The 53,299-nt window shown below is 42.5% G+C and overlaps 3 protein-coding genes across 3 annotated transcripts; 2 read left to right on the forward strand and 1 right to left on the reverse strand.

Moving 5' to 3' along the window:
- Nucleotides 1-21,643: 21,643 nt before the first annotated feature.
- LOC120034275 (prostaglandin E2 receptor EP1 subtype-like) lies at nt 21,644-23,078 on the forward strand. Its single transcript, XM_038980780.1, has 2 exons — nt 21,644-22,561; nt 22,815-23,078. The coding sequence occupies exons 1-2, from the start codon at nt 21,644-21,646 to the stop codon at nt 23,076-23,078; spliced, it is 1,182 nt and encodes a 393-aa protein (XP_038836708.1).
- A 1,123-nt stretch (nt 23,079-24,201) lies between these two features.
- Nucleotides 24,202-35,619, forward strand: LOC120034531 (long-chain fatty acid transport protein 1-like). Its single transcript, XM_038981125.1, has 13 exons — nt 24,202-24,697; nt 25,093-25,260; nt 25,461-25,855; nt 26,695-26,862; nt 31,024-31,093; nt 31,250-31,341; nt 31,498-31,607; nt 31,757-31,966; nt 32,182-32,308; nt 32,504-32,641; nt 32,794-32,958; nt 33,643-33,789; nt 33,934-35,619. The coding sequence occupies exons 2-13, from the start codon at nt 25,094-25,096 to the stop codon at nt 34,089-34,091; spliced, it is 1,947 nt and encodes a 648-aa protein (XP_038837053.1). The 5' UTR covers nt 24,202-24,697; nt 25,093; the 3' UTR covers nt 34,092-35,619.
- An 829-nt stretch (nt 35,620-36,448) lies between these two features.
- On the reverse strand, nt 36,449-41,754 carry LOC120034277 (zinc-binding protein A33-like). The gene is made up of 7 exons (XM_038980781.1): nt 41,416-41,754; nt 39,572-40,000; nt 38,540-38,635; nt 38,154-38,384; nt 37,988-38,010; nt 37,142-37,260; nt 36,449-36,990 (listed from the first exon to the last, which is right to left on the reverse strand). The coding sequence occupies exons 1-7, from the start codon at nt 41,752-41,754 to the stop codon at nt 36,449-36,451; spliced, it is 1,779 nt and encodes a 592-aa protein (XP_038836709.1).
- Between the last annotated feature and the right edge of the window lie 11,545 nt (nt 41,755-53,299).

Here is a 53,299-nt window from a genome sequence, read left to right on the forward strand (position 1 = left end):
CCAAATCCAGATAGCTGATGTTCTGAAAGAGCTGCAAAATCTGTACACCTACAAATCAGCTGGGCTAGACAATCTGGACCCTCTCTTTCTAAAAGTATCCGCCGCAATTGCTGCAACCCCTATTACTAGCCTGTTCAACCTCTCTTTCGCATCGTCTGAGATCCCTAAAGATTGGAAAGCTGCCACAGTCATCCCCCTCTTCAAAGGGGGAGACACTCTAGACCCAAACTGTTACAGACCTATATCTATTCTACCCTGCCTTTCTAAAGTCTTCGAAAGCCAAGTTAACAAACAGATCACCGACCATTTCGAATCCCACCGTACCTTCTCCGCTATGCAATCTGGTTTCCGAGCGGGTCATAGGTTCCCCTTCAGCCACACTCAAGGTCCTAAACAATATCATCAATAAAAGACAATACTGTGCAGCCGTCTTCATCAACCTGGCCAAGGCTTTTGACTCTGTCAATCACTGCATTCTTATCGGCAGACTCAACAGCCTTGGTTTCTCAAATGACTGCCTCGCCTGGTTCACCAACTACTAGAGTTCAGTGTGTCAAATCGGAGGGTCTGTTGTCCGGACCTCTGGCAGTCTCTATGGGGGTGCCACAGGGTTCAATTCTTGGGCCGACTCTTTTCTCTGTATATATCAATGATGTCGCTCTTGCTTCTGGTGATTCTCTGATCCACCTCTACGCAGACAACACCATTCTGTATACTTCTGGCCCTTCTTTGGACACTGTGTTAACAAACCTCTAGACTAATTAAATCTAGAATGGGCTTCCTATTTTGCAACAAAGCATCTTTCACTCATACTGCCAAACATACCCTCGTAAAATTGACTATCCTACCGATCCTTGACTTAGGCGATGTCATTTACAAAATAGCCTCCAACACTCTACTCAGCAAATTGGATGTAGTCTATCACAGTGCCATCTGTTTTGTCACCAAAGCCCCATATACTACCCACAACTGCGACCTGTATGCTCTCGTTGGCTGGCCCTCACTTCATATTCGTCGCCAAACCCACTGGCTCCAGGTCATCTATAAGTCTTTGCTAGGTAAAGCCCCGCCTTATCTCAGCTCACTGGTCACCATAGCAGCACCGCCCGTAGCACACGCTCCAGCAGGTATATTTCACTGGTCATCCCCAAAGCCAACTCCTCCTTTCGCCACCTTTCCTTCCAGTTCTCTGCTTCCAATGACTGGAACAAATTGCAAAAATCACTGAAGCTGGAGTCTTATTTCTCCCTCACTAACGTTATGCACCAGCTGTCAGAGCAGCTTACCGATCATTGCACCTGCACACAGCCCATCTGTAAATAGCCAACCCAACTACCTCATCCCCATATTGTTATTTATTTTTGCTCCTTTGCACCCCAGTGTCTCCACTTGCACATCATCATCTGCACATCTATCACTCCAGTGTTAATGCTAAATTGTAATTATTTCGCCACTACGGCCTATATATTGCCTTACCTCCCTAATCTTACTACATTTGCACACACTGTATATTGATTTTTCTATTGTGTTATTGACTGTATGTTTGTTTATCCTATGTGTAACTCTTTGTTGTTTGTGTCACACTGCTTTGCTTTATCTTGGCCAGGCCACAGTTGTAAATGAGAACTGGTTCTCAACTGGCCTACCTGGTTAAATAAAGGTGAAATACATTTTTTTAAATCCCCTTGCGAGGATATTGACACTTAGCCTTTTTCTATAATGTTTTATGAGATTGGAGAACACATTGGGAGGGATCTTAGACCATTCTTCCATACAGAATCTTTCCAGATCCTTGATGTCCTTCGGTCTGCACTTATGGACTGCCCTCTTCAATTCAAAACACAGGTGTTCATTGTGGTTCAAGTCCGGAGACTGAGATGGCCATTGCAAAATGTTGATTTTGTGGCCAATTAACCATTTCTTTGTAGATGTTGATGTGTGCTTGGGGTCATCGTCTTGCTGGAAGATCAACTTGCTGCCAAGTTTCAGCCTGCTGGCAGAGGCAACTAGGTTATTGACTTAAATGTCCTGGTACTTGTAGAGTTCATGATGCCGTTGACCTTAACAAGGGCCCCAGGACCAGCGGAAGAAAAAGCCCCTAAATGTGTGGTAGCCTTAACCAGCCCTAAGACAGATAGGCCTAACATTATCACAGCAACTTGTTTCCAATAAAATATGCTTCAAACTGCTTATGCTATTGAACAATTCACATTGAACAGGCCGAAATAAACATGTTTTTTGTTTTTTATGACAGTGGACAGGGAATGGAAAGTAGTCGATAGAAGATTCTCCGACTTGTGCGAGCTAGACTAAATAGAAAAACATGATACTCAACTTTTACTCAAAATAAGATTACTTCCAGTGACTTCTGCCTGAATCTTCATTGCGCAAGCGCAATTTACAGGAAGTGATGGAATTGCTAGTTGAGTCTCTTGGCAGACTAGCATCTCTAGTTCAATTTTCTCCGGCGATAAAGTTACACATTTTCTGTGACCAAAATAAATGTCATAAACAGAGCTGACAGAATTCCTAATTTACATGTCAGACGCATTTTGTTATATAATATATTTCAATCTGTAATATATTTCAATCTGAACTTTGTGTTCGCATTATAATGTGTCTTATGTTACCGGCTACAATGGCGTTCTATGAATCCTGAATGCACTATGTAACTAACATTTATAGCAATAACTACACATTCTAGCTATAACAATAACACCAATAACACCAATAATCAATAAACATATCCAATGTTGCTACTTACAAGTGTCTACCCAGCAGAATAAGGCCATCCCTTGTTTGAATGCGTCTTCCACCAAAACAAGCCTCCATGCTGAACAGCAACTGTCAGTGTCAAATCATGTTGGTGGGGGATGGGCAGTACAGGCCATGTATATGTGACTGAAATACTATAAGGATAGACAGAATATGACGCTGTTGAATGACAAAGACCTATCCAATTGTTTACCAGATAGATACAAAAGCATAGCGTACAAGCTTTGTGCAATACTGTGTTGTGTGAGGGGCACATGCTAAATCACTGCATAGGGAGGGATACGCATACATGCTATGTCTGTTATGTCGTAATACTTCAACCGAATAGAACATGTTGTACATTGTTGTAAAGGTCAAAGGCTGTAGAAACTGAATGTGCGTGCATATGTTCTGCGCAGAATATTTGCAAATTTAGAAGTTGATTTATTCGTAGCCAAAATGTTAAAACAATGACATAGAAACACCAGATTTTCAGGCGGGATTTAAAAAAATAATGTTTATTCATTATTAAATCATGAAAAATATTAATAACTTTCCACCCACAAGGCCACTAGAGGGCGCTTTTGGTCATTGACTGCAGGAAAATATTTTAAGTATTTGTGTTGTTGTAGTGGGGACAGTAAGTACAGTACTTTCTAAAAAGGATACTTTAAGGAAAATGCATTAACATATTTTACAATTTTAAATGTTTATGTTTAGCTCACAAAATATAATTTAAAATTATGCATTAATATAATAAACATGGCAAAAACAAGACATAAATAAATACATTTTTTAGACATAAATAAATGCATTTCTTTAGCTTACAAAATATTTGTAACAATGGTGGGGGAGTGCCAAGATGGAGGCTTGTAGGCTCAAAACAGCGCCCCCTGCCAGTCATCTAGAGTGTATATATAAATCATTGAATGAAGGTCACTATCACAGCCTGCAACCCCAACTTTCTCTCTTCTCCTCTCCCTGTATTTACCCTTCTCTCCAATCCTCCTCTATCCCTCTCTCCAACTCCAACTGCCCTTTGTGTTAGTGCTATTCACCTGGCCAGGGGTCCCATACAGAGCAGAAGATGGATAGGAATACAGAAGCACTTACTTCCCTCTCTCTGCTGTTAATTTTCTTCATCTGCTCAGATGGAACACAATCACCCCACTGGGCATACCTTCATAATTTCAACGTGGAAATGTGTGTAATATTTGGTTGAAACGTTGATCCATGAGATTTCAACCTTTATTCACCCACTCAAAAAGACAGCCAGAAGTGTGTGGAATTCCCAATGTGTTATTAACCATCTAAAAACCATCTAAAAGCACAACAAAATTACAATTGAAAAACAGTGTTTGATTTTTGGTGTAGTTGTCATCAAAATCTGTTATAAATGTGGTTTCAACCATTTAAATAACAACAAAGTTCAAATTGGAATACAATGTCAGATATTTTCTATTTATAAAACAACGTGTTATCACTGTTATCACTGATTTATTTCAGCTTTTATTTCTTACATCACATTCCCAGTGGGTCAGAAGTTTACATACACTCAGTTAGTATTTGGTAGATTGCCATTAAATTGTTTAACTTGGGTCAAATGTTTCAGGTAGCCTTCCACAAGCTTCCCACAATAAATTGGGTTAATTTCGGCCCATTCCTCCTGACAGAGCTGGTGTATCTCACGCTTTTTCAGTTCTGCCCACAAATTTTCTATGGGATTGGGGTCAGGGCTTTGTGATGGCCACTCCAATACCTTGACTTTGTTGTCCTTAAGCCATTTGGCCAAAACTTTCGAAGTATGCTTGGGGTCATTGTCCATTTGGAAGACCCATTTGCCACCAAGCTTTAACTTCCTGACTGATGTCTTGAGATGTTGCTTCAATATATTCACATAATTTTCCTACCTCATGATGCCATCTATTTTGTGAAGTGCACCAGTCCCTCCTGCAGCAAAGCACCCCCACATCATGATGCTGCCACCACCGTTCTTCACGGTTTGGATGGTGATCTTCAGCTTGCAAGCCTCCTCCTTTTTCCTCCAAACATAACGATGGTCATTATGGCCAAACAGTTCAATTTTTGTTTCATCAGACCAGAGGATATTTCTCCAAAAAGTACAATGTTTGTCCCCATGTAAAGTTGCAAACGGTAGTCTGGCTTTTTTATGGCGGTTTTGGAGCAGTGGCTTCTTCCTTGCTGAGCGGCCTTTCAGGTTATGTCGATATAGGACTCGTTTTACTGTGGATATAGATACTTTTGTACCTGTTTTCTCCAGCATCTTCACAAGGTCCTTTGCTGTTGTTCTGGGATTGATTGGTATTTTTCACACCAAAGTACGTTCATCTCTAGGAGACAGAACGCGTTTCCTTCCTGAGCAGTATGACGGCTGCGTGGTCCCATGGTGTTTATACTTGCGTACTATTCTTTGTACAGATGAACGTGGTACCTTCAGGCGTTTGGAAATTGCTCCCAAGGATGAACCAGACTTGTGGAGGTCTACAATTTTTTTCGGGGGTCTTGGCTGATTTCTTTTGATTTTTCCACGACGTCTAGCAAAGAGGCACTGAGTTTGAAGGTAGGCCTTGAAATACATCCACAGGTACACCTCCAATTGACTAAAACCACTGTCAATTAGCCAATCAGAAGCTTCTAAAGCCATGACATCATTTTCTGGAATTTCCCAAGCTGTTTATAGGCACAGTCAACTTAGTGTATGTAAACTTCTGGCCCACTGGAATTGTGATACAGTGAATTATAAGTGAAAAACGAGTTTTAATGACTCCAACCTAAGTGTATGTAAACTTCCGACTTCAACTGTACATCACAGAAGACTGAAATATAACAAAACAGTTCGACAAAGAAACTCCGGATTTTCGGACTTTAAAAATGGTTTATGTTGATTAAAATATCAATAACATTCCACCCATGAGGCCACTAGAGGGTGATTTGGTAATTTGGCTGCAGGAAAGGGGTACCTTAGATTTTTGGTTGTGTCACGCCCTGACCTTAGTTCCTTTTTTATGTCTATATTTTGGTTTGGTCAGGGCGTGAGTTGGGGTGGGCATTCTATGTTTTGTGTTCTATGTTTTCTATTTCTGTGTGTTTGGCCGGGTGTGGTTCTTAATCAGAGGCAGCTGTCTATCGTTGTCTCTGATTGAGAGCCATACTTAGGTATCCTTTTCCCACCTGTGTTTTGTGGGTAGTTGTTTTCTGTCTTTGTGTCTGTACCAGACAGAACTGTTTCGTTTTGTTTCATTCTCTTTGTTACTTTGTTTTAGTGTTCTGTTTTAATAAATTAACATGAACACTTACCACGCTGCACTTTGGTCCGATGATTCCTCATCTTCAGACGACGAATATTACAGGTTGAGATGAAGACATGAATCCAACATGTTTATTATTAACTCGTAGATTAAATTTGAAATCAACCAATGCTTGAAACCTTATGCCTATTTGTATTGTATAGTTTTAGTTGAACCCTGGTTTGAATTCAAACAATAGTTGTTGATGACTTCACAAATGCTATAGGCCTAAATAGAATCATTGATCATTATGCTTTATGAAGTATGGTTACATTTCATTTGCTCTGTTAAACCTACCCTTTGGAATGACTTTGATAGCAACAGTGAATCTATTTAGTTATTAAGAGATCTCTCAATAATCATTTTCATGATAGCACATTGGTGGTAGTCAGTGACAAATATAAAATCTAAGCAGGGCTCTGTTAAAACTCTGGAAAGGAGACCAAAGGGATAGTTGTAGAAATGTCCAGTAGGTGGTGCTTTCCAGACTATTTTTTCTGATAGTGGATATAACATTGAAGATCTGACGTTGTTTCAAAAGTAGAAATTCAACATATTTTATACAAAGATTGAGTAAAAACAGTTGGCTGGTATTTCCTCACCCGTCTGAGCGGTTGGCTGTGAATGCCCTTACCCGCTATGTACTTATAACTGATTGGTTTGGTTTTGCCCACTATAGTGCTGTCCGGTCAGAACATGATGTTGAGGCCCATACTGAACACTTGGTAATCAACACAATCACACAGACACAGCTGATACCCTCAAAGTTCTTTATGTGTGGTAATCCAAATTACTTCAAATCTTACTGTTGTGGTTCTATAAGGGAAATATATGCACACATGTAAACAGTATTAGTTAAGTGTTATAACTATGTAATATACACATGTACATGAATAAATGGGAAATGGCATTACACTTACAACATGGGGTCATACCCCAAACAGAAGCCATGGATTACAGGCAACATCCGCACTGAGCTAAAGGGTAGAGCTGCCGCTTTCAAGGAGCGGGACTCTAACCCGGAAGCTTATAAGAAATCCCTCTATGCCCTCCGACAAACCATCAAACAGTTAAAGCTTCAATACAGGACTAAGATTAAATCGTACTATACCTGCTCCGACGCTCGCCGGATGTGGCAGGGCTTGCAAACTATTACAGACTACAAAGGGAAGCACAGCCGAGAGCTGCCCAGTGACAAGACAGCTTATAGAGAGGAGGTCAGAGACCTGGCCGTGTGGTGCAAGGACAACAACCTCTCCTTCAACGTGATCAAGACAAAGGAGTTAATTGTGGACTTCAGGAAAAGGAGGACCGAGCACGCCTCCATTCTCATCGACTGGGCTGTAGTGGAGCAGGTTGAGAGTTCCTTGGCGTCCACATCAACAACAAACTAACATGGTCCAAGCACAACAAGAGAGTCGTGAAGAGGGCATGGGTCCTCAGATCCTCAAAAGGTTCTACAGCTGCACCATCGAGAGCATCCTGACGGGTTGCATCACTGCCTGGTATGGCAACTGCTCGGCCTCCGACCGCAAGGCACTAGAGGGTAATGCGTACGGCCCAGTACATCACCAGGGCCAAGCTTCCTGCCATCCAGGACGGTGTCAGAGGAAGGCCCTAAAAATTGTCATAGACTCCAGCCACCCTAGTCATAGACTGTTCTCTCTGCTAACCTAAGGTAAGTTGTACTGGACCGTCAAGCCTTGGTCCAAGAGGCTTCTAAACAGCTTCTACCCCCAAGCCATAAGACTTCTGAACATCTAATCAAACGGCTACCCAGACTATTTGCATTGCCCCCCCCCCCCCCCCCCATTCTACACTGCTGCTACTCTGTTATTATCTATGCATAGTCACTTTAATAACTCTACCTACATGTACATATTATATACCCCCCCCCCCCTTTTTGGATGACGACAACACTCTGACCCGAGTGGGCGGGTGCAGTGTCCAGATGCGCATTTCCAAGTGCTCTGATTGGTTGGGAATGGCAGGGCTTTGATAAGTGAGGAATAATTAGGCTGAGCAGCCAAACTAAAGAGACTGAAGGGAAATTGAAGGGACTGTGAGGGGAAGTTAGTTAGAAGTAGAGAGGAGAGAGCAGGATGGCCTTTTTCTACAGATTGTCTATGTAGAAAACTCGGTACCATGATGACATAATCTTGTAGTTTAAATTTCTATCCTCAAGACACACCCGTTTAAATGAATGGTTTTAACTAACTTTCAATTATATTACTTTACTTTTCTTTTCTAGATCCTACTAATGAAGCCACAAGGCATCCCATCGAAGAGGCTTTAATAAAACTCATTAGACTATAAGACTTATTCTATGTCTCCAAATGGGTCCAATAATTGCTAAATGAAGTGGATGTGGAGACAGGCCAATAGACATCTCATGATCTCATTCCCTTTTCACAGGAATAATAGCCTAATCTTATCAGGCTCAAACCCCTTGTTTTTTCGTCAATGGTCTAGTAGAAATAATTTCTTTGACAATTCAGGTCTTCAAACTTTTCAAGACCTCAAAGAATGATATTATCTCCCAGGGACTTCTTGTTTTAACCTTAAGCTACACTCTGCTCTAAAAGACTACGGAGTAGCTGGGATTCCCTTATCGCCACACATCCCCTGGATGAGACTCTTTGGAATACTCCCAAATCTGTTGGCCTGGTCTCCACTCTCTCCTTCAAAATTAACTAGACCGAAACATGTGCCCCTGCGGTTACTTCCATCTGGAACAGTTAGCTCCTATAATTTGGAGAACAGGTGAACTGGAATGTGATATACACCATATTGTCACTTCTGAATAAAACTTGGATGATAATATCTTCAACGGTTGCACTCTTGATTCAGTATTCATACTCCTTGACTTATTCCAGATTTAGTTGTGTTACAGTCTGAATTTAAAATGGATTACATTGGTTTTTTTCTCACCCATCTACACACAATACCCCATAATGACAAAGTGAAAATGTGTTTTTAGACATTTTTGCAAATGTATTGAAAATGAAATACAGAAATATGTAATTTACATAAGTATTCACACCCCTGATTCAATAGTTTGTAGAAGCACATTTGGCAGTGATTACAGCTGTGAGTCTTTCAGGGTAACTCTAAGCGCTTTCCACGCTTGGACTGTGCAATATTTGCCAATTATTATTTTAAATATTTTTCAAGCTCTGTCAAATTTTTTGTTGATCATTGCTAGACAACCATTTTCAGGTCTTGCCATAGATTTTCAAGTATATTTAGGTCAAAACTGTAACTCGGCCACACAGGAACATTCACTGTCTTCTTGGTAAGGATCTCCAGTGTAGATTTGGCCTTGTCTTTTAAGTTATTGTCCTGCTGAAAGGTGAATTCATCTCCCAGTGTCTGGTGGAAAGCAGAATGAACCAGGTTTTCCTCTAGGATTTTCCCTGTGCTTAGCTCTATTCCATTTCTTTTTTATCCTGAAACACTCCCCAGTCCTTAACAATTACAAGCATTCCCATAACATGATGCAGCCACCACTATGTTTGAAAAGATGTTTTATTGGATTTGCCCCAAACATAACAATTTGTATTCAGGACAAAAAGTGAATTGCTTTGCCAAATGTTTTGCTGTATTACTTTAGTGCCATGTTACAAACAGGATTCATGTTTTGGATAATTTTTTATTCTGTACAGGCTTTTTTCTTTTCACTCTGTCAGTTAGGTTAATATTGCGGAGTAACTACAATGTTGTTGATCCATCCTCAGTTTTCTATCACAGCCGTTAAATTCTGTAACTGTTCTAAAGTCACCATCAGCCTCATGGTGAAATCCCTGAGCGGTTTCCCTCCTGTCTGGCAACTGAGTTTGGAAGGACGCCTGTATCTTTGTAGTGACTGGGTGTATTAATACACCATCTAAAGTGTAATTAATAACATCACCATGCTGAAAGGGATATTTAATGTCTGCTTTTTTTTAACCCATGAACAATAAGTCCCTTCTTTGCGAGGCATTGGAAAACTTCCCTGGTCTTTGTGGTTGAATATGTGTTTGAAATGCACTGCTCGACTGAGGGACCTTACAGATAATTGTATGTGTGGGGTACAGAGATGAGGTAGTCATTCAAAAAATCATGTTTAACACTATTAAAGCACACAGAGTGAATCCATGCAACTTATTATGTGACTTGTTAAGCAGATTTTTACTCCTGAACATATTTAAGCGTGCCATAACAAAGGGGTTGACTACGTATTGACTCAATACTTTTCAGCTTTTCATTTTTAATTAATTTGTTTAAAAAAATTGAAAACATAATTCCACTTTGACAATATGGGATACTATGTGTAGGCCAGTGAAAAAAATATATATTTTTAATTCAAGCTCTAACACAACTAAATGTGGAAAAAAAGAAGGGTTTGAAAACTGAGATACTGTACATGTGTTTTTGGGAATGCTCAGTGGTCTCTGACCTCTGGACATACATTAAATACCTTCATCAAACCTTGATAGAAGTAAATGTATATATGTTGCCCGGTCTGTTTTACTAGGAAATCATTTTGACATTCTATTGGATTCGATGAAATTGTTCATGTGTGCCATAACTGCTGCCAAAAATGCAATTCAAAAAAAGTGGTTTGATCCAAATACTTATTTTCAATGTTCCTGGAAAGTATAATTTTTTGACATTCTTATTCTAGAGAAGTCCACAGCTAAGCTGCATAGCTCAGCTACATAAGCTTTAGTGCATCTCCACCATCAAAGACCTTTGTTAGGTAGTAATATTATCTTTCAATTGTTGTATCTTGAACTGCTGTTTCAATCCCTCCCTACTTGCTCATGTTTTTTTGCTGTGCAAATCATGTGACTGTTATGTCTTGTTTGATTGACACAATACGTTGACAAATGACAGTGAAACAACGTTGATTCAACCAGTTGGTGCCCAGTGGGACAGACCTTTTCAAAAAGTCATTGTGCTGTATTGTGGGTGAACAGCTCAAGGGCAGGACTGAATGGAATTGATGTCTCTTATACACTACAAGTTTCTGGATGAATACTGCCAGAGATTTGGGCAAGTGACTCCTTGCATCAAGGATTTCAGCAGCGCCAGCAACCACAACCACAGGGCACCAACAAGATAGAATCACATTTCCATTAAAAAAGCGTCAGTGTGTAGAAAATAGATGGGTTGCTTTTTAAGCCAGTCATGAAGCCAGCAGAAATTGGATACACCTATTTGATTTATATAGCCCAAACCGCAGGGCAATCCTTAGTTAACCTCTACAGGATTGGTGTGTGTGTGTGTGTCCCCCACACCCCCACGGGACGGTTAATCTAATGTAGACTAATATGAATAGCATGATGTTGTAAGTAACATGAACATTTACCAGGACATAGACATGTCTGATATGGGGAGAAAGCTTTAATTCTTGTTAATCTAACTGCACTGTCCAATTTACAGTAGCTATTACAGTGAAAGAATACCAAGAATACCAATACCATTGTTTGAGGAGAGTGGACAGTTATAAACTTGAAAATGTATTAATAAACCGATTAGGCACATTTGGGTTGTCTTGATAGAACATTTTGAACAGATATGCAATGGTTCATTGTATCAATCTAAAACTTTGCACGTACACTGTTGTTATCTAGTGGACAAAATCTAAATTGGGCCTGGGCTGGAATAATACATTATGGCCTTTCTCTTGCATTTCAAAGATGATGGTACAAAAGAAATACAAAAAAATGCATTGTTTTTTTCCTTTGTATAATCTCTAACCAGATCTAATGTGTAATATTCTCCTACATTCATTTCACATTTCCACAAACTTCAAAGTGTTTCTTTTCAAATGGTATCAAGAATATGCATATACTTGTTTCAGGTCCTGAGCTACAGGCAGTTAGATTTGGGTATGTCATTTTAGGCGAAAATTTTTAAATAAAGTTGGATCCTTAAGAGGTTTTAAAACATTAACAAAGTGGTTTGTTCATTTACAGCTTGCTCCAGATTGCTCCTTTAAGGTTGAACATTCAAGGTGACTGCTTATTTCTAAACTTCACGGAAGGAGGTAGGATAATTAAATGTAAGCTCAAATGAGAACCCCAGTCAGGAGTTGACTGAAGCGAGTGGCTCTCTCTGCTGCTCTGTCTTTTGTTGCTATGCTACCTGGTTTTGTTTTGTTGTTCTTTCTCAGGATTCCCCACAGGTGCCTTGGAGACTGATGGAGAATATGGAACCGCTGCGTCTCACCCAAAATCCTCTCAGGCACAGCCAATTGAAGTGCATGCAGGAGGAGACAGCATCACGTTCCTCTGAGGTTAGACTGCTACTCAGGGACAGAAAACAACAAGAAATGAAATGGCTTTATCACCAAGAGATTCATCTGGAATGTAGAGGGACTGTCCCGTTTTGTTTACCTTGCCTTATCTTTGTGTTACCTACCAGACCTGTAAAGAAATTAACAAAACATTTAAAGATTTTATGTGGAAAAAATAAATACAAATAAATCTGTTCTGTCTAGTAAATGGTCTGAAGGTGGTTTTGAATGTTTGCAAATTGTTTTATCTGATACTTTATACTTTATGAAAACGTTTAATTATGGGTGCTCTACAGTTCCTTTTCAAATGTAATTGTCTACCAATGATCTAATATCTACCAATCAAATTTTCTAAGTTCCATGAAGAAGCTATTTTATCTTTGAACTTTTCTCCTCACAAAGCTGTGAAACAACAAAAATATTACCATTAAAACAAATCTGTATTCTTCCCTAAATGATATTGTATCTTAGAAAATTGCCTGAGCAGCTAATAAGAGACTGGAATGAAAAATGTATCTAATATGTTACTTGACAGCCTTTTTATACTGAAACCAATTAGAATTATTAGTGGAGGCAAAAAGGTGACAGGACCACACAGCCACACATCTGACCCCCTGCAGCCCAACTGTTACTTATAATCGTTATCACAGACAGACCAGAGACTTTATTAGGCAGAACAGCCTGGTGATGATGTCTGTGATAAAGATAAAACATGAGAAAATATGTGAGAATTCTAAATAGATGGACAGTAGGAGGGCTCAGACACCCAGAGAGGGGCTAAGAAAGAAGATTATGCAGGTCCTGCGGGCGAAGATCAGATAAACGCCACAGAAGAGTCAGAGAGGGGGGTGGGAAGGGGGAGAGAGAGTGGAGAGAGAGAGAGGAGATATAGACTCAGAGAGAAAGAGAGGAAACGAGTGTCACAATGAGTGTCTCAGTGACTGGACTATGGTAATGAGAGAAAAGACGGTGCTCCTCTGCCTGCAGAATTGAGTTTGACAGACTCATGCTGGCACAGCTGCAGACAAAAGAGGCTGATTTGGGTATCGGATGGGTAAGACCTTCACACCTCATCCATCAATCCTGCATTCTGTATCATTCCACAAAGTGACATTCATATGAAGAACCATGCCCGATTGATTGTGTAAGGTAAGTGTGATTAACTCAGGAATAATCATGTTGGCACTAGGTATGCAATTGCTTAATAAAATATTCAAAACATTGGTTCAATTACTTACATTGGTTCAATTATTTTAATTCGCCATGCCACAATTAGGTTCTAATTGACTATGTCATCTCATCAATCAAAATGGGGGGGGGGGGGGGTTACTAAGCTAACATATGGAATTGTTTTAAGATGGTCATACTATGGATCATTTAGCTATTTGATCTAGAATTGTAGAAAGTATATATAAAATATATATAAAAAATGATTTGATAAAATATTGAATTTGGCCTTTACTACTATAGCTCATAGAAACACATTGAATAACACATTCAAAAATGAAAGAAAAGAGAGTAAAAAAATTAATCATAAGAAATACGGTTTTGAAGTGTCTGTCCTATATCTAGGAAATATCTATTTTTTTGGACACATATTTAACCCCTTATTTTTGTTGGCACAAAACTACCTCCATACTTCCATGAATTTATATGGGTTACCTTCAGAAGAGTCCCCTTTCCACAGTGGCGTCATATTAGTTTGTAGCCCAAATGGTTCAGAAGCTACAGACGGTTTCGTGAGAAGACCCCTTTTAGGGATGTCTCCTGGTCTGCCAAACAGCACTGTAACTCTGCCACTTTCCACTGCAGGTGCGGAAGGACAACATAGGCGGATGTGTTGGATTGAGACATGCAAAATAACAGATACCTCTACCTTAAATTTAAGGATTTTTATGTGGATTTTTGTAATTAAATGTTAATGAAATGTTAATTAAATAATGTATTTCTAAATACATTCCAATATTCAACTACTTCTATTTTCAAAGAAAAACTATCAAAATAGTTACTTCAAAATGTCTTTGAAAGTAAGTGAAATATCCTAAATAATATTTGAACCCCCATCTGTTTCATATGTATTTTAGCTACTATAGCTCTTCTCAAGTTTGTGAGGGGAGGAGATGTGTTTGCAGTTGTTATAGCATGGTTGCATCTGCAATTAGGTTTGATAGGGAGCACTTGTGTTCTGTGATTCAAACAGGAGCACAACGCAGTAAGGAGAATCAAGGGGAAACGCAATGTATTCACTTCAGATCACATGACGACTAATGGCTCGTCTTAGGTCAATGTCACTGCCCTGCCTCTACTAACATGAAGCCTGTGGTCTTATAATCAGGGAGGTTCTTTGTCAGTTTTACTTACTCTCTCAAGTTGAAATGTGCAGCTTTATATTTGCCTTGGTTCCTCTGTGGATATACCTTCATTGGCAAGGAAGCCTCTAAAGGAAGGGGAGGGGAGTGGCAGAGAGGGTGCAAAAAACTGCAGCAGAAAGAAAGAAAGAGGGATAAAGGAGTACAGTGAAAAAAAAGCTATCCAGCAAGTTTACAAAGCTACTGATTATTCCCATGGCCCACCTGGAGATGTCATTTTGCTGTTTTGTGCCAGGTGTAATTTTACCCCAGCAGAAGGAAGGAAGGAAAGGAAGGATGTAATTTGTAATTTGCTGTTTGAAAAGAGCTGTCTCATGAGTGTGAAACATCATTATCCTCTGTCAGGCGGGCATGGCTGATGTGGATTGGGCAGCTATACTAGCAGACTGTAGAGGAAATGAATGAAGACTTGAGTGCTGGCCATGTTCAGTGATGAGATCAGTAATCATCTCATTCAAGTGTGGACTACGCTCACAGAGCAATAACCCTGCATCAATTTTCTGTTCTGAGCTGCTCAGAAGTACCCTCTAAGCAATCTGTTTTTCACTCTCTTTCTTTAACCAATTGAGACCTAATTATATATCCAAATTAAAAATGATATATGCAAATTATTGCCCTTCAGAAATACTTTTAATAGGCCTCTATGAAAATAAGTATTTTTTTTTATTTCAAGTTTGTAGAACAATTTTCTGGAAATATTGCAAAAATACAACATTGGGCTTCAATGGTATGTGTATTAACACAATTGTGAAATAATATTAAAATGACATCAAAATGGATCACAAGCATGTACACGTGATGGAAAATATTATGTCATGTATACACATTTGAAATTAAGTCATATTTTGTCTGAAATAGGCAAATTGATTCACTTGAACGATCCACATTTTTGTATTTTTCCACCAGAAGCATATATTTTTTAAATAATAAACTATTTTGTGTGTTTTCTATGTATGGAGAACATTAACTTACTTTTAGTCATATTTGGTTGTCATTTCTAGCGTTGGGCCAGTAACCTAAAGGTTGCTGGATCGAATCCCCGAGCTGACAAGGTAAAAATCTGTCGTTCTGCCCCTGAACAAGGCAGTTAACCCACTGTTCCTAGGCCATCATTGTAAGTAAGAATTTGTTCTTAAATGACTTGCCTAGTTAAATAAAGGTTAAATAAAATAAAAAATATAAATGTATTTGGAGAGAGAACCTTCTATCTTACTTCTTTACCATACATTGAATGGTCGTCATTGCAGGATTGTGACCGTAAAAAAACAACTTTCTTTTAAAGAGATATATTTTTGTTATTTTGATGTATAGAGGTGGCATCAAAGTTACTCGTAAAGCATTTGGTTGTCCATATTTACAATAAATGGAACGGAAACAATCTCTCTAACTTGTCTATCAATTAACTAATGTGGCCCGATGCTCCCTGCAAGAGACTAGGTTGTGCAGGAAAAGACTAACATTACACAAGATCTAAGCATACACAAAGCAAGGACTGAAAACAACCTCCACAAACCAGTCTGTTGGCCTGTAACTATTCAGCAAAATCAGCTGTCACTAAAATCTGCCCCAAAAAATCATCCTTGGTTATTAGGTTAACCCATTCAATTGTTGGGAGCATACAGTATTTAGAGTGTGCGACTTTCTGTCTTTCTTTTTTATCAGCCAAACCACGTAACTAGTACTCAGTTCTGTGATGATGAGTAATCATCACCCATTCGCACAGCTATCTGCTTCCAGGGTGCCCCATGGGTCTTGTTATGTGTCATTTCTGTCACGACAAATACAGAAGCTGTGCTCTTAGAGGACCTTGGAAAAGGGATATGTATGCCTGGAGAGTGCAGTGACACTAAGGCAGAGATTTGAGGGAAGGCTTGAAGTTATCGGGTTCGATGTGTGTGCGTGCATGTCTGGTGTGTGTAACCATGCATACATAGTGCATTCAAATCAAATCAAATTTTATTTGTCACATACACATGGTTAACAGATGTTAATGTGAGTGTAGCGAAGTGCTTGTGCTTCTAGTTCCGACAGTGCAGTAATATCTAACAAGTAATCTAACAATTCCCCAACAACTACCTAATACACACAAATCTAAAAGGGGTGAATGAGAATATGTACATGTAAGTATATGGATGAGCGATGGCCGAGAGGCATAGGCAAGGTGCAAAGGATGGTATAAAATACAGTATATACATGTGATATGAGTAATGTAAGATATGTAAACATTATTAAAGTGGCATTATTTAGTGGCATTGTATAAAGTGACTAGTGATCCATTTATTAAAGTGGCCAGAGATTGAGTCTCAATGTAGGCAGCAGCCTCTCTGAGTTAGTGATGGCTGTTTAGCAGCCTGATGGCCTTGAGATAGAAGTTGTTTTTCAGTCTCTCGTCCCAGCTTTGATGCACCTGTACTGACCTCGCTTTCTGGATGATAGCGGTGTGAACAGGCAGTGGCTCGGGTGGTTGATGTCCATGATGATCTTTTGGCCTTCCTGTGACATCGGGTGCTGTAGGTGTCATGAAGGGCAGATAGTTTGCCCCTGGTGATGCGTTGTGCAGACCGCACCACCCTCTGGAGAGCCTTGCGGTTGAGGGCGGTGCAGTTGCCGTACCAGGCTGTGATACAGCCCGACAGGATGCTCTTGATTGTGCATCTGTAAAAGTTTGTCAGGGTTTTGGGTGACAAGCCAAATTTCTTCAGCCTCCTGAGGTTGAAGATGCGCAGTTGTGCCTTCTTCACCACACTGTCTGAAGAACTTAAAACTTTACACCGTCTCCACTGCTGTCCCTTCGATGTGGATAGTGTGGTGCTCCCTCTGCTGTTTCCTGAAGTCCATGATCATCTTCTTTGTTTTGTTGACGTTGAGTGTGAGGTTGTTTTCCTGACACCACCCTCCGAGTGCCCTCACCTCCTCCCTGTAGGCTGTCTTGTCGTTGTTGGTAATCAAGCCCACTACTGTTGTGTCGTCTGCCAACTTGATGATTGACTTGGAGGTGTGTATGGCCATGCAGTCGTGGGTGAACAGGGAGTACAGGAGGGGGCTGAACACGCATCCTTGTGGGGCCCCAGTGTTGAGGGTCAGCAAAGTGGAGATGTTGTTTCCTACCTTCACCACCTGGGGGGCGGCCCGTCAGAAAGTCCAGGACCCAATTGCACAGGGCTGGGTTGAGACCCAGGGCCTCCAGCTTGATGAGGAGCTTGGAGGGTTCTACAGTGTTGAATGCTGAGCTATAGTCAATGAACATTATTCTTACATAGGTATTCCTTTTGTCCAGATGGGATAGGGCAGTGTGCAGTGTGATGGCGATTGTGTCGTCTGTGGACCTGTTGGGGCTGTATGCATACTGAAGTGGGTCTAGGGTGGCCGGTAATGTGGAGGTGATATGATCCTTGACTAGTCTCTCAAAGCACCTCATGATAACAGAAGTGAGTGCTACCGGGCAGTAGTCATTTAGTTCAGTTATCTGTGCCTTCTTGGGTACAGGAACAATGGTAGCCATCTTGAAGCATGTGAGGACAACAGACTGGGATAGGGAGCGATTGAATATGTCCGTAAACACACCAGCCAGCTGGTCTGCGCATGCGCTGAGGACGAGGCTAGGGATGCCGTCTGGGCCAAATCAAATCAAATTTTATCGGTCACATACACATGGTTAGCAGATGTTAATGCGAGTATAGCGAAATGCTTGTGCTTCTAGTTCCGACAGTGCAGTAATATGTAACAAGTAATCTAACAAATTCACAAAGACTACATTATACACACAAATGTAAAGGGATGAATAAGAGACAGCCTTGAGAGGGTTAACATGGAGAAGGAGGGGGGGGGGCAGTCCTTGTTAGTGGGCCGCGACGGTGGCACTGTATTATCCTAAAAGCGGGCAAAGAAGGTGTTTAGTTTGTCTGGAAGCGTGACGTCGGTGTCTGAAACGTGGCTGGGTTTCTTATTGTAGTCCGGGATTTCATGTAGACCCTGCCACATATGTCTCGTGTCTGAGCCAATTAATTGCTGTCCCTGTACTGGCATTTCACTTGTTTGATTGCCTTGCGGAGGGAATAACTACACTGTTTATATTCAGTCAAATTCCAAGACCTCTTTCCATGGTTAAATGCGGTGGATCGGGCTTTCAGTTTTGCGTGAATGCCGCCATCCATCCACAGTTTCTGGTTAGGGTAGGTTTTAATAGTCACAGTGGGCACAACATCTCCAATGCACTTCTTTATAAATGCACTCACCGAGTCAGCGTATAGGTCGATGTTGTTCTCTGAGGCTGACCAGAACGTATTCCAGTCCGTGTGATCAAAATAATCTTGAAGCGTGGCTTCCGACTGGTCGGACCAGCGTTGAATGGTTCACGTCACTGGTTCATCCTGTTTGAGTTTCTGCCTATAAGATGGTAGGAGCATATTGGCGTCGTGGTCGGATTTGCCGAAGGGAGTGCAGGGGAGGGCTTTGTATGCATCGTGGAAGTTAGAGTAGCAGTGATCAAGGATTTTGCCCATGCGCGTATAGTGCAATCAATATGCTGGTAGAATTTAGGTAGCCTTTTTCTCAAATTTGCTTTGTTAATATCCCCAGCTACAATAAATGCAGCCTCAGGATATATGGTTTCCAGTTTGCATATGAAGTTCCTTGATGGCAGTCTTGGTGTCTGCTTGAGGGGGAATGTACACAGCTGTGACTATAACTGACGAGAATTCTCTTGGTAGGTAAAATGGCTGGCAGTTGATTGTAAGGAATTATAGCTCGGGTGAGCAGAAGGACTTGAGTTCCTGTATCTTGTTATGAATACACCATGAGTCATTAATCATGACCTCTTCCCAGAGAGGTGTATTCAGACCCCTCTTAGACCCATCAACTTTTTCCACATTTTGTTAAGTTACAGCCTTATCCTAAAATTATATTTTTTCCTAATCAATCTACACACAATACCCCATAATGACAAAACGAAAACAGGTTTATTGATTTTTTTGCAAAAATAAATAAAAATAACCTAAACACCTTATTTACATAAGTATTCAGACCCTCTACTATGAGACTCAAAATTGAGCTCAGTTACATCCTGTTTCCATTGATCATCTATGAGATGTTTCTACAACTTCATTGGAGTCCACCTGTGGTAAATTCAATTGATTGGACATTATTTGGAAAGGCACACACCTGTCTATATAAGGTCCCACGGTTGACAGTGCATGTTAGAGCAAAAACCAAGCCACGAGGTCGAAGGAACTGTGACCTCCATCATTCTTAAATGGAAGAAGTTTGGAACCACCAAGACTCTTCCTAGAGCTGGCCACCTGGACAAACTGAGCAATCGGGAGAGAGGGGCTTCGAGACAAGTCTCTAGCCAGAGCCCGGACTTGAACCCGATCAAACATCTCTGGAGAGACCTGAAAATAACTGTGCAGCGATGTTCCCCATCCAACCTGACAGAGCTTGAGAGCATCTGCAGAAAAGAATGAGAGAAACTCCCAAAATACAGGTGTGCTAAGCTTGTAGCGTCATACCCAAGAAGACTTGAGGCTGTAATCACTGCCAAAGGTGCTTCAACAAAGTACTGAGTAAAGGTTTTGAATTCTTATGTAAATATGATATTTCAGTTTTTTATATATAATAAATTAGTAAAAAATTCTAAAAACCTGTCCTTGCTTTGTCATTTTGGGGTAATGTGTGTAGATTGATGAGGGGGGAAAATGTAATCAATTTTAGAATAAGGCTGTAAAGTAACAAATTGTGGAAAAAGTCAAGGGGTCTGAGTACTTTCCGAAGGCACTGTAAGTGTTTGGATATGGTTCCTGAAAGGGCACAGAGGCAAAGAAAGCGCCAGGCAAGTTCCCATTAGTGTCTCATTACAGACTTTTCAGTGCAATCAGGGTCTGTTCTAATGCAAAGTTAAAATCCTCAAGAGTCCTACACAGACCACCTGTCACTATTATAATCACTCAATGTGCCTCCTCAAAGTGAAGCATACAATGCTCGTAATCACACAGGTGCACTTGAGATATCTAGGAGTTAGTACTAAGTTGTAGTCATGCAGAAAATGAATTTCCCTTAGAGACATTTCATTTTGACAATTCAACATAATTTATTTTTAACTGTTCAATGGCCTAATGAAAGTATGACTCTCAGATTCTCAAATTGTCTCTATTAAAGTCACGCCAGTATTCATCCCTGTCCTATTACAACTGATTACACAATCTGGTCTCAGAGCATGTCGAATAATTCTGCACGTAAATCCATGACACTCCATTTAGTATATGTTTAGTTTCGTATGGTATGCATTCATTTGTTGATGTCCATCACCCATTTCGTATGATATGTTACGAATTACAATTCGTATTATGTCACAAATTTGCAAAAAGGACAATGTTACAAATGTGCAAAACATACAATATGTTATGAATTTGCTAAAAGTATGATATGTTATGAATTCTAGCTAGATGGCTAACGTTACCTAGGTTAGGGGTTAGGGGTAGGGTTAAGTTTAGGAGTTAGGTTAAAGGGTTAAGGTTAGGGTTAGCTAAAGGGGCTATGGTTAGGGGCGTGCTAAGTAGTTGCAAAGTAGCTAAAAAGTAGTAAGTCGTTGAAAAGTTACTAATTAGCTAAAATGCTAAAGTTGTCCGTGATGAGATTCAAACTAGCAACCTTTGGCTTGCTAGACATTTGCGTTATACACGCACCCATCCACCCCAACTTAAGTAATCATCTGTCTTATGTACCCATACCAAACGTAACGTATGATACAAATTTGTGTGCCCTGGATTTAAATGTACTATGTTTCGTCTAGTCTATGAGACCAGGCTGGATTACATAGATCTAATACGCAAGTACTGTTTGCTTACAAACGTTTGAACCAGTCTTCAACTTAATATCTCTCATTCTTTGCAGATGGCATTGAAGCTGAATACTCCTTGCTCCTCTATGACATCATGGCTACAGTCTCTGCCCCCTCCTCTCCCTCTGTCCTCCACCACCTCCTTGATCTCAACTTCTCCTCCTGCCCCTGTCCATCCATCCAGACCCTGAATGCCACCACCCTGCCACCCCCCATCAACCCTCCCTCCTTTGGATTGTCCTGTTTCACCATGACCCTGGGTGGCCTCTCCAACCTAAGCGCCCTGGGCATCCTGGCCAAGTCCTATGTACGCTTCAGACATCGGGCCAAAGCTCCGTTCCTGCTGTTAGTGGGGGCTCTACTGCTAACCGACCTGGCTGGTAATTTGATCCCTGGTGCCTTTGCCCTCCATCTGCACCTGGGTAAGAGTCGGAGGCACAGGGTGGCTGCAGGAATGCGTGACACCACCGAGCCTGCCGGGATGTTCTGCCAACTGTTCGGTGCCAGCTTGGTGTTCTTCGGCCTGTGTCCTCTATTACTGGGCAGTGCCATGGCCGTGGAGCGTTGTATGGGCATTACCCAGCCCCTTCTCCACTCTGCCCTGATCACGGTGGCCCACATGCGTCTGGCTGTCCTCCTGCTGTCCTCCCTGGCCCTGCTGCTGGCCGGGCTCCCCCTGGTGGACGTGGGTAGTTACACAACTCAATTCCCTGGTACCTGGTGCTTTCTGACAGTCCACGGGCCGCTCTCCACGGCTGACGCCAGCCTGGCCCTCACCTTCTCCGGCCTGGGGCTCACGGCGCTCAGCCTCTCCCTGATTTGTAACACCCTGAGCGGGCTGGCTCTGCTGCAGGCCAGGCTCAGCTCCCAGGGCATCAGGACAAACACTACAGCAGCACCAGGACGATATGGAAGAACCTCCTCCTCTCCCCTACGCTCGCTGGATGTAGAGATGATGGCCCAGTTGACAGTGATCACGATGGTGTCCTGTGTGTGCTGGAGCCCCTTTCTAGTGAGTAGCTAGCGCCTCCACTAACATTTGACCTTGTTTATACTGTAGATGGTTTAACATTGGTAGCTTGCTTATCGTAGACAAGGCTTTTGCTTGTTTAAACACAGACACATAAGTGTTTCTAAAATGAATAGTAGATTACAACATATTCACCTCATGGATTCAGGCCCACCTCATATACAGTGTGCCTTTCAGTGACCCACAGTGGCTTTTATGTCCCTAACATCGTGGCTTTTCTGTCCACCATCACCAGATCTCCATCTCTCTGCTGGTGGGTCAGTTCTGTCGCGGCGGGCGAGGCTCCAGCCACACGGTACGTCAGTCAGAGAAGCTGGTTCTGTTGGGCCTCCGCATGGCCACCTGGAACCAGATCCTGGACCCCTGGGTCTACATCCTGCTCAGACGGGCTGTGCTACGCAGGGTCTTCCGTGTCCTCCAACCAGACTCCAGGTCCACCCTGACACAGAGCAGCTCCTGCACTACAGCCTCACGCAGACAGGGGATCGGACTACACTGACCCATGAATGTGTGTAAAGATATTCCCATTTGTGGATACACTCTCTGTGATGAACTGAGTGAAGAGAGAACTAAAAAACACCATGTGAAACAGGTTTGAGATGCTGCACATCGATGCATAGGCCTACAGTACAAGAATGTGGACATATACTCATAGCAGAAGAGCAGTTGGAAATCATGGGATAGTCAACTCATAAACACATTAGAGATGTTTCACTTAGTTTGGTGACCTGTAAACACCTGCAAGCTTTTCAGTCTCTAATTTGTACTACTGTATTTGTGTTGAAAAGCTTGTAAACAGAGAAGAAGAGGCGAAGCGAGAGGGTTTACTCCACCCAAAATCTTTCCATGAAAATAAGACCACGAAGCGAGGAATTTTTGAATGGTCAATGAGAGAGTGTCAAATTTGGTCAACAATTTTTTTTTATTGCTAATTTGCTAAGTGAGGCTTATTTGATCGAATATACGTTTTGTAATGGTTAGGTTATTACACCTGGCATTTCGGCAACTTTGAAAAAAAGTAATTTAAATCAGAGTTCACACGCTTTTTCTGCCCTCTCATTGGCTAGAATGGTCCCACCTGATCTCGCCTCCCACACCTGCTTTCCATCTTTGAGGACATGTATTTCCATTGTTAGATCGGCCACTTGACTATCTTGTCAATATAATAGATCATCTTTGTTGTAACCCACCAGACTGTAATGTTTATGTTTACTTTAAATGCCCGCATGGAATTGCTTCATTGTGATTCAAAATAAACAGGTGCTCCTTCACAAAGTTTCATTTCAACATTTGTAGAACGAATTAGGCTACTGTAGAGGTCAAAACTATTTGACTCATAAGGAAAGTATAGCCTACCTGAGTGCCTCTGTATGACAAAGTAGAGAAAAAGATCAGGGATTTTTTTCATCACACACATATATCGTTTCAGTAGGATATCTGTATACAGTACACAGTATTTGTCTGAATGTGATTTAATATTCTCAATTTGTAGCAGCACCTGCAATCATTGGTCAACTGGATGAAGTGAACCTGAAACAGGCGTGTCAAGAGGCGGATTCCCCTTCGTCATCATAACATCGGCCAATGGGATTGAGTCGGTAATTCGATGAGGAGCTAATGGCTGAGTTCACAGAGAAAGGACGATACTATTTGGGCGGTGCTGTTGGTGGTCGTCGCAATGCAATAACATTCAATATGGAGTACATAGTACTGTGATTCTTATATTTCGGCTACTACAAATAGATAAGTATCCATTAACTGTCTCGTCATTCCATCATTTAGTGAATCTGTTTCGGAATTCTTTAGAGCGCGTAGGCTATGTATTTGATGCATTGTTACATGAGAGGCGTTGTTCTGATAGCAATTTTGTGCGGTGACAGTTAAACTGTCAAACTGTTGTAACATTTAGATACGTATTAATGTAGCAATATTTCAAATGATAAATGTTATCCTTGCAACGAACTCAACAGCGTGTGGTGGCGATTCTAATTTGTATACAAGCCTGGTAGTGGCTAAAGCGCTATTGAACGTTTTGTAGAATACTCGGTTAACTTACTAGGTGAAAGGTTAGGGACATCGCTCTCAAATAGTTCGTCGTCGGGTCGTGTATGATCATAGGTAAGAGACTAGGCCTACGCTCTGTAGGCAGCGCTGCATTATATGATAACATTTTTGCACAGTGCATTTTAACTAGCCTGCCTAAAACAACAAATAAAACACGGTTCTAACACCAACTATACAGTATGTAATCATATAAGCCATGCTATAAGGTCGAGGCTACCTCGCATTTCACTGTTGAAATTAGTCATGTTAGGTAGTCATTTACAGTCAAGTTAGTCATTTTTATAAGAGACTGGTCCAAAAGCACTCTTACCTCTCTGTCATCCACTGCCACGTGTTGTACACCCTCTATCCTTACCCCTCTGCCATTACATTTTAACACCATGCTGTAGGCCTGTCTCTCACTTATCCCACCCTTATAACCCTTTGAAACTCCTCTCCTCCACTGCTAGGATGCGCAATGCGGTGAGTGCCTCTTTGTGTCTGGGATCGCTGGGTCTGCTGCGTCTCTTCGGGGTCCCCTGGTCCTGGAGCTTAGCAGCAGGCTTCGGGGTCTTTCTGGGCACAGGTGGTTGGAAGTACCTCTACATCGTAGTCCGTACTGCCAAAAGAGACCTAAAGTGAGTGCCTTTAATTTCTTAAGAATATGTAGTGTGCTTGCGTCAACTTCTACTACCATAAAAAACACATTTAGACTGCTGAAGCAGGCACACACATTTTCTTCAGGAAATGTACATTTTACTAGTTAGTCATCATCACTATAGGTAATGGTAAAATAGTAACATTCCCTCCCTAATCTCCCTCTCTGTACTCCTTCCAGTGGCCTTTACGTGTTGTTACGAGTCAAGATAGCCCTGTGGCACCACCTACGGCGCAACAGCAATATCCCCTCCATCTTTGCCCAGACGGTTAAGCAGCACCCAAATAAACCCGCCCTCATCTACGATGCCACAGGAGAGACGTGGACCTTCACCCAGCTGGACCTGCTGTCTAACGCTGTGGCCCAATGGGCTCTGGCCCAGGGCTGGACCCCGGGGGATGTGGTGGCCCTCTTCATGGAGAGCCGGCCCTTGCAGGTGGCCCTCTGGCTAGGCCTGGCCAAGGTGGGGGTGGAGGCAGCACTCATCAACTTCAACCTGCAGAGGGACGCTCTCCTGCACTGTGTTGGAGTGTCTGCGTCCAGAGGGATCGTATTCGGAGCCGAGCTGGCTGGTGGTAGGTGGGATTCAGAGATGGGGAAATGTAGGGTTTGGTGTTTGTATTCACAAAGTGTCTCAGAGTACGAGTGCTGATCAAGGATTGGGTCACCCCTCTTATTCATTATGATTTAAAAGGCAAAACGGGTCCTAAATCAGTCAATGCAGGCTTCTTATTGCAAGCATTCCAAAGATAATTTCCAATGTTCTGATGGCCTGTTGCAATATTCCATCTCAGAATTCTGTCTCTGTACATCTGGGTGGGTCAACTGTCTGGCAACAGTCTTACGTCTGCTTATTTCAGACATCTAACTATCATTATAAAGCGTTCCAACAATTTTTTTCTGATGGTCTGTTGCAATATTCCATCTCAGAATTCTGTCTGTTGATTCTGTCTGGGTGGGTCGACATTCTGTCTGGCAGCAGTGTTCCGTCTGCTTATGTCAGTATTCTGTATGGGTCAACAGTGATGTTCTGTCTGCTCATTTGTTTTGTTGCACTTTTATTGTCAACATTTTATGCATAATGCATCAGTACACTATCTTTCTTGTAATTATGATTTGTCTCTTCCCTTGACCAGGTAGTTAATCGATAACTACCTTTCAATTCTGTGTTCACTCTCCCAGTGAAAGTCCCCTTCTGAAATATCCTGTGGCTCACTCCTCTATTCTGCCTCTTCTATCCTTCTCCGTCTTCTATCCTTCTCCGTCTTCTCTCCCTCAACTCTTCTATCCCTCTTCTATTCCTCTTCTATCCCTCTACTCTCTCTCTACTCTCCCTATCCCTCTTCCTATTCTCTTTCTCCCCCTTTCTCTCTGCCTCTATTTCTCGCACTCCTCTATCTCTTTGTCTCCTCAGCCATGTTGGAGGTGAGCTCATCCCTGAGCCCGTCGATGGTGCGGTTTTGTACAGGAGAGCTCAGTGTAGACTGTCTGGCCTCCTTGGCTGCCCAGAATCTGGACTATATCCTGGCCTCGGCCCCTACACTGCCCCCTCCTCCCTGCATCCCACCCAAGAGCTTCAATGGTGAGTGTCCTCCTTCCCCTCACATCTTATTGTTCATCCAGTCTCCTATAACTTACCTGTGGCTGGACACTTATTTTGAAGCATTTCAGAATGTAATATTGTGTATAACATCATAATACTACACACTACTATGCTCTCTTGCTGCCAAGGTAACATATACCTCACAATCTCTGGCCAGTCTCCAACAAGATAAAATGTATCTCGCCATATGTAAAACAGTTTAGCTAGAGTCCACAACTATCTGCTAATACCCATCTCACATTGACAGCTTAGTAGGTCAGAGCTGACGGGTAAAATGAGCCCACATGAAAAAATATGGATCTGTATGCATGGAGTGTTTTCCATGTGAATATTCCACTGTCATCCTAACTTTTTCAAGTGAAATAAAACAGTTCAGTCACTTTTCCTTGTCACTCACTGTCTCGCTCAGACAAAGAGCTGTAATTACCAAGACTAAATTGTAAGCTCTTTCCCTAAGATGATTGATCCATCCCAATTTCCTGGTGATTTTGTATTCTACTCAGTCCTGGTTATTTTTTGGTATGCATGTCACAGATTCAATTTAGGGCAGATGTGGCTTTGATTGACAGCTCCAGGTGTCAGCTGAGCTTTGAGTAAATAATGTGTTTTTAGTATGAACTTATCTCCAGGGCAAATTAACTTCTCCTCACATACCCTCAGCCAATTCCATGTATTTTATTTATTCCAGTACTAGCGTACCTGATTTAACCTGTCAACTAAACATCAAGCCCTTGATTAGATGTATCAGGCCTCCTGAGTGGCGCAGCGGTCTAAGGCACTGAATTTTGTCCCATTCCTCCTGACTTAGCTGGTGTAACTGAGTCAGGTTTGTAGGCCTCCTTGCTCACACATGCTTTTTCAGTTCTGCCCACAAATTTTCTATAGGATTGGGGTCAGGGCTTTGTGATGGCCACTCCAATACCTTGACTTTGTTGTCCTTAAGCCATTTTGCCACAACTTAGGAAGTATGCTTGGGGTCATTGTCCATTTGGAAGACCCATTTGCGACCAAGCTTTAACTTCCTGACTGATGTCTTCAATATATCCACATAATTTTCCTACCGCATGATGCCATCTATTTTGTGAAGTGCACCAGTCCCTCCTGCAGCAAAGCACCCCCACAACATGATGCTGCCACCCCCGTGCTTCACGGTTGGGATGGTGTTCTTCGGCTTGCAAGAGTCCCGCTTTTTCCTCCAAACATAACAATGGTCATTATGGACAAAAAGTTATATTTTTGTTTCATCAGACCAGAGGACAGACCAGAGGCTTTTTTATGGCGGTTTTGGAGCAGTGGCTTCTTCCTTGCTGAGCGGCCTTTCAGGTTATGTTGATATAGGACTCGTTTTACAGTGGATATAGATACTTTTGTAACTGTTTCCTCCAGCATCTTCACAAGGTCCTTTGCTGTTCTGGGATTGATTTGCACTTTTCGCACCAAATTACGTTCATCTCTAGGAGACAGAACGCATCTTTTTCCTGAGCAGTATGACGGCTGCGTGGTCCCATGATGTTTATACTTGCGTACTATTGTTTGTACAGATGAACGTGGTACCTTCAGGTGTTTGGAAATTGCTCCCAAGGATGAACCAGACTTGTGGAGGTCTACAATTTTTTTCCTGATATCTTGGCTGATTTCTTTTGATTTTCCCATGATGTCAAGCAAAGAGGCACTGAGTTTGAAGGTAGGCCTTGAAATACATCCACAGGTACACCTCCAATTGACTCAAATTATGTCAATAAGCCTGTCAGAAGCTTCTAAAGCCATGACATCACTTTCTGGAATTTTCCAAGCTGTTTAAAGGCACAGTGAACTTAGTGTATGTAAACTTCTGACCCACTGGAATTGTGATACAGTGAATTATAAGTGAAATAATCTGTCTGTAAACAATTCTTGGAAAAATTACTTGTAATGCACAAAGTAGATGTCCTAACTGACTTGCCAAAACTATAGTTTGTTAACAAGACATGTGGAGTGGTTGAAAAACGAGTTTTAATGACTCCAACCTAAGTGTATGTAAACTTCCGACTTCAACTGTATATATTTATTTATTTTTATCAGATGTACTAGAATGGGAATAGATTGAATAAGTGGAACAGGCTGGGAGTACTTGAGGAGAGGTTTGGGAAACTTTCTCTGGGGTATGGCTTAGTCAGTCTCAGGCGTATCAGTGGGCAGCCCAGTCAGTCAACTGGCCATCCCGGAGAGTATTATGGAGATGATGGGGTTTTGCTAAATGGGCTATCTGGGGTCTCTGTGCTCTCATTTAGGACAGTGTGAGTGGGTGTCCGGATCTTGGTTTGCGTGGGTACCAGTTACCACTTGTCTCTCTGTGGTTGTGAGTAGAGGTCGACCGATTAATCGGAATGGGGGCCGATTTCAAGTTTTCATAACAATCGGAAATCGGTATTTTTGGAAACCGATTTGGCCGATTTAAAAAATAAAATAAAAAATAAAAAAATAAAAACATATTTTTTTTACACCTTCATTTAACTAGGCAAGTCAGTTAAGAACACATTCTTATTTTCAATGACGGCCTAGGAACGGTGGGTTAACTGCCTTGTTCAGGGGCAGAACGACAGATTTTTACCTTGTCAGCTCGGGGATTCAATCTTGCAACCTTACAGTTAACTAGTCCAACGCTCTAACCACCTGCCTCTCATTGCACTCCACGAGGAGCCTGCCTGTTACGCGAATGCAGTAAGAAGCCACGGTAAGTTGCTAGCTAGCATTAAACTTATTTTATAAAAAACAATCAATCAATCATAATCACTAGTTAACTACACATGGTTGATGATATTACTAGTTTATCTAGCGTGTCCTGCGTTGCATATAATCGATGCAGTGCGCATTCGCGGTAAAAGGACTGTCGTTGCTCCAACGTGTACCTAACCATAAACATCCATGCCTTTCTTAAAATCAATACACAGAAGTATCTATTTTTAAACCTGTATATTGGTATATGCGATAATAATAAACGTTTTGTTTTCGAAATTATAGTTTCCGGATTTGACCATATTAATGACCAAAGGCTCGTATTTCTGTGTGTTATTATGTTATAATTAAGTCTATGATTTGATATTTGATAGAGCAGTCTGACTGAGCGATGGTAGGCAGCAGCAGGCTCGTAAGCATTCATTCAAACAGCACTTTCGTGCGTTTTGCCAGCAGCTCTTCACTGTGCTTCAAGCATTGCGCTGTTTATGACTTCAAGCCTATCAACTCCCGAGATTAGGCTGGTGTAACCGATGTGAAATGGCTAGCTAGTTAGCGGGGTGCGCGCTAATAGCGTTTCAAACGTCACTCGCTCTGAGACTTGGAGTAGTTGTTCCCCTTGCTCTGCATGGGTAACGCTGCTTCGAGGGTGGCTGTTGTCGATGTGTTCCTCGTTCGAGCCCAGGTAGGAGCGAGGAGAGGGACGGAAGCTATACTGTTACACTGGCATACTAAAGTGCCTATAAGAACATCCAATAGTCAAAGGTATATGGAATACAAATGGTATAGAGAGAAATAGTCCTATAAATACTATATTAACTACAACCTAAAACCTCTTATCTTGGAATATTGAAGTCTCATGTTAAAAGGAACCACCAGCTTTCATATGTTCTGAGCAAGGAACTTAAACGTTAGCTTTTTTACATGGCACATATTGCACTTTTACTTTCTTCTCCAACACTTTGTTTTTGCATTATTTAAACCAAATTGAACATGTTTCATTATTTATTTGATGCTAAATTGATTTTTATTGATGTATTATATTAACTTAAAATAAGTGTTCATTCAGTATTGTTGTATGTGTCATTATTACAAATAAATTAAAAAAATCGGCCGATTTAATCGGTATCGGCTTTTTTTGGTCCTCCAATAATCGGTATTGGTATCGGCGTTGAAAAATCATAATCGGTCGACCTCTAGTTGTGAGTGTCAGTCTCACTGTTGTAAATAGAATGTGTTGTTTCAGTCATGTTATTTAACCTTCCCTTCCTCTCTCCATCCTCCCCTGCTTCCCTCTTCCCTCCCTTCCTTTTATCCTTCCTCCACCCTCCCATTTCCCCCCCGTCCTTCTCTTCACCCTCTCCTTCTCTTTACCCTTTCCTCTCTCCTCTCTCCATCCTCCCCCACAACCACCAACCCCAACAGATCGTCTGTTCTATATATACACCTCAGGCACCACAGGACTCCCTAAAGCTGCCATAGTGGTGCACAGTCGGTGAGTCTCTCAGTCTCAGCATCCTAATATCCAGCAGCGATACACTTGTCTGGTGTGTTTCTGCGTATGGTAATTCCCAATGCTATAGCATAGCTTAGCACCCACTGCATTCATGTATTTGATTATTGAATCCTTTTTGTGTTGTTCTATCTTCAGGTATTACCGTATCGCTGCTTTTGGCTACCATGCTTTTCGCATGCGCCAGGATGACATCATCTACGACTGCCTTCCCCTCTACCACTCTGCAGGTGTGTGTGTCTTCTCATCATCCATCTCTCCATCTTTTGCTTCTGTCTCATCACCTTCCACCATCTTTCAGGAGTCGTTTGGTCTGACAGTGTGGTCCTGATTCTCCTCCCCACCCTACACCCTCACTGGCTGTCCAATGTTCCTCTCCTTTACAGGTAATATCATGGGTGTAGGCCAGTGCCTCATCAATGGACTCACTGTGGTGGTGAAGAAGAAATTCTCTGCCAGTCGCTTCTGGGAAGATTGCATCAAGCACAACTGCACTGTAAGTAGAAAAAAGCTTATGTATCCTTTTCTATGAGCATAGGAAGAACATCCTGACTCTTGAGTGGTTGATGTGCAGCTATAAGATTTGATTGAAACCCGCATTGAATTTAAATCTGATGTCTATGCTGTTCCCCATCCGTCCACTAGGTGGTGCAGTACATAGGGGAGATCTGTCGCTACCTGCTGTCCCAGCCGGTGCGGCCATCTGAGAAGGGTCACCGGGTTCGCCTGGCGGTGGGGAATGGGCTGCGCCCTAGCGTCTGGGAGGCCTTCACCGAGCGCTTTGGGGTGGCCCAGGTTGGGGAGTTCTACGGAGCCACCGAATGCAACTGTAGCATCGCCAACATGGACGGCAAGGTAGGGGTCATGGGCAATGTTGTCAACTGCCTCAATCAACAAGTATGTAAATAATAGAGAGCAATATATTTTTGCTAATGACTGAAACTTTTATAGAGCCACAATACAATGTGGTATACCTCAAGGACCTATTCTTGGGCCATTATTATTTCTTATTAACATAAAAGGATCTTCCTGTGGTATCAAATACTTTTTATGTCTTCTCCACTGACAAGGTGGGAGCTTGTGGGTTCAACAGCCGCATCCTGCCCAATGTGTACCCAATCCGCCTCATGAAAGTGGATGAGGAGACCACGGAGCTGGTGAGGGACAGGCACGGCCTGTGTGTGCCCTGCCTTCCTGGTAAGTAAATGGGCACCGATATCGAAAATCTAAATTTTTAGACACGATATCGATAAATATAGGACTTTTACAAAACCAACTGTGTGAATGTTAACCTGGGTAACTGTAAAGCATGTTGTGAAAAATGTATGTAAAAAGGGATTCATAACTACACTTGGATAGATTGACCTCTCCATGTACGACTCCTCTCTTCAGGGGAGCCAGGGCTGCTGGTGGGAAGGATCAACCAACAGGACCCGCTAAGGAGGTTTGATGGCTACGCCAACCAGGACGCCACCAGGAAGAAGATCGCCAACAACGTCTTCAAGAAAAATGACTCGGCATATCTGTCAGGTAAACCCACAGGACCTTAGTGTGATTAAACAATAATTATGGAGTTAATGTTTACTTTGATTATCATACTTGGAATTAATGCTATTATATCAGTCCTTATCTTTACCACAATGTAATGTGTCATTAACTCACCTTTCTCTACCTCCTCCCAGGGGATGTGTTGGTGATGGATGAGCTGGGCTACATGTACTTCCGGGACCGCAGTGGGGACACGTTCCGCTGGAGAGGAGAGAATGTCTCCACCACCGAGGTGGAGGGAACACTGAGTGGTCTGCTGGGCCAGGCCGATGTGGCTGTGTATGGGGTAGCTGTACCAGGTGAGATGACGTTCACATTATGTGCACCATGTTACATGTATGATAGTGACAGGAGGTGAAACCAGGAGGTACTCTCCACTTAAAGGCCCAGTGCAGTCAAAATTCTGTTTTCCCGTGTTTTGTATCATTGTACAGCTGATGAAACAAACTGTAAATGTGTTAACAAAATTGACCAGTGCTATTTCCTGATAGTTGCTGGTTGAAAATATAATCTACACAGGAACTTCTAATCAGCAGGTTTTGCATGGGTGGAGTTTCGGCATGCCTGGTGACATCACCAGGTGGTAATTATAGTTAATTAATCAACCAATAAGAGTTCCAAACCTCTGCCAGTAACAGCTAGTTTTCAGTTGTCTCCTCTCCAATCAAACCACTCCCAGGCAAAATTCTTGCTTGAGAAATAGTTTTTTGCTAAAAAAAAGCAAATTTTTTTTTTTTTTTTTTTTTAATTTTATTGGAAAAATATCACTATTGTACTTAATTGTTACCCAGAAATTATTTGATATTGATGTAAAAACAGCTGAATTGGGCCTTTTAAATGTTGATTTGACAGCATTGTTCCTGTTAAATAAATGTTAAAATCGGCCAGTCAACAGGGAGGTTGAGTGATTAGGAAGACTTGTCTTTGGCCCTTTGCAGCATGGTGTTGTGAAAAGCCTGACGTGTATGTTTGTCTCCCCGTAGATGTGGAAGGGAAGGCAGGGATGGCTGCCATCGCAGACCCAACAGGGACATTTGACTGTGATGCGTTCCTGCGAGAGGTCCAACAGGCCCTGCCTCCTTACGCCCGCCCCGTGTTCCTACGCATCTCCCCACAAGTAGACACCACAGGTGAGTGGACTGGACACAAGGCTAATTCTGTGAAATATCGATCAATTGTATTTTTTATCATGCCTTGCATGAAGCGTCTAATGCTCATTCCAAGAAATAATAAAATATATTAATGACCTATTTTCTTTGTTTCCCTCCTCCTAGGTACCTTTAAAATCCAGAAGATCCGGTTGCAGAGGGAGGGATACGATCCGCGCTTATCAACCGACCAGATCTACTTTTTGAACTCCAGAGCAGGGCGTTATGAGGCTGTGAATGAGGAGCTACACAGTGCTATAGTGGAGGGTAGAATGGCTCTATGAGATGGACTACTTTAAGCTGGGTTTACACAACACGTTTATGAGGCTGCTTTGAGCCACAGCTTGTTGTTGCTACGTTAAATCTAATCACATAACTGTTTTCGCGAGACAAGGTGGTATGGACAATCCTCACGACCAAGTGAGTAATCTTGTAGTGTGTGACCCCTGTCTGTGCCACATTGTTAGGATGGCACCACTACGTTGGCAAGACAACAAAATACTACAGGAAAGACGGTGGTTTAGTGCGAGAGGCTCAGCCATGTTATGATCTTGAAAGTCATGTAGTGCACACCCGGCTTTAGGAAAGTGACTGTCGAGGTGTCAGATACTGGAGACTGTGATATGCTGGAGTGGAAAAGCCTTATCATGCCGTTATAATACATTGTAAGACTTGTCATAAGCATGCATGACCCCTTATGTCTTATCAACTCATAATGATCCTGTCTAAACATCTGGCAATTTTTTGTCAGTTGATATTTTCATACGTTGTGAAAAATAACATAGTATTATAAAGGCTAATCTGTGCTTAGAACACGTTATAAAGCATTACACCTGCAGGCTTTAAGTAGTGTTATTGCTGAAGTCTCCATGTATTAGTGTTTCTCCCTACACCAGGCCCCTGGATCTAGTCTAGATCAGGGGACCGAAGGGCTACTGATCAATCAATAGGGAACTGTTAGAACTGTTACAAAACCATGTTTTATCAATAACGTCCAAGGACAAGGTTGGATGAGGACTTTTTCCCCCTTTTTTATGTCTTGTTTCTTAGTTTAGCCAAATTAAAACGTTCCAGCCTTCAACACTACAATGCACATAGAGTAGAGCAAGTTTTTACATGAAACCAGGATGTCTGTTACAATGACAGCATTTGTCTGTTTGTTACAATGACAGTGTAAAAGAGATGGGACTGAATATACCACAGTCGTTGAGATGGTGTTCCAGGCTATTTGCTCCCAACCTTGTAATAGTAGTGTGCCACCATGTAAAGAACAAAATAGTGAACAGGTTTTTAGCAATAGTTGCGTGTCCATGTTGGATGAGGTGTTGCTACCTGTGTGCTAGTAGTATGATAGAACATGTCACAGCTGAACATGCCTCTTATTCCAAACACTAACTGTAGGAGTTTTGATTGCAAGATTATTTTTTTTATTATGTAAAACTAAACCTGATTACGTAACATGTTTGAAGTAATGGATGATATGCACTGACTGACCACTCAGGTTCACACACATTGATATTATGTGCCTTGTGGGAACCCTGTGGAAGCCCTGTGGAACCCTTGTGGGAACCCTGTGTGTCCTGGAACTATTGGGGGTTTATGCTTAACCTGACTAAGGAACTCCAATACATAAGAAAGAACATTATTTAAACAATATCTTGAAAATCTGTCAATTAGTCAGCGATCATGGTTGCCCTATTATTATGTAATAAAGCAATTTCTCAGAGTAATATTGTAGATAGAATTGATTGGGAACATTATTCTAGCTCTCCATTTTCATACATTTGTTTAGGTGTAAAATAAAGGTTTGTAAAAGACACCAGTGTTGTTTTACTTTGTGATTCAGAACAGAGTTATAAGGGCTCTGACATTCTAGGACAAACTTGTATCTTTTTAGGGCTGCTAACTAGTTTCAGGTCTACCTATTTCAAGACTTGCTACTTTTCAAGTCAACATGTACACTGACTGTCCAAAACATTAGGAACACCTACTCTTTCCATGACAGACTGACCAGGTGAAAGCTATGATGCCTTATTTATATCACTTGTTAAATCCACTTCAATCAGTAGATGAAGGGGAGGAGACAGGTTGAAGAAATACTTTTATGCCTTGAGACAAATGTGTATGTGCTATTCAGAGAGTGAATGGGCAAGATAAATGGGGTATGGTAGTAGGTGCCAGTGGCACCGATTTGAGTGTGTTGAGAACTGCAACGCTGCTGGGTGTTTCACACTCAACAGTTTCCTGTGTATATCAAGAATGATCCTCAATCCATCACCCAAAGGATATCCAGCCAACCTGACACAGCTGTGGGAAGCATTGGAGTCAACATGAGCCAGCATCCCTGTGGAATGCTTTCTACACTTTGTAGAGTCCATGCCCTGACAAATTGAGGCTGTTCTGAGGACAAAAGGGGTGCAACTTAATATTAGGAAGTTGTTCCTAATGTTTGGTATACTCGGTGTATATCATCTGTAGACACAATACTCACAAACATAAGACCATTACATGCTTTATTCCAGACTGTCCCTTCCAAGTGATCAGCCTTCATCATCTAGGACTAGGTGGTAAACTCAACTGGATCTATCTGCAAGTAACTGAGCCTCCGCTGCTTGTTAGTAATGAACCCCCATGGAGCCCTCTAGAGCACCACAGCAGCAGACAGCCTGACAGGCAGCAGTCTCAGAGGGTGTTCCTTACAGGCAGTGCAGAAGTAAGGAAACACCCGGGGTGAGATGAGGTCTGTAAACGTATAGAGGGGCGTCCTCTCCCGGGGGTCAAAGAAGGTCACCTTGCCCCTGTCCATATCCAACACTACCCTGATGACCTGGGGCTCCTTCCTCATCATGGACAAGGGCGCCCACGGTGCCGTGCACGCCTTGTGCTCGCCGTTGCGGAAGCGTATAGTCCAGAAGCCCTCGGCTGGCGTCAGCACGTGCTTGCCCTTCCTGTTGATGGACTCGCTGGCCACGCCTACCACCCAGTATGTGTTAGCCTTTACCTCTACCTCCCAGCTGTGGCGGCCAGAGCAGAACCCCTCAGAGCCCAGTAACTCAGCACTGATGTCAAACCTCTCGGGGTTGTTTGGGAGCTTGAAGACCTGGGAGCAGCACTGGACCACGGTCAGATCCTCAGACAGGATGAAGCAGCTAGCGGCTGTGTTGGGGTCCAGAGTCACAGGAGCTGGGGAGAGAGGAGAAGAGATAAGCCTCAAATGGAAGACAGAGATGATAGAAAGGGCAGAACTGAGATTAAATTAAATATATAGAATAACTTTATTTCCTGTGAGGAAAAAGTAGTCACTTCTACCGACTCATATTTGATTAATACTCACTATATTGAATGATGCTCTTCATCTTGTCCCAGATGTTGAACTTTACAGAACCCAGGTGCTTTGCCACATCAATCAGAGTTCCAGGAATCATCTTTGGATCCAGCGGCATATGCCAGGTTCTGGAATGACGACATTCAGTGATGAGTCATATCCTGTCTATTATTCCAGCGAAAATATATCTTCTTTTACCATGAAATTGATGTATGATGGATTGTATCATATTTATTGCTATTTTGTGTCAAAGTAAAGTTCATTTTAACATGATGATCTGTTTTTGTTAAAGGTAGACTCAGTGAAATGACATTGCCATGAGCAGCACCGCAGATATTGCGATAAGTGAGATGCAAGACTTTCACACAGTCATACACAGTATCTATGTGTGCATGAGTTCGCTTCATGCTGTTAGAGCATGGTAGGGACCAAAACAGCTAAGAAGTATAGCCTCGCGCTTCAACGCTCTTAGTTGTTGTATGCTGTTTACTTTGTGCACCTGCGTCATATCGCTGAGTCTACCTTTAAAGGCTCTATTCAATCAGTTGACAGCTCCAACACAGTTACACCTTCGACACCGCCAAAACATCAGCAATGCAGGTGTTGGCTATCGCTGGTTAAAGATTGATCTGATTGATTCTAGGCCTAAGTCAAGATAATAATTGAATCTGGAAACACACATTAGCCTTAGATGTGTCTGCCACATTCACTAGCTAGATGACTGTTTTCATTAGTATATTATGGGCACATGAAAGTTAGGCAGTATGGGTCTCCATCTATTTTTGTATTTTGCCTCTGTTAGCTCATGACATCAACCCATGGGTCAAATGAATGGCTATTCCTGACTCCACTTACCTCTTGATGATATCCTTGTAGTTCTGAAAAGCAAGTAAATGTATCACTTTTAGATGGACAGCTACAATATTCCACATGCATGTTATGTTTGTATATTTTTGTCTTTATTTTGCTTTGGGAATTCCCTTTGTACTGTAAGTAGGGTTTAACTTCATACTATGTATACCTGTAAGAATGGGATGTCCTGCGACCTCATCTCTTGCTCTACGGTTCTGATGGTGTTTGAGAGGGACGTCAGTTCGTTGGACATCTCCTCAATCTTCTCCTTTAGAAGCAGACTCTTCTGATCCTCCTCTGCCTTCAGAACATTCAATCTGGCTGCCTCCTCATCTCTCAGGAACTGGCGAAGGGTTTCAAACTCATCCTTTATCTGCCTTTCAGTATGTTCAACCTGGTTCTGGAATTAGACATGTTTAGACATGAAAGACCTGAAACACTCAATGAACCCAGGTTACATTACTGATGATGGGTTCCATGAGAGTTAGAAGATGTATTGATCCAGAAAGGACGCCATCAAAATCTGTTTAAAGTGCTAGAAATACAATACCCCACCTTGATGTGCTCTGCCGTTTGATCACAGACGACCATGGCCTTCTTGAACAGCTGCAGCTTCTCCTTCAATGGGGTCAATGCAGTCTTGAGTTCCTCCTGGAATGTAATGGCAAGATATTTACACTTTAACACATACTACAGGGTCAGGCTGGCCATAAGCCAGGCTGTCAACAGCACAATGTGTTGGTTTCATCTGTCAGGTACCGCTGCATCGCAGCCCCATCACAGCATTCAGCTGCATGTGTAAAAGTTCCCAATACCCCCTTAACTGGAAGATCCAGATCAATTGATAGCTGGACCTAGCTAATGCCACTGCAACATTAATAGAGTCTGGATCATGTGACTGAGTGACAGAGAGGGTGGAGACGATGATGAAACAAGAGACTACACACAGATTCAGAAAGTCAACGTGCCAAAGCAATGTGGAAAGTTTGGACATTGAGTTTTCTGCATTGAGGCACACTCAAGCTCATGATCCATGCTCTGTTGATGTTGTCTGAGTATTAAATTCTAACGTTAAAATGTTTCTTGTTCCTAGAACAGGGTCAAAGACAGCTGGTGGGCCAGGAGAGGAGGGGAATGTAGAGGGGTACACTTGAGAGACCTGGGATCTGGTTTCATTCCTCCCAGGGGCCCAAGCATCGACCAACCCAACATATGAATCTATTAATAGAATGATCAACTTTTCCAAACCCCCCTGTTAACCATCCCACTGTGTCAAAGATGGTTTCTATAACACACACGTTTTTACAAAACAAAAGTGTCAAACTAAAAACGTAAAAAGTAATATATTCCTGTTCATGATGAAAGAAGTGCTGCTGGTTTAGCGACTTGTGAAAGTTTTGGGCAAGTTATTTGACAATGCGGGCGGTAAAGGATGGCAGCCGGAGGTTAGAAGAGACTGAACGTACAGATGAAAGTTAGTTTCCCTCTGACAAGCAAAGTTAAGAGCGAGGGTATGGCTGATGAGACACATTCAGTGACAGTGACACTGATGGCACAGTGAAGACAACCAAGGTTGTGTTCGCCTACCTTACAGTCGTGTGCACCTTCCCCAATGGGGTAGAGCCTGTGCCCCTTATGTACCGCCGACGTCTGGCACGCAGCACAGATGGGCTGCAGATCGTCCAGACAGAAGAGTGAGAGTGTCTCTCCGTGTTCCTTACACCCCATAGGGTTATTCCTGCTGCTCATCTCCTTCCTGAAGGACTCACAGGTCTTCTCCAGAATGGTGTTTACCACAATCTCATTCATGGAGGAACGTCTCCAGCATAGAGGGCAGAAGTGGCAGTCGTCCTCACCATCCTGGGTACTCCAGCTGTCTTGAAGGCATGTTTTACAGAACCTGTGTCTGCAGGAGAGCACAACGGGCTGGTTGAAGATAATTCCACAGAGTGGGCAGGAGAGCACAACGGGCTGGTTGAAGATGATTCCACAGAGTGGGCAGGAGAGCACAACGGGCTGGTTGAAGATAATTCCACAGAGGGGGCAGGAGAGATTGTCTTCGCGGTGCCTGGATGCCATTCTGCCTGTCAGGTTTTTAAAACAGGGCTGGAGCAGCAGCAGGGTCAGATAAGGTTACTATGCTCCTCCCACCGCTGTTGTCGGGGTTCTCTGGGGTCTACCTCAATTAAACTTGAATGCTTAAAGGAAATGAATACGTCCATAGGGCTTCCATCTGCTTGAGTAGTGGATATGCAAATAAACACCTCCCACTGCATGATAAATCACAGCTATCCACCAGATATCTTTGAAGGAAGACCAGAGAGCGAGTGATAGTCCCATTTAATTGATGCAGTGTTCTGAGATCAGTGTTGTTGGAAAGGGGGGAGATTGGCACGTCAGAGTGATGATGCAAGGGGGTCTGCCTTATACAGCCAAAAACATTTTGATGAGGGTGATGCAATAATCATTTAATAAGTCACAAGACTGGTGGGGCCAGCGTATTCCATAAGAATGATACGGTCCATCTGGGAAGAAACACAATAACCAAGAAAAGATGGGAAGACGGTGAGTATTAATAGACGGAGAGAATGTATTAGGTGGGAGGGAGGAGGGTAAGAAAATACCCCTCTACTGACCCCTGTAAAGTTTTCCACAGTCCAACTTAGCCTTGACTAAGTGCTGGGTCTAACATTTGACAAATCCCTGTCCTAAAAACAGCCCAGGGTCCAAGATGTCTTAAAAAACTAAATTGTTGTACAAACGGGCCATAATTACATTTACATTTAAGTCATTTAGCAGACGCTCTTATCTACTCTTTTTTTTCTATTTTGACCTAAAAAAGTCAATTTAAGTCACTGTAAATTACTAACCTGCATTTGTTGGTAACACTTTACCCAAAGCCTACAGGTATAATGCATTATGATGTGGTTGTAATGCATTTGTAAGACCTATAATGTCTTAAAAGGATAGTTTGCTTTTTAAAAAGTTTAGCTCATTTTCAACCTAGGGTGTTGTTGTTTCTGGATGTTACTAAATAAACAGCAAGCTCATTTAAAAACGGTTTGGTGGAAACAACACCCTAGGGAAGTTGAAAATAAGCCAAACTTAAAAACAAAAGCTAACTATCCCTTTAATGTATTCATTTTGTTGTTCTGTCCAGCTTTCCGGTGCCTGATGCTCTCATTCAAATCAGAATCATGGGTTTTATAAGAGGAACATCAAAACAGCAACACTTTTGGGCACACTTAGGGAATATTTATTGGGGACGAAGTCATTAAAGTTTAGTGGCATTTAGCTGAATGTGCATTCTGGTTGCCGAAACTATTATTATAGTAACCTAATAGTTTGGGTAGTGGGAGTTAGCCCACAAGGATTAACTCCTGCACTGGGAATAGATTTAAACACTAAATAGATTTGCTGTCGCGGCTTACCTTGCAGTCCACCACTGCCTCAGCTATTGGGTACACTTTGTGATCCTTATGGTCAACTGACCAATGATAATCACAGATAGGCTGCAGGTCTGTGACACAGAAGATCTTCAGTTTGTCCCCGTGTTCCGCACACGTTCTCTGAGGACCTCCAGGGTAGTCGATAATGCACAGAGGACATATTTCAGAACCCTGCTGCTCCCAGAACTCATCCAGACAGAGATTGCAGAAGCTACAGCCACAGGTATGACAGCTGAGAACCACGGGAACAGAGAAGACCTTTCTACATACAGCACAGGAGAGATCATCATCCTCCAGGAGAGTGGAAGCTTTGGCCTCCATTCTCCCACAGAGCTAGAGCTGGACTCCGGTATGCATCTATAATAGGCCGCAGTGGCTCAGATATGGTTACGCTGGCCTGTGAGCCTTCGCCCCTCTGGCATTTATTTTACTCCAAGCTTTGTAAATCAAGTGTGAACTTTATAGTGACATTGAACAGCAGCCCAAGTGAATATCTACAGTGCCTTGCAAAAGTATTCATCCCCCTTGGCGTTTTTCCTATTTTGTTGCATTACAAACTGTCATTTAAGTTGATTTTTATTTGGATTTCATGTAATGGACATACACAAAATAGTCCAAATTGGTGAAGTGAAATGAAAAAAATTACTTGTTTAAAATTCAAAAATAAAAAAACGGAAAAGTGGTGCGTGCATATGTTTTCACCCCCTTTGCTATGAAGCCCCTAAATAAGATCTGGAAGCAACCAATTACCTTCAGAAGTCACATAGTTAAATAAAGTTCACCTGTGTTCAATCTAAGTGTCACATGATCTTTGTATATATACACCTGTTATGACAGGCCCCAGAGTCTGCAACACCACTAAGCAAGGAGCACCACCAAGCAAGCGGCACCATGAAGACCAAGAAGCTCTCCAAACAGTTCAGGGACAAAGTTGTGAAGTACAGATCAGGTTTGGGTTATAAAAAAATATCAGAAACTTTGAACATCCCACGGAGGACCACTAAATCAAAAAAAAAATGTAATGGAAAGAATATGGCACCACAACAAACCTGCCAAGAGAGGGCCGCCCACCAAAATTCACGGATCAGGCAAGGAGGGCAATAATCAGAGAGGCAACAAAGAGACCAAAGATAATCCTGAAGGACCTGCAAAGCTGCAAAGCTCCACAGCGGAGATTGGAGTATCTGTCCATAGGACCACTTTAAGCCGTACACTCCACAGAGCTGGGCTTTACAGAAGAGTGGCCAGAAAAAAGACGTTGCTTAAAGAAAAAAACAAGCAAACACATTTGGTGTTCGCCAAAAGGCATGTGGGAGACTCCGCAAACATATGGAAGAAGCTACTCTGGTCAGATTAGACAAAAATTTAGCTTTTTGGCCATCAAGGAAAACGCTATGTCTGGCTTAAACCCAACACCGCTCATCACCCCGAGAACACCATCCCCAAAGTGAAGCATGCTGGTGGCAGCATCATGCTGTGGGGATGTTTTTTTATCGGCAGGGACTGGGAAACTGGTCAGAATTGAAGGAATGATGGCTGGTGCTAAATACAGAGAAATTCTTGTAGGAAACCTGTTTCTGTCTTCCAGAGATTTGAGACTGGGAAGGAGGTTCACCTTCCAGCAGGACAATGACCCTAAGCATACTGCTAAAGCAACACTCGAGTGGTTTATGGTGAAACATTTAAATGTCTTGGAATGGCCTAGTCAAAGCCCAGACCTCAATCCAATTGAGAATCTGTGGTATGACTTAAAGATTGCTGTAGATCAGCGGAGCCCATCCAACTTGAAGGAGCTGGAACAGTTTTGCCTTGAAGATTTGGCAAAAATCCCAGTGGCTTGATGTGCCAAGCTTATAGAGACATACCCTAAGAGACTTGCAGCTGTAATTGCTGCAAAAGATGGCTATACAAAGTATTGACTTTGGGGGGGTGAATAGTTATGCATGCTCAAGTTTTCTGTTTTTTTGTCTTATTTCTTGTTTGTTTCACAAGAAAATATATTTTGCATCTTCAAAGTGGTAGACATGCTGTGTAAATGATACAAACCCCAGAAAAATCTAATTTAATTCCAGGTTGTAAGGCAACAAAATAGGAAAACTGCCAAGGGGGTGAATACTTTCGCAAGCCGCTGTAATTTGTGCCAAAAGAAAACCTGAACTGGAAAATTATTATCATTCGTGATTAAAATTAACTACCTTTTGAGAAGAATATTATCACCTCAGACAAAATGTCAAAATCAACTGAGGGCCTCCAGAGTGGCGCAGCGGTCTAAGGCACTGCACCGCGGTGCTAGAGGCATCACTACAGACCCGGGTTTGATCCCAGGCTGTGTCGTAGCCGTCCGCGACCGGGAGACCCATGAGGTGGTGCACAATTGACCCAGCATCGTCCGGGTTAGGGAAGGGTTTGGCCGGCCGGGATGTTCTTGTCCCATCATCCAGCTGTACGGTGTTTCGCCTGACACATTGGTGCGGCTGGCTTCCAGGTTAAGCAAGCAGTGTGTCAAGAAGCAGTGCGGCTTGGCAGGGTCGTGTTTCAGAGGACGCGTGGCTCTTGACCTTCGCCTCTCCCAAGTCCGTACGAGAGTTGAAGCGATGGGACAAGACTGTAACTACCAATTGTATATCATGGAAATTGGGGAGAAAAAGGGGTAAAAAGTACAACAAAAAATCTACTGAGATCAATTTCCCTGACAGAATGACCCCTCTGAAGAGCAGCATGAAATAAGTACAGAGACTCGTCAATGATGGACTCCAGCTACTATGCAAATGTCCACCAGCGCAGACACTGGGACGCTTCTGATTCCCAGGTACTACTGACACATACACCCACCCACACACACACACACACACACACACACACACACACACAGCCATCCAATGACAGAGACAATCAACTGAGCCCACATATGGTGGTTCATCCCACCCTACAATATAGCTGACTGAAGAGACTGACATGAGTGACCGACTTCACACTGACCCAAGGAGGAATGGGGGCTGAGGTTAAAAACTGGGTGTTACTGCCCAAACTTTTAAGGTACTCAAAATGTTGGATAAATTATGCATGAGACATAAATAGCCTTATCTTTAGGCTATTTTACAACTTAATGTTAGATGGTTCCTAACCCTGAAAGTAGTCTATTAGCTAGGAGAAACTATAGTCCATGGTTCGGATTTCATTAAACAGTCACTACAAACTTCAGCTAAGATTAGCCACCGCTAGCTAAAATTCAATAGAATGATTGAGGCAACAGCATAATTTTCTTTTTTTTGTTGTTGACCAAATCACATTAAAGTAACATCAAATTAAATCATGGAGTTAATTTCAGTTGATTTGACTTTGAAATGTAGAATATTGCACAGTTGCCCCTATCACTCCCATCTAGCAGTGGCTCAAGTTTGCACCATAGATTGTGGTTTCTCTAAGCCCATGTACTACTTTCAGGTTAAGGAACCATCTAACATTAAGTTGTAAAACACTGAACTTATCCTTTAAGGTTATGCAGATGTCTGTGAAACAGACCATAACAAACTACTCCTTTAAGCATACCTTATAGTGCTCCAGTGCCTCTTTAATGGGATACACCCTGTGGTCCACATACTGCCCTGTTAGAGGACACTCAGAAAAGATAGGCTGCAAGTCAATGACACAGAAGAGTGACAGTTTGATCCAATGTTCCTCACACTATCTCTGTGGAGGTTTCTGAGGAGGTCTTTGATGATGCACATAGGACATACTTCAAAGCCCTGCTGCTCCCAGAACTCATCCAGACAGGGTATGCAGAAGCTACAGCCACAGGTCTGGCAGCTGAGGTCCAATGAGACAGTGAAGACCTCACTACATACAGCATAGCAGGAGAACACGTGTTCCTGGAGAGTTTTAGCCTCCATTCTACCTCAGAGCTGGAGTTGAATGTACGGCTCTTTACTGGATGCATGTGTCTATAACAGGCTGCAGTTGCCTCAGACATGGTTACAGTGACCTGAACCTATAAGGTAAGGTTTCGCCCCTCTGACACATTTTTCTCCAAATATTTGTAAATCCAGTGTTATTGAATGTAGCATTGAATGGGAGAAAAGGGAATCCACAAGTGAACAGTTAATTTGCGCAACAATTTTTTTATCTACACATGAACAGAACATTATCACTTCACAGAAAAAGTATAAATCAACTGAGAACAATTTTACATAGGATGACCCCTCTGAAGAGTAGCATGCACATCCCTTCTGATTCCCAGGTACTGATTCCCAGATACTGATTCTATCTCTCCAGCTCTCTCTCCATATCTCTAGATCTCTCTCTCTCTCACACACAGACAGACCTACAGACAGACCCCCCACCCCCCCCCGCCCCACACACACAGCCATCCAATAAAAGACATTCAACTGACCCAACTTATGGCTGTTCACCCAAACCACAATATAGCTGACTGAAGAGACCAACTTTAAAGTCACACTCTGTAAGACGTGCATACCATCAAAGAGTGGGCCACCAACAAAGAAAGAGACCGTTGTACAGTAGGTTGCTTGTTTTGGTATGATACTTGCCAAAAAATATGTATTGTTAAAGTAGTCTATGGGCCAGAAGAAACGGCAATTCATGATTAGGTTTTCTTTAAACAGCCACTACAAACTTCAGCTAACATTATCCACCACAGCTAGCTAAAAATATATGGAAGTGATAGGGGCAACCATGCAACATTATTTTTGTATTATTGACAAATCCCCTAACTAATGTCAAACAAAATAATTGAGTTGATTTCACTTGATTAAGCCATACATTTTAGAAAATTGCATGGTTGCCCGTATCAGTCCCATTGATTTTTAGCTAGCAGAGGCTTGTTTGTAGTGTCTATTTAAAGAAAACCAAACCATAGATTACACTTTCTCCTAGCCCATAGAATTCTTTCAGACATCTACATTAAGTAGTAAAATACAGCACACTTTCCCTGAAAAAAATACTACAGTATATACTATGGTAGGAATACTATATTATTCACTGTAGTGTTTTTGCAGACTTTCATGTAGTATTTACAGTTTATGATAGTATAAATACTGTAGTAAAAAAAAGAGTATATACTATATTATTTACTGTAGTTATAACGATACAAGGCGAGACCCAGATGCAGGCACAGGAGGCAGATGGTTTGAGCTCTGATATCTTTTATAGTCCAAGGAGTAGGCAAAAGGCAGGTCGGGGACAGGCAAGAGTTCATAACCAGGTCAGTCCAAAACGGTACAGGGCAGCAGGCAGGCTCGAGGTCAGGGGGAGGCAGGCAGGCTCGAGGTCAGGGGGAGGCAGGCAGGCTCGAGGTCAGGGGCAGGCAGAATGGTCAGGCAAGCAGGCTCAGAGTCAGGACAGACAAGGGTCAGAACCAGGAGGATGAGGGAAAAACCAGGCACTAGGAGAAAACCGCTGGTTGACTTGGCAAACAAGACGAACTGGCACAGACAGACAGAAAACACAGGTATAAATACACAGGGGATAATGGGGAAGATGGGGGACACCTGGAGGGGGGTGGAGACAAGCACAAGGACAGGTGAAACAGATCAGGGTGTGATAGTAGTGCTAAAGTGTTTGTTTTATTATCTTTGACACAGAAGTGGAGGCTTCTCCTTGATGAACACTAAAAGAGCAAATTTTCCATAACGAAAGGATAGATAGAAAGTCTATACTTGGCATGTAGGCTTTTCACTTACGGGTTCCACGTATTGGGATATGGGTGAGGGGAATGTGCAGGGTCTATACAAATGAAATATTGTAGTATTTACTATTTCTGTAGTATTTACTACAGTATACTACAAAATTATATACAAAGTCCTACACATGATCAAGGGATACTACAGTGTGTAGTATAGTATTTTTTTAAAGTGGGAAGGACCTTTTTCAGAGCCATGCTGCTCCCAGAACTCCTCCAGACAGGGTTTGCAGAAACTACAGACACTGATATTGCAGCTGTACCGTGCATTCGGAAAGTATTCAAAACCCTTGACTTTTTCCACTTTTTGTTACGTTACAGCCTTATTCTAAAATGGATTAAATAGTTTTCAGAAATGTTTGCAAATTGTTATGAATTTTATGAATAATGACTAAATGATGTATACATTTAGTCATTATTCATACATACAAAAAACAACATACAAAAAAGCCCAAGATGGCATAGCAGTTCAGACGTCATTTTGTCCTCGTATTGTCGTGTCCTGTATATATATATATTTTACACCTTTCTTCGCATATCTTTTATATATTTTATTATCCAAGAACTCAACTACAAAAAGCTTTCCTGCAACTCGCCTCACCAATTACAAAAAAAAAGTATTATTTACCTCAAATCTGAAAATCCACAATAGAAGCTAGCCAGAAGCTAGCCAGAAGCTAGCCAGAAGCTAACCAGAAGCTAGCCAGAAACTAGCCAGAAGCTAACCAGAAGCTAGCCAGAAGCTAACCTGAAGCTACCCAGAAGTTAGCCGGTTTACTGGCTAACGTTAGTATTTCAGCTAACCACGTTTTGTGGTAATCAGCTATTCCTTTAGCTCGATAATCTATCGGCACTTTTGTACAACGCGACTCAGACCAGAACATACCGGACCTATTTTTCTCAATATCCCCGGATTTCAACCGCAAGCTCTGGACACTTACACCTTGATTTCGCAGCTAGCTAGCTGCAAACCGTGTGACTATTGGCTTACGTTGATCCCGGAGCAAACTTAAATTATTCCGGAGCTAGCCAGCTGAAGAGTTCCATCAGCCATTCCTGGGCTACAATCACCTATCCGGACCCGTTATTTTTTTTTCTTACTACAAATGCGGAGCCCCACCGGGCCTTCACGACTGACTACCGACGTTATCTGCCCGAGGGAGTTATCCAACTGGCACCTCCGTCGCGACGTTACCTGAACGCTCATCTGGGGCCCGCTAATCGTTAGCTGTCTTATCGGCTGCTATCTGAATAAGTATATCGGACAATTTTTTTTCTTGGGTCACTATATCTATTTTGCCAATTGGATTGATCCCCTCTACCACACGGAACCCCACTAATCTACCGACGGAAACGCACGAGGTGACTAAAAATAGACCTCCATCCTATGCTATCTTGCTACCGATAGCCAGCTACCCGGCCAGCTGTCTGGATCGCCGTGACCCCAACCAACCTCTACTCACTGGACCCTTATGATCACTCGATTAAGCATGCCTCTCAATGTAAATATGCCTTGTCCACTGCTGTTCTGGTTAGTGTTTATTGGCTTATTTCACTGTAGAGCCTCTAGCCCTGCTCACTATACCATATCCAACCTTTCAGTTCCACCACCCACATATGCGATGACATCACCTGGTTTCAATGATGTTTCTAGAGACAATATCTCTCTCATCATTACTCAATACCTAGGTTTACCTCCACTGTATTCACATCCTACCATACCTTTGTCTGTACATTATTCCTTGAAGCTATTTTATCGCCCCCAGAAACTTCCTTTTACTCTCTGTTCTAGACGTTCTAGACGACCAATTCTCATAGCTTTTAGCCGTACCCTTATCCTACTCCTCCTCTGTTCCTCTGGTGATGTAGAGGTGAATCCAGGCCCTGCAGGCCCTGCAGTACCTAGCTCTACTCCTATTCCCCAGGCGCTCTCTTTTGATGACTTCTGTAACCGTAATAGCCTTAGTTTCATGCATGTTAACATTAGAAGCCTCCTCCCTAAGTTTGTTTTGTTCACTGCTTTAGCACACTCTGCCAACCCGGATGTTTTAGCAGTGTCTGAATCCTGGCTTAGGAAGACCACCAAAAATTCTGACATTTTCATCCCTAACTACAAGATTTTCAGACAAGATAGAACGGCCAAAGGGGGCGGTGTTGCAATCTACTGCAAGGATTGCCTGCAGAGTTCTGTTTTACTATCCAGGTCTGTTCCCAAACAATTTGAACTTCTACTTTTAAAAATCCACCTCTCTAAAAACAAGTCTCTCACCGTTGCCGCCTGCTATAGACCACCCTCTGCCCCCAGCTGTGCTCTGGACACCATATGTGAACTGATTGCCCCCCATCTATCTTCAGAGCTCGTGCTGCTAGGCGACCTAAATTGGAACATGCTTAACACCCCAGCCATCCTACAATCTAAGCTTTTATGCCCTCAATCTCACACAAATTATCAATGAACCTACCAGGTACCACCCCAATTCCGTAAACACGGGTACCCTCATAGATATCATCCTAACCAACTTGCCCTCCAAATACACCTCTGCTGTTTTCAACCAAGAGCTCAGCGATCACTGCCTCATTGCCTGCATCCGTAATGGGTCAGCGGTCAAACGACCTCCACTCATCACTGTCAAACGCTCCCTGAAACACTTCAGAGAGCAGGCCTTTCTAATCGACCTGGCCGAGGTATCCTGGAAGGATATTGATCTCATCCCGTCAGTAGAGGATGCCTGGATATTTTTTTTAAATGCCTTCCTCACCATCTTGAATAAGCATGCCCCATTCAAGAAATTTAGAACCAGGAACAGATATAGCCCTTGGTTCTCTCCTGACCTGACTGCCCTTAACCAACAGAAAAACATCCTATGGCGTTCTGCATTAGCATCGAACAGCCCCCGTGATATGCAACTTTTCAGGGAAGCTAGAAACCAATATACACAGGCAGTTAGAAAAGCCAAGGCTAGCTTTTTCAAGCAGAAATTTGCTTCCTGCAACACAAACTCAAAGAAGTTCTGGGACACTGTAAAGTCCATGGAGAATAAGAACACCTCCTCCCAGCTTACAACTGCACTGAAGATAGGAAACACTGTCACCACCGACAAATCCACTATAATTGAGAATTTCAATAAGCATTTTTCAACGGCTGGCCATGCTTTCCACCTGGCTACCCCTACCCCGGTCAACAGCACTGCCCTCCCCTCAGCTACCCGCCCAAGCCTTCCCCATTTCTCTTTCTCCCAAATACAGTCAGCTGATGTTCTGAAAGAGCTGCAAAATCTGGACCCTTACAAATCAGCCGGGCTAGATAATCTGGACCCTTTCTTTCTAAAACTATCTGCTGAAATTGTTGCAACCCCTATTACTAGCCTGTTCAACCTCTCTTTCGTGTCGTCTGAGATTCCAAAAGATTGGAAAGCAGCTGCGGTCATCCCCCTCTTCAAAGGGGGGGACACTCTTGACCCAAACAGCTACAGACCTATATCTATCCTACCCTACCCTACTCTGGCAGTCTCTATGGGGGTGCCACAGGGTTCAATTCTTGGACCGACTCTCTTCTCTGTATACATCAATGATGTCGCTCTTGCTGCTGGTGAGTCTCTGATCCACCTCTACGCAGACGATACTATTCTGTATACTTCTGGCCCTTCTTTTGACACTGTGTTAACAACCCTCCATGCGAGCTTCAATGCCATACAACTCTCCTTCCGTGGCCTCCAATTGCTCTTAAATACAAGTAAAACTAAATGCATGCTCTTCAACCGATCGCTGCCTGCACCTGCCCGCCTGTCCAACATCACTACTCTGGACGGCTCTGACTTAGAATATGTGGACAACTACAAATACCTAGGTGTCTGGTTAGACTGTAAACTCTCCTTCCAGACTCACATCAAACATCTCCAATCCAAAGTTAAATCTAGAATTGGCTTCCTATTCCGCAACAAAGCATCCTTCACTCATGCTGCCAAACATACCCTTGTAAAACTGACCATCCTACCAATCCTCGACTTCGGTGATGTCATTTACAAAATAGCCTCCAAAACCCTACTCAATAAATTGGATGCAGTCTATCACAGTGCCATCCGTTTTGTCACCAAAGCCCCATATACTACCCACCACTGCGACCTGTACACTCTCGTTGGCTGGCCCTCGCTTCATACTCGTCGCCAAACCCACTGGTTCCAGGTCATCTACAAGACCCTGCTAGGTAAAGTCCCCCCTTATCTCAGCTCGCTGGTCACCATAGCAGCACCTACCTGTAGCACGCGCTCCAGCAGGTATATCTCTCTGGTCACCCCCAAAACCAATTCTTACTTTGGCTGCCTCTCCTTCCAGTTCTCTGCTGCCAATGACTGGAACGAACTACAAAAATCTCTGAAACTGGAAACACTTATCTCCCTCACTAGCTTTAAGCACCAGCTGTCAGAGCAGCTCATAGATTACTGCACCTGTACATAGCCCATCTATAATTTAGCCCAAACAACTACCTCTTTACCTACTGTATTTATCTATTTATTTTGCTCCTTTGCACCCCATTATTTCTATCTCTACTTTGCACATTCTTCCACTGCAAACCAACCATTCCAGTGTTTTTACTTGCTATATTGTTTTTACTTCGCCACCATGGCCTTTTTTATATTTTTATTTATTTATATATTTTGTTTGCCTTCACCTCCCTTATCTCACCTCACATGCTCACATTGTATATAGATTAATTTTTCACTGTATTATTGACTATATGTTTGTTTTACTCCATGTGTAACTATGTGTTGTTGTATGTGTCGAACTGCTTTGCTTTATCTTGGCCAGGTCGCAATTGTAAATGAGAACGTGTTCTCAATTTGCCTACCTGGTTAAATAAAGGTGAAATAAATAAATAAATAAATTTAACGTAGAACTATAACTAACAGAATTCTACCCTGTCTCTGTATAATGATGGAGAATGTTTGTCCATAAGAGAAGAGGAACTGTTGCAGACAACTTGTGACCTCTGTGAAACTGATAACAGGGAAGGAAGTCTCTTCAAGAGAAACCTTGGGCTTGTAGTAGATTGTATAACAGGTGGCAGGCAATATATGAGTAGGAGAAGACTTGTGAACTATATTGTCTGAGAGGAGGAGGGACATTTATGACGAAATGAGAGGTATATAAACCAATGTACAGGAATTGATAAGGAGAGCGCTCATAAATAAACGTTGCTGACTGTTGTAGACTGGCCTCTGTTTCATTTCAACAAGAACCTTACAAATTCTTGGTAACAGACCGAGTAGTTTAATTGAAGTTCAGTTTATGAACATTGAGAACATAATTCTCATAACACAAATAAAAAACTGAAATACCTGCTGGCCTGCTGGAGGTCATTTTGCAGGGCTCTGGCAGTGCTCCTCCTTGCACAAAGGCGGAGGTAGCGGTCCTGCTGCTGGTTTGTTGCCCTCCTACGGCCTCCTCCACATCTCCTGATGTACTGGCCTGTCTCCTGGTAGCGCCTCCATGCTCTGGACACTACGCTGACAGACACAGCAAACCTTCTTGCCACAGCTCGCATTGATGTGCCATCCTGGATGAGCTGCACTACCTGAGCCACTTGTGTGGGTTGTAGACTCCGTCTCATGCTACCACTAGAGTGAAAGCACCGCCGGCATTCAAAAGTGACCAAAACATCAGCCAGGAAGCATAGGAACTGAGAAGTGGTCTGTGGTCACCACCTGCCGAACCACTCCTTTATTGGGGGTGTCTTGCTAATTGCCTATAATTTCCACCTTTTGTCTATTCCATTTGCACAACAGCATGTGAAATTTATTGTCAATCAGTGTTGCTTCCTAAGTGGACAGTTTGATTTCACAGAAGTGTGATTGACTTGGAGTTACATTGTGTTGTTTAAGTGTTCCCTTTATTTTTTTGAGCAGTGTATATGTCACGACTTCCGCCGAAGTCGGCTCCTCTCCTTGTTCGGGCGGCGTTTGGTGGTCGACGTCACCGGCTTTCTAGCCATCGCCGCTCCATTTTTCATGTATCCATTTGTTTTGTCTTGTTCCTTGCACACCTGGTTTTCATTCCCCAATTACACTACGTGTATTTATTCCTCTGTTCCCTCTCATGTCTTTGTGGAAGATTGTTTGTTTGTTATGTGTTTTTGAACGCACTAGGCTTGTGTGCGTTTTTCCCGTGTTA

Source organism: Salvelinus namaycush, chromosome 41 (assembly GCF_016432855.1).
Source record: "Salvelinus namaycush isolate Seneca chromosome 41, SaNama_1.0, whole genome shotgun sequence".
Lineage (NCBI taxonomy): Eukaryota > Metazoa > Chordata > Actinopteri > Salmoniformes > Salmonidae > Salvelinus > Salvelinus namaycush.

Coding starts and splice junctions, on each gene's coding strand:
- LOC120034275 (XM_038980780.1), top strand. CDS start 21,644: ATGGCTACAGTCTCTGCCCCCTCCTCTCCCTCTGTCCTCCACCACCTC. Junction 22,562..22,814: donor TGTGCTGGAGCCCCTTTCTA/GTGAGTAGCTAG, acceptor CACCATCACCAG/ATCTCCATCTCTCTGCTGGT.
- LOC120034531 (XM_038981125.1), top strand. CDS start 25,094: ATGCGCAATGCGGTGAGTGCCTCTTTGTGTCTGGGATCGCTGGGTCTG. Junction 25,856..26,694: donor CGGAGCCGAGCTGGCTGGTG/GTAGGTGGGATT, acceptor TTGTCTCCTCAG/CCATGTTGGAGGTGAGCTCA. Junction 31,094..31,249: donor GCCATAGTGGTGCACAGTCG/GTGAGTCTCTCA, acceptor TTCTATCTTCAG/GTATTACCGTATCGCTGCTT.
- LOC120034277 (XM_038980781.1), bottom strand. CDS start 41,754: ATGGAGGCCAAAGCTTCCACTCTCCTGGAGGATGATGATCTCTCCTGT. Junction 38,385..38,539: donor AAACGGCAGAGCACATCAAG/GTGGGGTATTGT, acceptor GTCTAATTCCAG/AACCAGGTTGAACATACTGA. Junction 36,991..37,141: donor GAAGAGCATCATTCAATATA/GTGAGTATTAAT, acceptor CTCTCTCCCCAG/CTCCTGTGACTCTGGACCCC.